We start from the raw sequence: 57,500 nt of genomic DNA, 5'->3' as shown, positions 1-57,500 counted from the left end.
TCTATCTCTCTCCTCTCTCTCTCGTTCTATCTCTCTTCTCTCTCGTTCTCTCTCTCTTCTCTCTCCTTTCTCTCTCTCTCTTTTTCTCTCTCGCCCTCTCCCTCCCTCCCCCCCTCTCTCTCTTTCTTTCTCGCTCTCTCTTTCTCTCTCTCTCATCTCTATCTTTCTCTCTCTCTCTCTCTCTCTCTCTCTCCCTCACTCTCTCTGTCTGTGTTTAATTTTTTTACCAGAAACTCGAACCCTCCCAAAATAAACAAATTAATTAATTAAATAAATAAATAAATAAATAAAGTCCCAGGTTTGAAAGTTTTTGCCAAGATGAGGGCGGTCCTTTTATTCGATCGATATTTGAAGAACAAGATTTGTGGCCAAAATTTTAATGACGTATCTTTAGGTAGGGGCAGCGTGGCTCAGTGGTGTACAGTCTTTGCTTCGTCCTACCTGAAAGGTACCGAGTTCGATCACCTGCTGCTGCGATGTGTGGCCTTGAGCAAGTCCCCTCGCCCTAGCTCAATTTGCGACGCTGCACTGCGGCTGACGCCTGGGTTATTCCAGTCTTCCCTTGGGATAGACCCTAAGACAAATTTCCCCTATAGGGAATGAGATTAGCAGAAGAGTAGCGTCCCTTGATGGACGTCACTTTACAGAGAGAACGTCAAAATGGTTTTGCGCATGCGTCTCTCTTGTCCTCGCTTTCGGTGAAGTGTCTCATGCCCCACAACCAACATGACGTTCTCTCTCTAATAACTTTTCCGCTCGTGACTTCCAATCAAGGGACGCTACTCTTCAGCTAATCTCATTCCCTGGGATGAATAAAGGGATATTTTTTAAAATAATTATTTTATTTATTTTTCCAGACTATGTCTGTCCATATTTCTGATGCTTACGTACAATGTAGCGTCTTGCTTGTTTAAACACTTTCCTTACCGAACATTTTCAGGATGTTTCCAAAATGTCATAGCTATAGGGAATGAGATTAGCGGAAGAGTAGCGTCCCTTGATTGGACGTCACCTTACAGAGAGAACGTCAACATGGTTTTGCGCATGCGTCTCTCTCGTCCTCGCTTTCGGTGAAGTGTCTCATGCCGCTTTCACCGGATGCGAGGACGAGAGACGCATGCGCACAACCAACATGACGTTCTCTCTCTAATAACTTTCCGCCGGTGACGTCCAATCAAGAGACGCTACTCTTCCGCTAATTGTTTTCTTGACTCTTTCACCCAGAATCAAAAATAACATAGACGTCTACTAGACAAAATTTCGTGCTGAAAAACAACTTTACAAAACAGCATCAAGTTATTACGACTATAACTATAACAAAGATTTTTCTCCAAATTTATTTTGTGATTTATTACATAATAAATCTGAAAAAGAACAATGTTCATTGAATCGTAACGAATGTGATGACATTCCGGTAGTTGGTCAGGGGAGTTAACCCTCTCCTCACCAGCCGGTTTTCAGAATTTTATCCAATATTTTACATTCACTCTAAACAAAAATAGATTAAGTAATTCAAACAGCAAAAGCAACAAATAAGTTCTATAATATATAATAATATTGTCCAGCAAAATGAGCTCTAAATTACAGAGCTATAGGGAATGAGATTAGCGGAAGAGTAGCGTCCCTTGATTGGAAGTCACGAGCGGAAAAGATATTAGAGAGAGAACGTCATGTTGGTTGTGCGGCATGAGACACTTCACCGAAAGCGAGGATGAGAGAGAAGCATTCGCAAAACCATTTTGACGTTCTCTCTGTAAGGTGACGCCAAATCAAGGGACTCTACTCTTCGGCTAATCTCATTCCCTATCTCTTGAGCTGCAACACAATATTTTCTTTTAATGTTGTGATGTTAATGTTAATTGTTGTTGCATGGTAACGAATGTGATGATTTTCCTATGCTTGGTATGGAGAGGGTTAATGAGTCTTTCGGCTTGTCTTCTACGCGGTTTCACGATCTCCTTAATCATAATCGGTTTACAAGTCGTAGATAATTGGTTGGAGTTAGAAAGGTGTTGACGCTTTCTGACTGTCATGCGAAGAGTGAAATAATGAATGTCACGGTTAATTATAAATCTCAAGACGAGATCGACTGAGTTTTTGGGCTGGTTTTTTGTGTGTTGTTTTTGTATTTTTCTTTCTTGCTTTGTTACCATTCATTTCATACATACTTGTTCAGGTCTAAATTCTATTTCTTGATATTTTTCTTTCTTTTAACTCTTACTCTTACCCCCTCTCTCTCTTTTCTATCGCCTTCTCTCTCTATGTGTGTGTGTGTGTGTGTGTGTGTGTGAGTTTGTGTGAATGTGTGTGTGAGAGAGAGTGTGTGTGTGTGTGTGAGAGAAAGAGAGAGAGAGAGAGAGTGTGTGTGTGTGTGTGAGAGAGAGTGTGTGTGTGTGTGTGAGAGAGAGAGAGAGTGTGTGTGTGTGTGTGAGAGAGAGTGTGTGTGTGTGAGAGAGAGAGAGAGAGAGAGAGAGAGAGAGAGAGTGTGTGTGTGTGTGTGTGCGTGCGTGTGTCAGTATGAGCTTGATAGCAAAGTCTTGCCAGAACCACATCGATAAAGTTTGTAAAAAAAAAAGGCCAATAGAAAACTTGGATTGTTAAGAAGTTAGTTGTCCAAAGTTGTCCAAGAAAAAAGTAACGATAAGTATTGAGATGTAAGCTTCAATTTATTAGACGAAGACATAATATACTGTGGACGTTTCGGGTTTCCCCTTTATCAACAAAACAGGATGAATGAAACACTACAAGACGAATGAGATAAATTATCTAATAAATTGAAGCTTACAATTCAATACGTATCGTTGTTTTCATTCGAGCTTCAATCAGCTTCATTTTCAAGGTTGTCCCAGGAGCATCATTGCAACTTGCCATAAAGTCTTTGTACGGCCAATTTTAGATTTTAGCGCATGCGTTTTGGACTCCAAGAGTGAATAGCAGATGGAACAGCCCTAGAAAGTAGGCTTCAATAGTCGTGGCGTCACTTCCCTTCTAATGGCGCATGGTAACTTAGTAACTGGTTCTAAACTATCGCAACAATGGCGGACGCTGTTATGAAATATTTCTCGGACGAGCATAAAAGTGTGCCAAGATGAGAAAAACATTATTAATATGATCATGTTTTGACTTTTATACATTCTGATCACATGACGTGTGAAAAATTCTAGCCAGCATGAAGAATAAAAAGTACCTATTTTCTTTATTTAGAACCAAGCTGCTCGTTACTTCGGCGAAGTCCCGGGTTTGAGAGTTTTTGCCATGATGAGGGTCATTTAAATCGATCGATATTTGAAGGACGAGTTTTTATGGCCAAATTTTTAAATATGGTTTTTTTTCAGAGGCCTCGCCACAGTCACAGTCGATTATCAAGTGTGTGTGTGTGTGCGTGTTTCTTTGTGGTCTAGTGCCGTTTACACAAGGCTTGTTGATTGTGTTCTCTGGGTTCCGGATTTGCGTCCTGCTTTGGCCGACGCAACGCAACCCAATGCAAAAATTGCATCCCTGGAAAAGCCTCTTGACTTGTATTTTCTCAATGTATACGGGTGTAAATTGAGATTCTAAGCGGAAAACAGCAATATGTAGAAAAACAAAACAAACAAAAAACATTTTAAAAATATTAAAAACAAACAAATAAAAAATAAAAACGAAACAAACTAACAAAAAATACCTATAAAAAAAAAAACAAACAAAAATCAAAAAATGATATTAGATACAGTATCAGTAATAAAACAAAACAAACTAACAAAAATGAGACGCTTTCCATGTGTCTTGTCTCGTTCTACCTAATTTTATTGTTGTTGGCTTGGACCCTAGCCTTGTAAATGAAGAGCTTGGAGCGCATTTTAGTGGATTGCGCCGGTAAAAAGAAAGAAAATTGGATAGTAAAACATTCTAGATAAAGGTTTTTACGGCGCTTGCAACACGTTAAGGTCATATCAGCGCCAGCAAAAAGGAAGAAAATGGGATAGTAAAAAGTTCTAGAATTACAATCAAAGCACCCAAGAAAAAGTAAGACAAAGGGGAACTGGGAACAAATAGGGATAAGATGTAGATTCCAAGAGCATACCACCAATGTAGGGCTACTTAGTCTGAGATCACCTATAAGTCTTATCCGGACACAAGCACAAAAGCATTCAAAATAACAAATAAAATAATACATAACAGAGAGATGATTTACAATGAAAAATATATCATCTCCCTAAACTCTAACAATACATTTGACTGTTGCCCTCCCAGCTAAGGTATCCGGCCAGGGCCTGGACAAAACCAAGTAATCTCATTCCAAGACAAAGACAGAAAGCAAATTGGTAAACAGATATAGGGGGATAGAAGACACAGCAAGTACCCCCCCCCTGCCCACTATGGGAGGTCAGGAACCCCACCCAAGGGGATAGAAGACACAGTAAGTACCTCCTGCCCACTATGGGAGGTCGGGAACCCCACCCCAGGGGATAGAAGACACAGAAAGTACCCCCCTGCCCACTATGGGAGGTCAGGAACCCCACCCAGGGGGATAGAAGACACAGTAAGTACCTCCTGCCCACTATGGGAGGTCGGGAACCCCACCCCAGGGGATAGAAGACACAGTAAGTACCCCCCTGCCCACTATGGGAGGTCAGGAACCCCACCCAGGGGGATAGAAGACACAGTAAGTACCTCCTGCCCACTATGGGAGGTCGGGAACCCCACCCCAGGGGATAGAAGACACAGAAAGTACCCCCCCCTGCCCACTATGGGAGGTCAGGAACCCCACCCAGGGGGATAGAAGACACAGTAAGTACCTCCTGCCCACTATGGGAGGTCGGGAACCCCACCCCAGGGGATAGAAGACACAGTAAGTACCCCCTGCCCACTATGGGAGGTCAGGAACCCCACCCAGGGGGATAGAAGACACAGTAAGTACCTCCTGCCCACTATGGGAGGTCGGGAACCCCACCCCAGGGGATAGAAGACACAGTAAGTACCCCCCTGCCCACTATGGGAGGTCAGGAACCCCACCCAGGGGGATAGAAGACACAGTAAGTACCTCCTGCCCACTAAGGGAGGTCGGGAACCCCACCCCAGGGGATAGAAGACACAGTAAGTACCCCCCTGCCCACTATGGGAGGTCAGGAACCCCACCCCAGGGGATAGAAAACACAGCAAGTACCTCCCCCCCCCCTTGCCCACTATGGGAGGTCAGGAGTAACCCCACCCAGGGGGACAGAAGACACAGTAAGTACCCCCCTTGCCCACTATGGGAGGTCAGGAACCCCACCCAAGGGGATAGAAGACAGTAGGTACCCCCCTGTCCACTATGGGAGGTCAGGAGTAACCTCATCCATGCACTCACTCTGAGATCAATGTAAAGTCCCATCCTGACACAAGCACCCACGCAAGAATAAACTAGAAGATTCACAAAGATTTTTTTTTTAATATATCTAGAAAGAAAAATCAACTTTTATTGTGAAAAAAGCCTCTTGTTATTTTTTTGGTATCATCAGTCTGCTCATCACCAGGTCCAGAGAATATTAATTTGTGACGTTGTAGTAGAAAGTAGGAATCGTTTCATTCATCAAATGTCACAGACACAAAGGAAACATCGCTTTATTATACAATGATTTCAATATATATAATCAACATCATAATAATAATAATAATAATAATAATAATAATAATAATAATAATAATAATAATAATAATAATAATAATAATAATCATCATAATAATAATAATAATAATAATAATAATAAAAAGAAGAAGAAGAAGAAGAAGAAGAAGAAGAAGAAGAAGAAGAAGAAGAAGAAGAAGAAGAAGAAGAAGAAGAAGAATGATGATAACAATGATATTGATGATGATGATTATTATAGTATAATTATAAATATATATTTATAACGATGATACGGAAATAAAAAAAAAAAAAAAAAAAAATTAAATATGGTATTTTGTATAAAAAATATAAAGAAAAACAAAACAGGAATAGATATCAACAGGATATATAAATATAAAACAGAATTCATCACATCACAATAATATTTTCATGGAAAACATATGGAACCATTTTTTAAATATTATATAACCATCCCCATTGTTGCATAAGCTTGTTGTAATCATGGTGTTGTGTTGTGTTGGCTTTTCCTTTAGGGGTTGAATTGTGTAGTTCTTTTTTTCGATAGTTTTTAAACAAACACGTCATTCCAACATTTTTTTGGTGGTTATTTATTTATCTCCAGACATGATTTTGACACAGCTCAACGAAATCAAACATTAAAAAAAAAAAAAATCCCGAACAAACAAAATAAAAACAACCCACTAAATAAAAAAATAACAAACCGCATCCCTTCTTTTCCCCTACAAAAAATAAAACCCAACAAAAAAAAAATGTAAAAAAAAACAAAACAAAAAACAACAAACTACCAACAAGAAAAACGAACGAACAGTGAGCCTTGAGTAAACAACGTACATAGGACTAACACTTTACCGATGAACAACGTCAGTCTTACTCCTTGAAATAGAAGAAAAAATATAATATGTATTAATGAAAGAAAAGTGCTTGTTAGTAGTTGTGTGTACAAAACAATTATTTTTATACAAGGTATTTTTGTATGTTTGCGTGGTTGTAGTAGAAACAGTAGCGAGTACAACTACATAACGGTGTACGTCATCGACAGACGGGTTATGGCAGAAATAAAATAGGGGTTAAGACCTTTGAACACAAAATGATTGGAATAACATTACCCCTATGAACATCGGCTCAAACTTCAAATCGTTGAATTCACTACAATCCAGTCAAACTCGAAATTTTAAATTTGAAAGATACAAGGAATAATGTACCTTCACAATTTTGAGGAGGAAACAACAACAAAATAATAGGAACCATAAAATGTCAACATGTATGTACTAAGATAACAGAGAATGTTAAAGTTCTCGAGGTAAAAAAAATGCCTGAAAATTTTTCTCGTATAAAGCATATATGAAAATATTCAGAGCAAAGCTTCCCTTCATCAAATGCTATCACCCATAAATCATAGAAAAGGACACACATCCATCTAGATTCCCCTTATCTGTTGTCTTCAAACAAACAACGCTTTCATCTTTTAAAAAAATTAACTCACCAATACTGAACAAAGTCAACCAGAAAATTTTTTAAATGCCCGTTTTCTGGCTTTAGCAGGAAAAACAGCGCGGCCCTGGCTAATGTAAAGCAAATCATTTTTAAAACTTAACCAAGTAAATAATATCGATTTTAAAATATTACTTTTACACACATACAAAAAAAAAGATATTACACACAAAACCATCCATCTATTCTTACACACATCCAATACGTACAAGAACAACCATAAGTCATGTTACTGACAAAATATCCAATTATAATACAGGGTCTTGACCTCACAGCAACACAAAATGTTTCCAGAACACAATATGGCCACGTCTTAAATAAAGCATTGCTCTCAAACATGGAAACAAATCGTAAATTTCATGATTCAAACAATATAACAAAAAAAAACACAAACATGTAAAAACAGACTCATGATATTGTTGAATGAAAACTCTCGTTTTGTCTAACACTTTCCGTATTTTAAACACACAATTTCAGACCAGTATTACAAAGGCTTTCAAATCAAGCAATAGCATCAGCCTTAAATCAGAGATATTTTGTTTGTTGCTTTAGGTCTCTTCCAACACAATTGAGGTTATATGAGAGACCGCTGAAACAAAAAAACAAGCAATCTAACAAAAATAGTACAAATGTAAATCAAAATCATAACCTAAAGATATCATAAGCTAAATTATAAATAACCAAGAACAAACAGGCAGAAGATTTACAGAAAAAAAAATATCCCCTGTCAAAAATACAATCACAAACCAAAGAAGCAGGATAGGCTAGTAAAGAGAAGAAGAAACGACATCACTATCGGATTGTACACCCATGCGAACATCATAGGTATATGATTCAAGGGTGATGCTCCCATCCAACCACCCGCAAATCAGAGATAAAGGAGCACACATCCATCTAGCTTCTCTGTAACTGTTGTCTTTAAACAACCGATACTTTCATCTTTTATATCAGAATCAACTAACGGATACGCAACAAGGTCAGCTGTCGTATTGTCGTACAAGCTGTTACATATATTCATTTTTGTTTATCACATTTTTAGAGCGATATTGAACGAACGATCGTTGAAGACATGTAACAGGTTGATTGAAATTAGCCCAAATTGTTCATTCCTACACCTGGATATTGACAGACAACGTCAAGGATTGGACTGGACAAGACACGGACAAGCTTCTGGAAAAGTCCAACAACGACTGAAAGTGAAAGGAGCAGCGTAAAGTTGTGAAGTCTGCAGCCTACAAGTCTCCCCGATGAGCATCCAGTGATGGGAATGGGTGAGTGAGTGAGTGAAAGTGACACCTGTATTGTTTTCTTCTCATACCGTTCTATGATTTTTCTACAGAGACATGTGATTAATGACAGTGTCAACTTTAGTCATTGGATGAATTTGAATACATTATCAAAATTTTAAAACAAACAAACAATCAAATAAAAAAGATCACAAACAGAAAATACATCCCATGATGCATCAATGCCATGACGGGAAAGTTTTCAATCAAATTTGTTTTCATGTTCTCGTAATGATAATTTTATATCAATGTAACATTTTACTTCAGCTCAACAATCATATTTCAGAAATAGAGGAAAATCTAAATAAATTAGAATAAGTAGTGAAGCAAAACAAACCAATAAAAATAAAAACAACAGAAGAGGGGGAATAACATAGAGAGAGAGAGAGAGAGAGAGAGAGAGAGAGAGAGAGAGAGAGAGAGAGAGAGAGAGAGAGAGAGAGAGAGAGAGAGAGAGAGAGAGAATAGAGTTCATGAACAAATCATTACATTTTTATAGCACTTGTAACGTTTAAAACAGAATTTTCTTCATCCATACAGAACTAGTGACAAGTCTCACTGAAAAACCATCAATTCCTGACCTTTGACCTACTTATATATATATATATATTTATATATATATAAGGCTGTCCCAAACGGTCGTTTTCGTAAGATTAACCTAAAAAATAACCATATACCGAGTTATTGGAAAAACTCCATCTACAGAGTTATTGGAAAAACTAAGAAATATTCCTTTTCACCAGTTTCTCTGGGGTTAAGTATTGAAAAATAAACCAAAAAACTGATGTTATGCCATCAAAATAGGATTCCAAAGTCATGACATCACTTCCTCTTAGCAACACTCACAGCAACCAAAAGTGGTTCTCACTTGGAAATTGGTAAAACCGACAGGCCTCCCTCTGCGAGTGATGTCGACAATTTTAACAACGCTTACAGCAACAAAAAGTGGTTCTCACTTGGAAATTGGTAAAACCGACAGGCCTCCCTCTGCGAGTGATGTCGACAATTTTAACAACGCTTACAGCAACAAAAAGTGGTTTCATTTGGAAATCAGTAAAACCGACTGGCCTCCCATTCAGAGTGATGTGTGTGGGACTAAAAGGGCAGTTGCTAGTAAGCTGTTACACCTATAAATCATGTTATTGTAGATTTTAAGTGTGTCCGAGAGTTGACACTTTCCTTGTCCTCACTTTTTCCACAAGTTAAATTTACAAAGTTGACCTTTTGACATATAGTCTCATACAGTGGAAATTGCTTGCAATCCTTCTTTACTCGAGTGATTCTTTTCATATAATATGACGGATAAAACGTTATCGTTTCACATAAATTGTTATCAACAATTCACCCACTTCTACTTTCCTCTTTCCCTTTATAAAAAAATATTTTTCTCGATTAACAATTATAAGTTTACCTTACTGGTACCCGAATCAAATCACGTTGGAAAAGGTCGATTTTGGTTCAACTATTCATAATGACTTGTCAACTAGTAGTACACATAGAAAGCCCTAAATGTTTTTGTTTATTAAAAATTAACGGTAGCCCTGTCCAGGGTAGGGGTTGCCACCTTGAGGAGGGTACCCAGGATACGGATACCCTGCAGGCGGTTGTTGTTGTTGTGGGTATGGCTGTCCAGGGTAGGGTGCCTGGCCTGGGTAAGGACCTGCTGGTTGTTGTGGTGGTTGTTGTCCTCCGGGGTAGCCCATGTACGGGTTGTATGGGTTGTAACCCTGGGGCATCTGTGGCATGGGGTACCCGCCTGCAGGGTATGATGGGTACGGTTGTTGTTGTGGTGGATGTTGCTGAGGCCACTGGCCGTGTGCTTGGCCTGGGTATCCAGCCGGCGGTTGTTGACCTGGGAAAATGAAAGGAGAAATTGTGATGGCTGCTGATGATGACAATAATAATAGTAATAATCATAATAATGATGGTAATGATAATGATAAAAACCATAATAATAATAATATAAACTAATAATAATAATAATAATAATAATAGCCATACTAATAATAATAATAATAATAATAATAATAATAATATTAATAATAAAAACAATAATAAATTGATGATATTTTTCTTTAGGAGAAAATTCTGCAAAGCAAACCAACATTTTCTAATTTCTATATTTTTTTTCCCATTTTCACTCACAGCAATTTCAACGCACAAATTTAAATAAATAAAATCAAAATTGAAATAAAAAGTTCATTGGATTCCCTTCGATTTCTCAAGTTTGTCTCATATCGCGCTGTTTGTTTGTTTTTAAGGGTTTTACAGCGCTTGCAACACATTTAGGTCATATCACCACCAGATGTAGATTCCAAGAGCACACTATCAAAGCACTTAGTTTGAGATCACCTAAAAGTCTCATCCCGACACAAGCACAAGTTCCCGCTAAGAGGAATAGACTCAAATGTTTACAAATCATATATAACGTGTAAACAAAACACAATACAGTGCATAACAGAGAGATCATTTACAAGAAAAAGCATGTCATCTCTCATAACTATACATTTGACTGTTTCCCTCTCAGATAGGGTATCTGGTATCAGGGCCAGGACAAAACCAAGTAATCTCATTCCAAGACAAAGACAGAAAGCATGTTGGAAGACAGATATAAGGGGAATAGAAGACACAGTAAGTGCCTCCCTGCCCACTATGGATCGCGTTGTTTGGCCTTGAGCAAATCACCCTACTGCTGATGTTGAAGACAAACTTTCTCTCTATGGAACGATGAATAAAATAAATTTTATCTTTTTTATTTAAAAACTATTTTTTATTCATTTATCAACATCTGTTGCAATGATAGTAGGATATGCGGCTATGTGGTCTAGTGGTATGACACTCGCTTTCGGATCAGAAGGTCCTGGGTTTGAGCATCGCTCGACGCATAGTTGAGTCCTTGGAAAAGACTCTTTATTCACACTCTCTCACCGTACTCAGGTGTAAAATGATTACCTTGCCGTCAACAGCGTTGGCTCTGTTGGAAAAAAAATTGTAATATCGCCTAACGGGCGTGATGCCTCATTCTACAAGTTATGTGTTGTTGTTGGTCAGGGACCCTTTGTAAAGCGCTTTGAGCACAATTAGTGGATATTGCGCTGTATAAAAGCTCATTAAAAAAAAAAGAGGCTCTAAACAGACTCACCTGGGTGCATTTGGTGTTGTGCAGCCTGCATGGGGTTGGGTGAGTAGGGCAGGGGGGCACTCGGGTTGGGCTGACCTGGTGGACGAATGAATCAAATGGGAGGTTTGTGTGTGAGAGGGAGAAGGAATGGGAGGTTTGTGTGTGAGAGGGAGATGGAATGGGAGGTTTGTGTGTGAGAGGGAGATGGAATGGGAGGTTTGTGTGTGAGAGGGAGAGGGAATGGGAGAGGTTTGTGTGAGTGAGGAGAGGAGAAGGAATGGGAGAGGTTTGTGTGTGAGAGGGAGAAGGAATGGGAGGTTTGTGTGAGTGAGGAGAGGAGAAGGAATGGGAGTGAGAAATTTTGTGTTCAGGGATGTGGCAAAAAAAAAGGGGGTTAAAAAATCTGTAAAAATAATATAATTAACAAAACAAAGTCCCTCAGAGCCATTGGGTCCATAGAGCCGGAGTTTATTCCAGTTTCGATAGCGTGAAACGGACAATAGCAATTGACACTTAGATAACCACGCCTCTCGGACAATCGTCATAATGTAAACAATGGCAGCGATTGGTAAACATGGCAAGCTACACGTGTTTTACTATCAATAGTATGCGTCTAAGTAAAATACCCACTGCTCTACCGCTTGACCAATAAAACCAACACAGAAAATTACATGTAAACTTAAACATTTATGATATTATGATCGAGAAAATCGTGTGATAATTAGTCACCCATTTGGAGGTATAAAAACAATAACAATGATCAGAGAGGGGTCGATTTCATTCACGTTATTGTTTATAAACAACCGACTATGTTTGTCCGAGCACATGTGAAGGTGTGTAACAAATTCCATGTTTTGATTGGTCAAAAATCTACTGGTTAATTGCTTGCAATCCTTTGGATAGGATGTTAGTTTTATCGCAAAGTACTTCCACCAGACCCAGGTACCCAATCACCGGTGGGTGGACGGGGGGGGGGGGGGGGGGGGGTCAGAAAAAAATCTCCACTACACCCGGGATCGATCTCAGTTCCGTTTCGTGTGAAGCATGTGCTCTACCAACTGAGCTATCGGGACCCCCTAATGGCACACATAGGGTCCAGAAAATTGGGTTTTGTTCCCAAATGGCGAGCAGCAGCTGAAATGAATTGCATGCATCGTGACATAGGGTCCAGAAAATTGCGTAATATTAATATAGAAGAAAAATCTTCGCAGGAGATTTCCTAAATGAAGGTAGAAATAGTATTCTATCATAATATAACGAGCATTCTTGCCTTTAAGGACCACGCTATTGTTTTCATTTTTGTTTTCCTGAAGATAGGACTTGAGTACAAAAAAATTTCCTTTTGGATGAATAAAGTACATTATCATTATCAATATAGGAATTATAAGGCAAAATTTAAAGGGCATCTAGGGAGAGAATTTTAAATGAACCCCGAGTCAGATTGCCGTTGTTAGTTCTTGGTGAGAAAGGTGAATAATGTCCATATTTTGTAAAAATTACAACAAAGACTATTATTGTTAATTATTAGATGAATAAATTATTAATACTAGTGTTAATTTGTTCAAAAAGGTAATGTCCTTTGATCCAAGGTATTAGTTGTGGAAAGAACAAAACACACCAAAACCTAGGTGAAAAGGAGAAATATTATCTAAAAATAAAGATATTCAGCTAAAATACATTTTTTATTAAAAATAGGAGCTAATACTAATACAACTACAATACAACAAGAGTGGGTTTGGAACATTGAATACACGGAATGTGATGGGGTTGGAAATAAAGTAAATACAATAGGGATCAAAAAACAGAATAGGGTTATTTTAAAATTGAGAAATAATTTTATACCAGCACAAATTTCAGTATCAGAAATACAACACCCCCCCCAAAAAAAACAAAAAAAAAAGTTATTATTTGTATTATTATCTGTGTTATTTATTGAAGAAAAAATTCCAATCGAAAAAATCTCATAGGTTTCTTATTTTCCAAAGCATCGTATTATTATAATCCCATTTTATTCAGAATTAACTGAGTCAACTTTTTCACTCAACGACTTTTGATGACGAATGTCATCATCTAAAACGTGTTTGAAACATTTTCTCCATGAAGACTGACAAATGTACAGGTCACAAGTATATTTTATCATTCATTTACTTTAATTATTATAACTGCCTGCACATATGATCTCTTCGATCCAGACGACTCACTTCAGTGATCTGTCCGGCGGTAAACTGATGGCAAATCCGAAGGTTGAAGGTCAAATGCTTGGACTCGTGATGACGCCCCAGCAGTTGTCCTAAATAACCATTGGGACTCAACGGTCATTCATTAATTAGATTAATTTAAAAGAATTTTGAAAGTTACTTGTAAATGAATCTGTGGAAAAGTTTTACATATTTTTTTAGACTTGCCCGTAATTCTGTGCTCAATGATGTAAATTTAAAAGTGGCTAGTCGGAACAATGCTGATCCCCAACCCAATTTATATTTTTTTATAATAGATTATATTATTATTTGGTTGTCAAAAAAAAAAAGAAAAAAGGGAGATGTGAATTGTTTAAAAAAAAAGACTTTTGAATTTTAAAAAAACATTGGAATTTCGATTGGTCTGAAATGAATGTTAATAAAAATCTATTTTAGAATTTTACAAAAGCCACAAAACAACAAGAGGCTGGGACTGGCATGCAGTTAATTTATAAGTACAAGAGTACAATTTGCTTTGAAGCAGACGATGATTGATAATTAAAAAACAAAACAAAGTTAGTTTTCATCTGTTCTAACAATTTGTTTAGCCAAAAACGAAGAACAACCCAAAATACAAAGACTGGTAAATGGTGAATGTAAAAGATAGTATGAATCAGTACCAAGAAAGAAAAAAAACCCAAACAAATCCCCCTCCCCCCTCTCATCCCACTAAAAAACCCCCCAAAAAACAAAAGTGAACAAATATAAAGCAATGAATACCACCGTATATTATGAGACTATATTTGGGAGAATGGAACCAGGCCTTAGTATTATGGTTGTCATGGGTACCAGGAAAACAAAAAATACCAGCCCTGAAAACCCGAATCCAAATTTTTTCCAACCCTTACATTAAAAATAATATGAAAATTCCTACCTTTTTTTTTTTTTTTACATTTTAAATTTTAAGATGCGATATAGCCCGGAACGTTGACGCTGTGAAATTTTGTAAATCCGGAACTCCGAGCTGGGCCCGGAGGTCTGGCACCCGCGATAAGGGTAGAATTTCTAATCCATTAAATAACTCTCCATTAACTTGTAAAACATGCTTTTGAGTTAAAAACGTTTGATTTTCTTTAAAAAGCAACAATTTGAAGGCCTAAATAAATTTTAACCCTTTCCTCCCCCTTCCATCTCAATCCCTCTATTTCCCGTTGTTATTTATTTCTCCGACCTTCAAGCAGCAACGATTTCATTGTTGTTCAATTTTCATTTTCACCAAGTTTTCACGACTTAGAAATGATCATTAAGTTCTGAAACTGATGCCAAAATTTCGTAATTTTACGACTTTTACGCAATAAAAGGAAGGTCTGAGAAGAGAGCTTAAGTTACTTTGAATATGTTTTACCATAAGACTATGATGGGACAGAGAGGTAAAGTTACTTTGAATATGTTTTACCATAAGACTATGATGGGACAGAGAGGTAAAGTTACTTTGAATATGTTTTACCATAAGACTATGATGGGACAGAGAGGTAAAGGTTGCTTTGAATATTTTTTACCATAAGCCTGTGGTGGGACATTGCCGGATGCCGCTGTCGGGGCTGGAGCTGTCGAACCTGCCCCAGGAGTTGAAGTCATCACTGGTGGGGGTGGTCTCGGTGGGGCTGTTCTTGGGGCTGGTGTCGGAGTGGCTGTCGACCCGGCTGATGTGACTGTCGTCTCTGTGTGCATTGTATGGAAGGGGGGGTGATGGGAAGGTATGAGGATGGAAATTCTATCTCTCTCTCTCTCTCTCTCTCTCAGTGCTTCCTCCAAGAAATTGTCAAAAAGGAGGTTTTTTTTAGAAGCCCGCCGAAGGGGGGTCCGAGGGCATGCTCGCCCGGAAAATTTTTTTAATTGCCATGCAATTAGAGCCAATTGGAGCCACTTTGGCATCAAAATTATGATTTTTGTTAAGCACTCCAATAAAAATTTTTTTCTTGAAATTTTCAGTGGATATTTCTCTTGGTTTTTGACAAGTGCGGATTTTTCACGGATCATTAAAAATGAGGAAATCCACATAAAAACGGAAAAGAGGAAGCACTGTCTCTCTCTCACACATACACAATGCCTCCCAATTATATAATATTTCCTCCTCTATCTGCCTATCTATCTAACTTTCTATATACCTACCTACCAACCTATCTGAGGCTGAGACGAAAGGTTAATTTTGTAATGTTCGATACCGATATCAAATTATTTTTAAAAACTGTGGGAATTAATCAGTTTCCCCGATCCGATTTGAATATTACCAAATAATCCCAAAATCAAAAGAACAGCAGAAAATACCTTCTAAACGTTTTTTGTTAAAAGTACAAACAAAGATGGTCAAACGATAAAACGGTGAAACACTTTCAGGCTCAAAATAAACATAAAATCCCCTATCATATAAACAGAATTATGTATCAATAAATTCCCATGAAGAGTGAATTCTAGCTGGCTTTTTTTGTTTTTGTTTTTCTTTTTCTTTTTTCAATTTTAGAAAAATGAAATCTTGAAATTGCTCACATTATGAAATGACTTTATGACACAGCCTTAATTATCTACTGAACTGTCTGTCTATCAGTCTATTTCAATTATCTCTATCAACTGTCTATCTGTCTTTCCATCTATTTCATCCATGTTATCAACAAACTATGTTTACACTTCCTCCTGTAAATATACATCTTCTGTTCAATACTCATTCAAAATCCTTATCAACTAAAGAATATGAGAAGCTGAAAGCTGTAAAGATATACCGATTATGGATGTGTCTATTATGGATGTGTCGATTATGGATGTGTCGATTATGAATGTGTCGATTATGAATGTGTCGATTATGGATGTGTCGATTATGAATGTGTCGATTATGGATGTGTCGATTATGGATGTGTCTATTATGGATGTGTCGATTATGGATGTGTCGATTATGGATGTGTCGATTATGGATGTGTCGATGGATGTGTCGATTATGAATGTGTCAATTATGAATGTGTCGATTATGGATGTGTGTGTGTGTAAAAAAACACAAAGACAAAACAAACACTAGATAGAATACAAGAGAAAATGGTGGTAATATGAAGAAAAGAGTTAGATAATTAATTGTTAATTATTGGATTCATCCCACATCACAGCTGTGGTTAGTTAGAGACACGCTATATATGGATGTGTCTATTATGGATGTGTCTATTATGGATGTGTCGATTATGAATGTGTCAATTATGAATGTGTCGATTATGGATGTGTGTGTGTGTAAAAAAACACAAAGACAAAACAAACACTAGATAGAATACAAGAGAAAATGGTGGTAATATGAAGAAAAGAGTTAGATAATTAATTGTTAATGATTGGATTCATCCCACATCACAGCTGTGGTTAGTTAGAGACACGCTATATATGGATGTGTATGTGAATATCAAATTAAGAATTTAAGGAGCAGGCACTGGTGTAAGATAAAGATCTGACCAAGTTTGTATGAAAGGTGTCAGACAAAGCAAGAAAGAAAAATACAAGAAAAAAAATCAATCCCAAAAAATTCACGCTACCTAGACTGGGGATCGAACCTCAGACCTGATTACCAGTCAGACGTGCTACAATTACAAATCTGACTGGTAATTAGAAGGTCTGAGGTTCGATCCCCAGTTGAGGTAGACTGATTTTTTGGGATGGTTTTTTTTTCTCTATTTTTCTTTCTTGCTTTGGCTGGCAGCTTTTATACACACTTGTTAAGATATTTCTATGAATGTGTATTTGACATAAAAATCATCTTATCTGTAAATCTGCATATATACGTACGTACGCTGACATTGATAAACCTCCCTGACCTAATTTGTCACTGTCAAAAGTATGTTTTATCTTATCTTAAGCTAAAGAAAACCATTGATAATGATATCCAAGAAAGGGGACAAAGTTCACCATCGACGAATTCAGAGTTTGGGAAATCAGTACTGGTGGTGAATAATATGTTTAAATGGATGAACATTTTTGAACGATGGCATTTAAGCATGGGTGTCAGCAGGAGGAAGTGCTGAAACCTGAAACTAAAATCTCGACACTTTGCCAAACCTGAAAATGTTCCTACTGAAAATGCGCCCTAAACTTTACTCTTATTTCATCATCGTTTTTATACCATTATTAATTTGTAAAAATTTTTTACTCAAAACACTGAAACCGGAGGTATTTGACTTCGAGATATCGCGAAACCGGAATTCCGGCATGAACCGGAAAACTGGCACCCATGGATTTAAGCCCCATTTTAACCGCCCAAACCCCCCCCCCCCCCCTCCCACTTTTAGAGCGATTGAGATGATAAATTATCATTGATACTCAAGCTCTGCCACACTATGGAAAACCCAGATTTAAAAATTTGGCCAGAAAACTCATCCTTCAAATATCGATCGATTTAAATGACCCTCATTTTGGCAAAAAACTCTCAAACCTGGGACTTCGTCACGTCCCAGAGCTAACTTCTGGACAGCGAGGAAACTACATCTATTTGGTCCACAACACAACAAGTCTCTCTCACTGCCAGCACATTTGATTGGGAGAAATGTAATCTTTTTTTTAAGAGGAGGAAATTCTTCTCCTGACACCAAAATCGCGAATTTCCAAGGATCCGAGGAAAACCACCAGCACTGGAAATAAATGTCACAATAATTGATTTATCTAATGTATCCTCCTAACCAAAGGGTACATAGCAATTAGTCCATTAAGGCTATCGGGGAAAGACCTCATCTCTAAAACAAAACAAAACAAAACAAAAAAAACACCTAAAAGTGATTTATTTACAGCTTTCAGGGAGGAAGGAAATTGAATCTAGTTTTAAAAAGAAAAGAAAAGAAAACCCAGAATAAACCAGGCAAAGACCGGAGCAGGGACCATTCCGCTGCACTAGGCACAAGAAATGAAATGAGTAGGAAAGTGCCACAGCGATGGGGGGGCTCGAACCCACAACCTTACTGGTACGACAACTCCGCCTGGTCAGGGAGAGCGTGGCTTTACTGTGTGAACTATCCACCACTTCCAGTAAGGTCACAGGTTCAAACCCCCCTTGCACCGCAGTGAAATATTTTATTCTCTACTGTCTTCTGGCACTTTCTTACTCACTTCATTTCTTGTAATTATCAATATAAGTGCCTGCTCCACTCACTTTTTTGAATTAATCTACACTAAGCAGAAACCTAGAGGAACTAGACTTCATGAGCCATTAAGAAAAAAAAAAAAAATAATCACATCTTGTCTTCATTCAAATTCCCCTCATTTTTTCCCCCTCTTTCTTCAATGCCGCATTTTTCCATTTAATAGATAGATGGCTTTACACTCCATATTGAACTTAAACGTAAGATTCACGTTTTGACCTTAAATTTTGAAAATCGTTATACGAGACTCATAGGTTTGAACACCAATAAAACAATTATGTATGGTAAAAATGATAGAAAAGGACAACAGCTCCATTCGGGCAAAACAACAAACACTGCGATTCTGTAGAATAAAACTGCTGGGGGAGACACAACACATTGACTAGCAAATAAATTAAACGATGCCGTTAAAACAATAGAAATTTCTAGAAGAAATAAAAATTACACCTAATAATTTTGGAGTGAATGATCAAATGAGAATAATAAATTAGGACGTCTATACAATATAATATGCAGGAATTGGTAAAATTGTTTCGTTATAAAAAAAACCTTCGTTTTGGACTGACTACTTTTCAAGACTCACTACGACCATAGATTGGCATTCACAATAGAAAAAAAAATAAATATAAAGTTTACCTTGTGTAGCAGTGGTGGCTTGCTGAGGCGGCCCCCCTTGGTAGCGTGGGGCGGCCGGGGGTGCCTGGGCCGGGGTGTTGGCAATGGCTTTCTGGAGGTCGGCCATCAGCTCGTCTTTCTCCGTTTTGCGAGCGAAGCAGAAGTCATTGATCTTAGTCTGGAGCCTGACAAGTAGTGGGGTCAGGTCGTTGTAGAACTGTGGGATTTGGTTTTGTTTTTTTTCAAAATAAATTGAATTAGTGATTGTTTGTCAAGAATACTAACGAAGAATTGGTTAATTTTTCTACAATCTTTATAGAAATGAGTTAAATGCATTGCGGGAATGCTGCTAACCCTAGCCCAGGACAATGTGTTCAATAGAGAGACAAAATGAGTCCGATTTTGAAAAAAATGTGTACAAAAATCCTTCAAAACCTATAATTAGAACTAAATTTGATGATGGGCAATTGGGCCATACTAGCAATATTATTATTGATGATTTAAATTATTGAATAAACATACACTTGATATAAACAATACAAATAGTATCCACTTCCAGAATCCACGTACAAATCTGACACGACCCACCCAGATAATACTATATTGAACTCCCTATATGAACGTCCATGGCAACAAATAGATTAAAGTGTTTAAGTACACTAAAAGAGTGTACATGATTGTTAAAAATGCTTAAATAATAAAAAGTTAATAATACGTACATTCCTGAGCAAAACGTGTACGATGATCCGAACACATTTTGGTTCCTAGTACACATTCTGCTCATTTCGCACATTTTTTATGTAAGGTTGGCACCACTGTGATGGCGAAAGAGTGAAAATGGAGAGGCTTCGTATGGGAACAAAACAGACAATGGACGTTTCGGGTACAAACCCTTCGTCAGCACAACGATACACAAATTAACGTGGAAAACAAATAAAATATAATGCAAAAAAACTTGTGTCGTCTGTACTCAATGGTGGTTGGAGTATGAATCATTCAATTTGTGTATCGTTGTGCTGACGAAGGGTTTGTACCCGAAACATCCATTGTATGTTTTGTTCCCATACGAAGCCTTTCCATTTTCACTCTTTCGTTTGTATTTTACGATCACCGGCTTCAGGCAGCCCTTACCGTTTTTCTACACCACTGTAGTGGCCAACTTTTCAAAGAGTTAAAACGGGACACTCTATAACACACACACTATTTGGACTATTATACAATGTCATCTAGATTTAGGGGGGGGGGGGCGAAGTGGCTGAGTGGTTAAGGCATTGCACTGTGATCCGGATGACCCAGGTTCAAGCCCAGATTCAGGCACTTTCTGTTTTTTTTTTCCTTAGGCAAGATTATTAACCCCCAATTTGCTCACTGTGACAACATGGGTGATTCCTGTTGACATCAGACATCTTGTTTGATGAGTTATCTATATTCCTTCGTGGAATGCCAAGGCGAAGATATCTTATGATGTCGTGGCGCAAAAGGCGTAATTTTTTTAAAATTTAGATTTAGAGCCTTTTCTGTTCCTTGTTTTGATTTGCCAGACGTTACCCGGGGTCATGCAAGGGTCATTTCCATACATACCAACAGTCAAATTGAAGAAAAAAAAAAAAAAATGATTCTCCAGATTGCCAAATCGGGATAGTCCCGATTACATCAGACCGACCAGTCCAGTTTGTTGCAATGTAAATGTAACTAAAAACTTAAATTGAGCTTTTATAAAGCTCGGAAAAAAAAATAATCTCGACTTCACTTGGGATTAAACTCAGTCCCTTTGCATTGTGAAGCGAGTGATCGAACAACTGATCTAACAACTTGTGCGGCTATGTGGTCTAGTAGTGTGACACTCGCTTTCGGATCGGAAGGTCCTGGGTTCGAGCCTTGCTGGGCGCATAGTTGAGTCTTTGGAAAAGACTCTTTACTCACATTCCCTCACCGTAACTCAGTTGAAAAATGAGTACCTGACCGTTAACAGCGTTGTCTCTGTCCGAAAAAAATTGTAATATCGCCTAACAGACGTCATGTCTTGTCCTACGTGTTAAGTGTTGCTGTTGGCCAGGGACCCCTTGTAAAGCGCTTTGAGCACGTTTAGTGGATGAAGACAATGACGACATAATCCTACCTTGGTGCCCTCTTCCAGATTTCCCTTCAGTTCCATAAAGCTGTCGTAGCCGGCTGCCAGGTCCTTGAGTAACGTCTCTCTCTGTGCTGCTGTCTGATTGGACGACTTGGCGTTGGTGAATTCCGTGTTGGCCGTCTGGAGATTGGATTCATGTCACATGACTGGCATTGCATTCGGAATACTTATTTTGACAAAAAAAACAAAAACAAAAACAACAAACAAAAAAACCCCCAAAAACCAAACTGTTTGTTTGATTTTTGATTTTAATAAAAATAATAATAATAATAATAATAATAATGATAATAATAAAAATAATAATAATAATAATAATAATAATAATAATAATAATAATAATAATAATAATAATAATAATAATAATAATAATAACAACAATAATAATACTTTATTGCATCCCAAAAAGGAATTTTTTTGTACAGAAGTGTTATAATTTATACAATAAGATAAAAAAAAAAGATAATGGAAATATGATGTACATATAAACAAGGAGCGGTTCCACAACCAGCTCCACGCTTTATATGCATAACTCCAACACTGTAAAATAGTTTAAACTATATTTAAGGATTTATTACAGCGTTTCCAACACATTTAGGTCATATCACAATCAGTAAACAGGAAGAAAATTGGATAGTATAAACATTCTAGATGTACAATGAAAAGGACTTGAGGAGGAAAAAGTAAGACAAAGGGGAATTGGTTCAAATAGGAAACAGATGTAGATTTCAAGTGTACTTAGTTTGAGATCAACTAAAAGTCTCACCCAGACACCAGCACAAGATCACACTGAGAGGAACACACTCAAATGTTTACAAATCATATGTTAAAAAAGCCAGGCAAGTCGTGGGTTCGAATCTCCATCACCAAAAAGTTTTTATTCTGTTTTGTCCTCTGGCACTTTCCTACTCATTTCATTTCAGGACAATCAAAATCATATTATTATTGTGTGTATATATATATATATATTCATACAAAACTCATGTAACACACAGTCCTGAGGATGGCTGAAAAGACCTGAAATATCGATGTAGACTGAATCCAACATTGTGGTAAATATTAAAATAATAATTCGCTCCATTGCTACATGTCGAGCACTTTCGTACCATATTTGTATCCGCACGATCAATATATATATATATATATATATATATATATATATATATATATATAATGTAAATTTTCACTCACATTTTTTGCCGAGACGACTCGTTTCTGTGTTTTTCCTTTAATTCACACTTCTTCAGTCGGCATAATCCATTCTGTCATGTCATGACAGAATGGATTATGCCGACTGAAGAAGTGTGAATTAAAGGAAAAACACAGAAACGAGTCGTCTCGGCAAAAAATGTGAGTGAAAATTTACATTATATATTAGCTCTAACCACCATTATCGAGCACTTTTGTACCTACAAGTACCCACCAACACTCATAAATATATATATATATATATATATATATATATATATATAGAATGCAAATTGTCACTCACATTTTTTGTGGCCGAGACGATTCGTTTCTGTGTCTTACACGTCTTCAGTCCGCGTAATCCTTAGTAATGTCCGTAGAAAAGTTCTTACTCCAAACTAATTGCTTGATCTTGGTTTCGTTGTGTATTGGTGATTAGTGTTGAAAAAATGTGAGTGACAATTTGCATTCTATATTAGCTCTAACCATCATTAACGGGCACTTTCCTACCTACGAGTACCCACCAACACTCATAAATATATATATATATATATATATAACTGTGACTTACTTGAATAGATGACAAGACAGTTTCTTGCCGACGGATACTGTCAGACACCTGGTCTCTAAGAGGGGAATAGATCTTATCAAGCTCCGTGGCTGACAACGCCTCCTCGTTAATGGCACCGTCCTCTGCCAGGGATGACAGGAATTTGGCACCTGGTCGTCCATGAAATCAAAATGATTATTGGGGGGGGTAAAATCCAGTTTAAACAAAATTCAAATTCAACAAACTTAATTTATAATTTGGGTTTATAAAAGCTGGAGCTGGAAGTGTAACATAAAGACCTGGACAAGTCTGCATAAAAGGTGCCGGACAAGGCAACAAAGAAAGAAAAATACAAGAAGAAAAAAAATCCCTCGACTTAATTTTTGGGATAGTTTTTTTTTCTTCGTATTTTTCTTTCTTTAAAAAACATAAATAAATGAATAAAATTCCCTTTATTTATCCCATAGGGGAAATTTGTCTCTAGGGTCTATTCCAAGGGAAGACTGGAATAACCCAGTTATCAGCCGCAGTGCAGCACCACAAATTGAGTTAAGGCGAGGTGACTTGCTCAAGGCCACACAGCGCAGCAGTGGGTGATCGAACTCGGTACCTTTCGGGTACGAAGCAAAGACCGTACCGCTGACCCACGCCACCCCTATGATATTACAAAATATATATGTTGAATGTAATGTATTTCTATTGCAGTTTAAGCAAATTGATTACAAATCAGTCATCAATTTAAACTCTTTTTAAAAATATAAAGTAGACGAGTGCCTTCTCTTTAATTCTTTTCAACGCACCCTGTATTGGTAGAAATCAACTCTTTCCTTAACGATCCTTGTCAGCATTTCCCCAAAATGGCAGGCTTACCCAGCAGAAAAAAATTGATTTTTTAAACTCAAACAATCTCTCTACAATAAAACTTTATCATCATCATTGCCTTTTTCACCCTGGGTCAGGGTATAGGCCACAGACAAACAGTTTCCATCCTTCTCTATCCTGAGCCAACTTTTTTATCTCATTCCAGGTCTTACCACTTCTCTGTATATCAGCTTCTTTAATTCTTCTCCATGTTCCTCGTGGCCTTCCCCTTGATCTTCTGCCCTGAGGGTTCCAGTCCAATACTTTCTTTGTTATAGTTGAGTCATTCTTTCTAAGCGTGTGTCCAATCCACCTCCACCGTCTTCTTCCTATATCCTCTCCCACTGGTTTCTGCTGTGTTCTTTTCCATACTTCTTCATTTTTTATTCTATCCATCCATTTTATTCTGAGTAGCTTACGCATGCACCTGTTTACGAAAATCTGTACCCTCCTTATACATGCCTGTGATGCGTTCCAAGTTTCACATCCATACAGTAGGACAGACTTCACGTTTGAGTTGAAAAGTCTTAGCTTTAGTTGAAGGGAGATATCTTTAGTTCTCCAAACTCTGTTCAAAGATGTGAATGCAGCCTGTGCCTTTCCTATTCGTGCTTTCACCTCTGCTTCCGTGCCTCCATCCTTGTCAATTATACTTCCGAGATAGCAGAAAGTGTCTATATCTTCGAGTTCCTGATCTTTTACTTTGATCTGCTCCCTTTGACGCGTACCTATCCTCAAGACCTTTGACTTTGCAGGGTGAATTCTTAGACCAATTGATTCCGAGAGGCTGTTTATAATTGTGGTTTTTGCTTGCATCTGGTCCTGGGTGTGGGACAGAAGAGCCAGATCATCTGCAAAATCCAGATCATCCAACTGTGTCCAGGGGGTCCACTGTATCCCATTTCTTCTCCTTTGGAGGTTTCCTTCATTAGCCAATCAATGGCAAGGATGAACAGGAATGGTGAGAGCAAGCATCCCTGCTTGACACCAGTCTTAATTTCAAAGCTGTCAGTAAGCTGATCTTCATGTACAACCCTGCAACTTGATCCTTCATACATTTCCTTAATGAGGTTTACTATCTTTTCAGGGAGTCCATAATGTGCCAGAATTTTCCACAATGTTGCTCTGTCAATACTGTCGAAAGCCTTCTCGTAATCCAGAAAGTTGACAATAAGAGGAGAGTTCCATTCTATAGACTGTTCTACTATGATTCGCAGAGAGGCAATCTGGTCGGTGGTTGAACGGTTTTTCCGAAAACCTGCCTGTTCGTCCCGCAGTTTAGCATCTGTTGCATTCTTAATTCTCTCTAAAATAATACGGTTGAAAACCTTTCCTGGGATAGAAAGAAGAGTGATGCCTCGATAATTATTACAATTACTGAGGTCCCCTTTCTTTGGAAGCTTGATAAGATGTCCTTCCTTCCAATCCTTTGGGAATATCCCGTCATTCCAGATTCTCTCAAATAGTGGGTGCAGGGCCTCAGCATTTCTTTTCGCATCAACTTTTAGAGCCTCCGGTGGAATCTGGTCTGGTCCAGCAGCTTTCCCCCTTTTCATCTTGTTAATGGCACCCACAATCTCTGCTATCGATGGTGGATCACAGCTAATTGGTAGCTCATTCCTTGCAGGCAAAATTTCTGGCTGGTTGTCTGGTGGTGGTCTGTTCAGAAGGCAGTTGAAATGTTCCCTCCATCGTTCAGATTGAGCCTCTTTTCCAAAAATAGTTTTCCCATCTTTGTCTTTGACTGGTACCTCTGGTTTCCCATATTTTCCAGCAAGTGTCTTGGTAGTTTGATAAAGGATCCTCATGTGTCCTCCAGTCGCTGCTGCTTCTGCTTTCTCTGCAAGTCTGTTCATGAATGCTTCCTTGTCTTTCTTCACAGATCTTTTGACTTCCTTAGCTATGGCTCGATACTGCTCTTGTGCATCCAGTCTTGAAGCCCTTGTTCGGCTTGCATTCACTTGTTCCTTCCTTGTTCTCCTCTTTTCAATAAGGTCCAAGGTGGTTGGACTTATCCATTCTTTATGTTCCGATTTCTTTACCCCCAATACCTCGTGGCAAGTTGTTATGTAGACTTCCTTGACCTTTGCCCAATGTGACTCTACATCTATGTCCTCCTCGAGCTCAGTAAGAGGTTGGAATCTATTACTCAATTGTAGTTTGAATTCCTCATTCTTTTCCCCATCAAGTGCATTCACCTCGAATTTTCTTCTTGTATGTGATCTGGCCCCGTGTTTTCTGAGTCGGAGCTTAAGCTTTGCCAATAGCAGGTGGTGGTCTGATCCAACATCTGCCCCTCTCCGTACTGTCACATCTTCCAATGAACGTCTGAATCTACGAGAGATACAAAAATGATCAATCTGATTCTCTGTCACACCATCTGGTGAGACCCAAGTTGCTTTATGGATCCTCTTATGGGGGAACACTGATCCTCCAATCACCAAACTGTTGAATGCACAGAAATTTGCAAATCTCTCTCCATTATCATTCATTTCTCCCATGCCATGACGTCCCATGATACCTTCATAGCCTACGTTATCCTGTCCCACTTTTGCATTAGCATCTCCCATCAATATGTTGATGTCTTTCCTTGGCAACTTGTCAATGACTTGTTGTAGCAGACCATAAAATGTATCTTTGTCCTCATCTATTGCATCATTTGTTGGGGCATAGATCTGTACAATGTTCATGTTGATCTTCTTACTCCGTGTTGTAAAGGACGCCATGATGATCCTTTCTCCGCATTGTTCCCATCCTCTCAGTGACTTCTGGGCAAACTTGCTTAGAATTATTCCTACTCCCTGTGTATGAATCCCGTCCCCTCTCCCTGAATATAAAATCTTCTCCCCAGACTTGAGGTGTTTCTGTCCGGATTGTATCCAGTGGGTTTCGCTTACTCCAAGTATATGCAGCCTGTATCTTCTCATCTCAGTCACAACTTGAGAGCTTTTTCCTGCTTCATACATGGTGCGAACGTTCCACGACGCGATTCGAAGCTGCTTGTTTGGCGAAGACGTCATCGGGTCAGCAGAGTCCTTTCGGCTTTGTCTGTTGTCCTTCATAAATTCTGTAATTCCAGAAACTCTTCGGTCGCCCAAGCTAAAAAAAGGATTTAGTTTGTCTGTCTGTGTTTCTGTAACGGTTTGAGTTTAACGGAAAGGGGTGTTAACCCTTTGCCAACCCCCAACCTGGAGGACCAGGTGACTCAAAGATGGGGGAATCACACACCATTAGTCGCCTTTTACGACACGCTGGCTTGGCGTTGGGCTATTCTTGACCCTCTCAGTTGAGGGACCCCGGACACCACACGGGGTAAAACTTTATGGTCTTATAAATTAAACAAAGATCATTCTTCAAAGTTTGTAATGTACAAAATAAATATGAATAAGAAAAATGTATATTGTTCTGTAACAAATGTGACGATTTTGATGCAGGTGGTAAGAAGAGGGTTAAAAACAAAACGCAAGAGAAGAGATAGCGATAAAAAACTGATAGAAACTGTGGACTAAAAAGTAATGAACAAAAAAAATGAATGGAACGGTTCCGACTCAATACCCTTCTCAGCCAATAACACCCATTCACTGCTGGGTGGAGAGAGAAAGAGAGAGGGGGAGGGGGTCAATCTTGGTCCCTTTGCGCGTGAAGCGAATGCTCTATCAACCGACCTCCGACCTCCAACCCCCCCCCCCCCCAAACCAGATACTAATAGATATCAAATTCACAACTCTCACACCCATGACAAAAAGAGGAAGAAAAATATATTGTGAGAAAACGTACTCATATCAAACTGTGCCTCCTTCAGTTCAGACTCCATAACGTCTCTCTCTGCCTTCATTGTGTTGACCTGAATATTGAAAATAATAAAAATATAATATTACATGGCCACACATTATTTATCTGGACTCCATCAAATATATGGATGAAATCGTGACAGGTTGCAGAATCAAGAGTGAGCAGGATTTAATGCAACAGTAGTGTGCCACCACTCTCTTAGAGTCAAAAGAGGGCAGGGCTTTGCACTATGGGTTTGTGATATCATCTGTGATCATTAAATAGGAGGGGAGGGAGCTGGGCATAGTCTTGACAACAGGTGGACAATGACAGTTGTAAAGAGAAACTGGGCGATTTCCTTTGACAACTGTGCATTGTGACCAGCGAGTTTGGTGAGAGCTTATTGTCTCTCATCACGGCTAATCTCTTTGACTCTTACAAATGTTGAGAACAAAGGAGTGAAAGTTAATCCAATCTGAATAAGATGTCGGCTTACATCATAGCTGCTTTTGGTTGACAAATCTATACAGGGCTGCCATATGGTTTTTGTTTCAATCAAATTGTTCTTAGGTGGACAAAGAACAACATTTACAACAACTGGTTCGAGTTTACCGTATATGTTTAAAATGTTGCAATAAGGGACAGGAAACTCAATTTGGGTTAATTGCAACTTTGGTTAATCGCAAACATTTTCACTGATCCAAAGTGTTGCGATTATCCAGAGTGAACTGTATGTATATTGGCACCAGGCAAAAAATAAATTTCATCAACACTTACCTGCGGGTGGTTGGATGGGAGCATCACCCTTGAATCATATACCTATGATGTTCGCATGGGTGTACGATCCGATAGTGATGTCGTTTCTTCTTCTCTTTACTAGCCTATCCTGCTTCTTTGGTTTGTGATTGTATTTTTGACAGGGGATATTTTTTTTCTGTAAATCTTCTGCCTGTTTGTTCTTGGTTATTTATAATTTAGCTTATGATATCTTTAGGTTATGATTTTGATTTACATTTGTACTATTTTTGTTAGATTGCTTGTTTTTTTGTTTCAGCGGTCTCTCATATAACCTCAATTGTGTTGGAAGAGACCTAAAGCAACAGACAAACAAACACTTACCTGTTCAATCAAATCTCGTAGATTCTGTACAACAGGGCTGTTTTGGAGAGAGGCCGCAGCATTGGCTGATGGGAGAGCTGCTTCCAACTCACTCTGTTGTGACGTTGATGAAAGAAATGAGGGTTGAAGAATAAAATTGTATCTTTTAATAAAATTGAGAAAAAGTGTGGCATGGGCACTTGTATCAATGATGATGAGAAGAATAGGGTATGGAGAAGTGCCAGATGTAAACAGATAATAAAAAGTCACGGGGTCAGTGACAAACTCAGGTTCCAATAGGGTTCAACAGTCGTGACATCACTTCCCTCGTAGTGATGCACAGTACCTTAGTAACTGGTTCTAAACTATCGGAACAATGGCGGACGCCCTTCTCCGACGAGCATAAAAGTGTATCCAGAGGAGTAAAACATTATAAATCTGATCATGTTTTGACTTTTATACATTCTGATCAAATGACATGTGAAAAAGTTCTAGCCAGCATGAAGAATAAAAAATACCAATTTTCTTTGTTTACAACCAAGCTGCTGGTTGCTGGACGGACGTGACATCAGACTTTTGAATCCTATTGACGTGACACCCTCTGCCTGGCCAGAAGAGAGAGGACAGCGAGCGGTCACACAAGCGATTAAGCTATCCAGCCACACAAGAAAACGGCTTTCAAACTTTTCATTCTCTGCTTTCATCTGGCTCCATGCCTATTTTTCTCATCAAATATTTTAATAAAGTACCTAATGAGCAAAACGAATAAATTGCAATTAAAAATATTCATCCAACGTGCGGGTTATCGATACCAACATGAAAAGGTCACTTGGTGTCGATTTGTTTGTTTTTAAGATTAAGGGTTTTACAGCACTTGCAACACATTTAGGTCATATCAACACCAGTAAAGAAGGAGAATATGGGATAGTAAAAAGCTCTAGAATTACAATAAAGAACCCAAGAAAACAGGGAATTGGTGTCGATTTCAAGAGCATACCATTGATGTACTTAGTTTGAGATAACCTAAAAGTCTCATCCAGACACGAGCACAGATCCCTACTAAGAGGAACACACCTGGCCAGGTGGGCTGGTAATTTCGGAAAAATGTTGGAAATTCAGCCTTGATTTTTGAGGTTGGAAATTTGAACACAGGGACCAAGAGGTCAGAATTCGGTTGGAAACTGTCTGTGGTGGTCGGGGAAAAATATTATCAATGAAAATTTCACATGGTTTTTATCACACCTGTTTTCTTTTACCAACCCTTCCATATTGTATAAAGTGGTTTACATCATCTGGGAAAGTAAAGGAAAGCTAACTGGAGAAAAAACAACACAAAAACTCTCAACAATTTTTATATTCGTAATAAACAAAAGAGTTCAAAATACAATTTTTAAAAAAAACAAAAATCAATTGTCCCACCTTTGGTCTAGACAGAAGAGAAATGGCATTTTTGTGTGCGTCGTATTTCTGTCTGACGATGGAGTCGGCGTGGATGGCCGTGTCCAGTATGGACTTGTACTTGTTGGCCTCCTCTCTCATGGGTTTGGTCAGGGAGCCCGAGGCCGTGCGACTCCAGCGCTCCTTGAATTGGTCACGGAGCTGCTGGTCTGATTTCTCCTCGTCGTCCAGGCTCTTCATACTCTGAAAACAACAAAAGATAGAGAAAGAGATTTTCACTTTACTAATGACTACAAAAATAAATTACACCATCCAGAATGGGTGTGGATATGTGGTCTAATGGTATGACTCGTCTTCGGACTAGAAGGTCAAGGGTTCGAGATCAGCTCTAAGTGGTCCATAGTCTAGTCCTTGGAAAAGACCCTTTACTCATATTCTCTCACTTTACTTAGGTGAAAAATGAGTACCTGGCCATAACAGTGGTGTCTCTGTTGGAAAAAAATTGTAATATTGCCAAACAGGCGTCACGTCTCATCCTAAATGTTAAGTGTTGCTGTTTGCTAAGGATTTCTTGTAAAGCGCTTTGAGCATGTTTAGTGGATATTGCACATTCAAAATTGGTATTCTTATATTTTTTTGTCATTATTAATATTTTCCTAATGTTGTACTCGTCACAAACATGATTTGAAAATATCCTTTTGATTAGGGTTTCATCAATGGTACTGATACAGTAAAAAACAAGAGATGAAGTGAGTAGGAAAGTGCCAGAAGACAATAGAGAATAAAAATTTCGCGGCGGTGATGGGGGGTTTGAACCCGTGACCTTACTGGTAAGACAACTCCGCCTGGCCGGGGAGAGCGTGACTCTACCATATGAGCTATCCATGATCCCCTCCCCCATCACCGCTGCAAAATTTTTATTCTCTAATGTCTTCTGGTACTTTCCTACTCACTTCATCTCTTGTTACTATCAACATAAGTGCCTGCTCCACTCACTTCTCCGATATGGTAAATCATTTTGTGAAATACGGTCAGTTATTCATAAGAGTTATTTCCCTTGGCTTGGTAGGTCAGAGTTAAAAGGGAAACAAATCTCTTGAGAAGCAATGGGTGCGGCTATATGGTCTAGTGGTATGACACTCGCTTTCGGATCGGAAGGTTCTGGGTTCGAGCCTCGCTCGGCGCATAGTTGAGTTCTTGGATAAAGCTCTTTACTAACATTCTCTCACTGTACTCAGGTGTAAAATGAGTACCTGGCCGTTAACAGCTTTGTCTTTGTCCGAAAAATTGTAATATCGCCTAACAGGCGTCATGTCCTGTCCTACATGTTAAATGTTGCTGTTGACAGGGGACCCCTTGTGAAGCGCTTTGAGCACATTTAGTGGATATTGCGCTATATAAAGCTCAATCTAATTTGATTTAAATATGTAATCGTACCTCGTTGAGAATCTCCCTGTTCCTATTCAGTAGATCGGGTAGTTCACTCATCAGCTGATCAATCCGACCGAGACCTCCCAGCTCTTGGATTTGCTGGGCCTTCTCCAGTAGAGACTGTGGCACTCCTTCACCGGTGAGGTCCTCAATGGCAGCCGGAAGGTTCAGAGATGCCAGGACACTGTTGGTATAGAAAAGAGAGAGCGAGAGGTTTGAAATTAATCTTATTTCATGACAACAATCCTTCGTTAATATGTAAATTGTCAAAACCACTTTCGTTAATATGTAAATTGTCAAAACCACTTTCGTTAATATGTAAATTGTCAAAACCACTTTCGTTAATAAGCAAATTGTCGAAAACACTTTCGTTATTATGTAAATTGTCAAAACCACTTTCGTTAATATGTAAATTGTCAAAACCACTTGAGACAAAAAATAGGAATTTCTTAACAATGGACAATTATGTATCAGAATGACGACCAACTTTGCCACCAATCACATAATGACAGTATTCGGACACGGTTGACAAAACTACATATCACAAGTATTAGGCAATGGAATGGGGAAAGGAGTGCATTTAATTATCTTACTTAATCCCCTTTTGGCAATCATTTTTAAAAAATTCATCTTATTAACCCCCCCCCCCCCCCTTCCCTCCATTTTTTTCTCCTTACCATCATCATAATCATTATTTTTGAAAATCGGAATTTTAGAGACAAAGTCGGAATTATGGAAAAGGAAGAGTGAAAATAGGAATGATTCTGAATTGGAAGGGTTGGCAGGTATGCAATCTCCTGTGCTGTGTCTTTCTATTCCCCCCCCCCCCCCTCCCCAACTCACCTGTTAATAAGCTGAGTAGCCTCCCTCAATCTTCCCACCTCCATGTTAACAACCTGAGATTTGCGACTCTCGAACGCCGTCAGGGCTTCTTGCACGGGCAACGGCACCAATTTTTCAAACAGGTCCGTGAATTTGGCCCCCATCGGGTGCGTGATGGCCGTTGGCTTGGCCACCGCGGCCTTGCCGATGAGTGGCAACGTGTTGAGTTCCGGGATCTTGTCGTGGTAGATGAAGTCGTTGTCTTTCTTGGCCGACTCCAATGCCCTTTGAACTTTGCCCTGCTCATTGCGGAAACTGAACGTGACCCCGCCTCTTGTCTGAGAGGCATTAAGCAACTCTTGAGCATGCTGAGGAAAAAAAAAGAGAGATAATGTAGGATATTTCATGAATCTTCTTTTTCTTTCACCGTATCCCACATTTTGCAGGGTTGCCATAATGAATGCCACATCTCCATGCATCTCGGGTCATAGCATCATCTTCCTCTAGGCCCAGTTCATTCATATCATCCTTTACCTTATCCAACCATCTAGTCTTTGGGCGTCCTTTTTTCCTCTTTCTCGCTTATTGTTAGTCGTGAACAGGAAAAATTAAATCTGATGAAATAGTTTATAAATATTTCATCACAAAAATAAAAGATTGATAAGGCATTCCAACTTATATGCCAAATCATACATGGATTAAAAGAGAAAATAGGCTAAATATTCATTCTATTCAAAGATATCCTTCTCAGTGGATGATTTGGCAACAATGTGTGAATAAAAACTGCATTTATTTGTTACAGTGAATGACATAATCAGTCGGATGGAACAAAAGGTTTGAACTGAGATATTGACAAGTTTAGTTAGAATGTCATTTTTTAAATCAAAAATGAGTTCTTGTCATAAATGATTAAATCAACCCTTTTTGTACATCCACGGGAAATATCAAAGCTTAATTTAACTTCTAAATATTTCTTACAGATAGTCAAGTTGAAAAAGTATGAAATTTGAGAAAAGTTGCTGGAGACCTTTCCCATACATCTGACCATAACTTCATGAAAAATCACCCGATTTACGTCAAATACAGATTAAAATGGGGAGGATATTCTTTCAGAAAAATTGCAAATCCAAAATGTTCACCTTCCGACTGATTATGTCATGTACTGACACATATAAGATATGATGGATTTGACTAGATAAACTTCATCAATTCAACAAAGGAAATTCAATTGTTCCATCAAATCACAAGAACTTTGTGGTGACGAATTGTCGCCATGACTACAGCACACAGACACCTTATAAATTTAATAATAATAATAATAATAATAATAATCTTTATTGTCCAAATTAAAGGCAATTCATGTGAGGTAAACAATGCTCAGTTTGGTTCATGGTATGAACATCAACACGTTTACATTACAGACACAGCCATACACGAACATACACGCTTGAACATTGTTTCTACACATGTATACAAAAGAAATGGGTGTACATACATACATGCAGACAGACATACAAACCAGCATACCATCGCATATACATGCCTACATACATACATACATAATCCATGTACTTTTTTCCAAAATAATCCTCTACCTAAACAACTGTGCGATATTATTAGTGGTTTTGGTTTCATTTGTCTCTGAAAAAGTGTGAATGATCTCGATCCCTTTGAGAATGAGGCGAGTGCCCCCCCCCCCCTCTATATGGATAGCTGGTGAAATAGTTACAACAATACTGAGAAGTGCACATTGTTTGGCAAAAAATCTATTAATTTATCATACGAGCAAGCGTTCTAATGATTTTTAAAATAGAATCTTTCACTGGGGAGTGAGACGATTATAAATTAAAATTTCATATTCAAAAATGAACAAACAAACAAACAAACCTTCAGTCGAGCTATTTCCTCCCCGTAACTCTTGGTCTGTTGAGCCACGCAACTCTGGTAGAACTCGGCCATGCCGTGGAAGGCCGCCTGCTTCATCACCACGGTGGGAATCCAGTCCTTGGGCCAGATGTCTCGGATAGAACCCAGCTGCATCAACTTCATGGCGTCCGAGTACAACTCGGATGTCTGGAAGGCCAACTTGGCCACCATGGCCTCTTTCATCTTGTCTGTGGAGAGCAGAAAAAGTAAATGTCAAAATTCTGTTCTTACTGGGAACGATCTGCATTCCAGGTTCTCATCCAACCAAACCGTTGATCACATGATTAGTTGCTGTCCAATGATTAGACATCTCTTAATAAATGTAAACACCATGTTTTGTTTATGATACTTGTATACATACTCGTGAGTCAAGCTAGACAAACGGGCCTATTGGATAATTGTGAAAATAGTGAACACTTTTTATTATGTAGGATATTTTGAGCAAAATATAGACCTTCACAACGTTAATTTTTGTTTGTTTTTTTGTTGTTTGTTGCTTTAGGTCTCTTCCAACACAATTGAGGTTATATGAGAGACCGCTGAAACAAAAAAACAAGCAATCTAACAAAAAATAGTACAAATATAAATCAAAATCATAACCTAAAGATATAAGCTAAATTGTAAATAACCAAGAACAAACAGGCAGAAGATTTACAGAAAAAAAAATATCCCCTGTCAAAAATACAATCACAAACCAAAGAAGCAGGATAGGCTAGTAAAGAGAAGAAGAAACGACATCACTATCGGATCGTACACCCATGCGAACATCATAGGTATATGATTCAAGGGTGATGCTCCCATCCAACCACCCGCTCACACACGGTTAATTCATGGCACTTGCAACATTTAAAATTCAAGTCGGGATCAAATCTAAACATATAGATATTGTAAAGATTTGATTCTTATGTTAAAAAAAAAGAGGGTTGAATTTGGGAAACAAAGCAAAAATCCTAAAAAAAATAGAAAACATATTCCCCAAAGCAAGTGACATATGTCAAGGTCACACCTCTGCACAAATGTCAAAACCTTCTTTGTAAATCCTGATAAACTATTTAAAAAACCAAGAAAAAAAAACAAAAGAGAGAGAGAAAGAAAGAGAGAGAGAGAGAGAGAGAGAGTGAGAGAGAGAGAGAGAGAGAGAGAGTGAGAGAGAGAGAGTGAGAGGGAGAGAGAGAGGGAGAGAGAGAGAGAGAGAGAGAGAGAGAGAGAGAGAGAGAGAGAGAGAGAGAGAGAGAGAGAGAGAGAGAGAGAGAAAGAGAGAGAGAAATTTCAATGAAGTGAACAGCATGACAGAAATATATCATGATCATCATCAATACCTTGAGTTGAAAATCTGAGAAAGTGTGTATAGTATAGAAACAGTGCCAAAACAAGAAAGAAAAATACAAAAAAATTTTTTTTAAAATCCATCCCCAAAAATTCTGCATGCCTTGACTGGGGATCGAACCCCATACCTCCTGATTACCACTGGTAATAAAGAGATCTGAGGTTCGATCCTGAGAGTCAAGGAAGGCTGATTTTTGGGAAACTTTCTTGCTTCGTCTGGCACTGTTTCACACACACTTTCTCAGACCTTTTATCGGACACAGACTTGCCAAATTAAAAACTTCAAATTTAGTCATTTTAATGTAAATTTTTAGTAATTTGACAAGGAAATTCGTAATTTCTGAAATTGTGTATGAACAACCACAATATTATTATTATTATTATCATCATTATTATAGTAGTAGTAATAGTAGTAGTAGTAGTAGTAGTAGTAGTAGTAGTAGTAGTAGTAGTAGTAGTAGTAGTAGTAGTAGTAGTAGTAGTAGTAGTTCTTCTTCTTCTTCTCCTTATCATTATTTTTTAAATTTTTTTATTGTCATTTAAGTATTACTAAGAATTAAAAATTCGTAATTTTCCATAAAATTTCATATCTGGCCATGAAATGTGTCTAAAATTCGTAAAATTACGAAAAATTCGTAAGATTCGGCATGTATGCTGACCCCAGCCCCTGCTCCCTCCCTAATTGGATACCTTGAGTTGCTTTTCTATAAATAGACTCCTGTGCCTGGGCCAGCATGATGGCGCTGAGGGCACTGAGGGTGTCAGGGTTGAGGTCGGGGGTCGGATCCTGCTGGACTTGGGACAGGACATTGTCCTTCAGGTGACCGAAGATACCGCTGGAAAGCTGCAAGGGACGAATGAAAAGATTTAAAAATTCATGAAATTAATTTTTAAAATACTCTATTCATAGCAACCCACTTTTCAAGGGGGGTCCAAATAGCTCAGTCGGTAGAGCACTCGCTTCACACACAAAGAGACCAAGATCGATCCCTGGTGCAGTCGAGATTTTATCTGACCCCTCCCCCCCTGTCCACCCAGCAGTGAATGGGTAGCTGGGTGTGTTAGATATGGTGGAAAGTACTTTGCGATAGACTAGTGTCCTATCCAAAGGATATCAAGCAATTGCTATTGTCCATTTCACGCTATAGAAACTGGGATAAACTCCAACTCCATGGGCCTCAAGGGACTATTAAACTCTCTCCTTACCAGCTAGTTTCATTACCCCAAAACTTCATACTCACCCAACACAAAAATAGATTAGTTTCAAACAGATTAGCAACGAGTATATTCTATATTTTGCTCAGAGAATTGAGCTCTGCACGACAATGTCACGTTTTTGTGGCTATAACTAACTATAACAAAATGAAATCAGATTAAGAAAAGTGCTTGTTGCATTGCAACGAATGTGACGATTTTCCTATGGGTGGTAAGGAGAAGGTTGTTTATGTTTTTATGTTTTTAAGGGTTTTACGGCGCTTGCAACACATTAAGGTCATATCAGCGCCAGTAAAAAGGAAGAAATAGGATAGTAAAAAGTTATAGAATTCAATTAAAGCACCCAAGAAAAGGTAAGACAAAGGGGAATTTGTTCAAATAGGAAACAGATGTAGATTCCAAGAGCACACCATCAAAGTACTTAGTTTGAGATCACCTAAAAGTCTCATCCAGACACAAGCACAGGTCCCAACTAAGAGGAAAACACTCAAATGTTTACAAATCATATAATATAATAGGTAAACTAAACATAATACAATGCATAACAGAGAGATGATTTAAAAGGAAAAAAATATCATCTCCCAAAACTATAACAATACATTCGACTGTTTCCCTCCCAGCCAAGGAACTCCGGCAAGGGTCAGGACAAAACTAAGTAATCTCATTCCAAGACAATGACAGGAAACAATTGGAAAACGGGTATGGGGGGATAGAAGACACAGCATGTACCTCCCTGTCCACTATGGGAGGCCAGGATCCCCACCCAGTAAGGAGAAGGTTAAGCAGGGCTGCCAACTTGAAAATTCAAAAATTCGTAGTTTCCAATGAAAAAAAAATATGGAAAACTTCACTTTAAATAGCTTTAAAAATAAATATTTTGCTCTCAGCATGATCCAAAAATGCTCCATAGTCCTAAAAATAGGATCTGAGGAGCTAAACTTTCCTTTTCAACAAGATTTATTGAGTCAAAGAGACCTATACAGCTCTGTAGCTGGAGACAAAAAATTTGTATTTCTAAGGATATTTCGTCGTACTGGACAGGTCTGATTTAAGCCCACTTTTCAAAGAGCTAAAACGGCGCAGTAGGTAGTCGAACTTGATACCTTTCAAAGCAAAGCCATACCGGTACCGCTAAGCCAAACTGCCTGCCCCTCAGTAAATATATATATAAATATACATATATATATATATATATATATATATATATATATATATATATATATATATATATATATATATATATATAGAGAGAGAGAGAGAGAGAGAGAGAGAGAGAGAGAGAGAGAGGATACAGTATTACCCCCCCCCCCCCTTCTCTCTCTCTCTTCCAGCAAGTCTGTATCAATCAAATACATTTAAATCCTTTTTTAGTCCAAACTTGACTTGTCACAATGTAAACATGGGCCGAGTGTGTGTGTGTGTGGGGGGGGGGGGGGGGGGGGAAGAGAGAGGAGAGAGAGAGAGAGAAGAGAGAGAGAGAGAGAGAGAGAGAGAGAGAGAGAGAGAGAGAGAGAGAGAGAGAGAGAGAGAGAGAGAGAGAGAGAGAGAGAGAGAGAGAGAGAGATACAGAGACACCATGCTCTACTGCTAGCTGGTCGAGCGAGGTCATAACACAACAGCAGGCCTAAGTCAATATTGACACAGGCTAGCATAACCACTCATGATCAATGGGCATATATGAATAACTGGCACACATTGTGAAAACAGCTAACGGCCATCAATGGATAAGAAAGTAGTAAGCAGCGGTGGTGATAGTTTTCAGATATTGAGTGCAGTCTTTTCTACTCCAGCTCAGATTACTCGACACAAATGTGGTGCTAGTACACTAGCTAAGGGACATAACACACACACACACATACATACAATATGTATGCAGACCCTCCCTCCTATAGATTCAAACCAAAACAAAACAAAAATAGAGAAAAACAAAAGAGAAAGCGGTAAAGAGTCTTTGATTTACACACTTTTTAAAAGACCAAATAGATTATTTTTGAAAGACTAGATCCGCCAAACACCACAAACAAACAAACAAACAAAACTGTCCATGATTTTTCTAAAAAACCACAGCATTAAAACCAAACAATAAAAAAAGAATGCGTTGTCACTTCAAAATGCCTTAGGACAGAGCCAATTTGATCAGAAAAAGCATTTCTGAATAAAATTACATTATTTATACAAATATTCCTTTCAATATTATTGCAATTCTTTGGTCTTACGGTCAGAATCAGAATGCAAAGGGAAAATGACTTGTCACAATTTGACTAAAAACTAGAATGGAGAGGTAAACAGTATTGTCCTTCAAAGCCAAGTAGCTATTGGGGGCTGGAGTTGATCCCGGTTTCTATAGCATTAAATAGACAATAGCAATAGACTTTGGATAGATGTAGTCTATTGCTAAGTAAGTAATTTCAATAATAATTCCAAGTAAAATGAATACCTGGTCGTTAACAGCGTTATCTCTGTCCGGGGAAAAATTGTAGTATCGCCTGACAGGCGGCATGTCTCATTCTGCATGTTACGTGTTGCTGTTGGTCAGGGACCCCTCGTAAAGCGCTTTGAGCACGTTTAGTGGATATTGCTCTATATAAAAGCTCAATTAATAATAATTAATCAATAACTATAAATACAAAAAATCTACACAAGTCTGTACAAAACATTACCTGAAAGAGTTTGACCGTTTGTTTGAGGCCGTCGTTGTTGTCGTGGTTTTGGACTGATGCTATCTGGGATTGAAGGGAGGCAACGTTGAACAGCATGCACACTTTCTCATAGGACAAGGCAGAGATAGCTGTCAGATGAGATGAAGATTGACATCGATGGAATGAATAAAATAATGACTGGGAACTTTGATTTTCAATACCGATAATTGAATCAATTCAAATAATTAATTAATTAATATACCCTTTGGGCATAAATGTGACCCACCGTATCGAATCGGTATTATGTCGGGATCCATTCGGTAAGGGAAATTGAATTCATAGCCACAAATATCCAACTTGGGTTTAATTTCTCTACGTTATGCTGGAGTATAAAGACTATTTCTTGCATTGCAAAATCTTCTAAGCTCCAATTTCTCATCAATCTATCTTTAAATTCACTTTTTGGGGTCTGAATCATCCCGACATAATACCGTTTTGAGACGGAGGGTCACAAATTTTGAATTTAGCATAATTTTTTATTTGACAACTAAAGCCCATCAATTTTCATCAATTCTATCTCAAAATTAAGTGTTGTGAGTATCATGAGATCTCAATTGTCACAACATTGAAAGTCTAAATGAAATAAAACTGACTGTGGTAGAATTGAATAATTGTTTGTTCAGACACTTACATAATGTAAAGAATAAAGTGTATAGTAAATACGGAATAAAAGTTATTATGGGTTCATCTTGTGGCTAAACTTCCTCACTTTTCAATGTTCAAACACCATCTGAAACCCTAATGCATTGAATGAATCTAAAGTACGTATCTCCCTACCCAGGTTGACAATAATAATAATTGAAACTGAAGACAGATTAATCCATAGCGTCCAACTTTTCAAAGAGCTAAAACAGGATGCCCTAGCGTACAAAACCGTAGTGGCCCAAAACAGTGGTGTGTTTGGATTATTGTACAATACATGCTCTGGTCCTTGTTTTAATTTGCTGGTCAAAAATCAAAATCCTGTGACATGTGGTGGTCATTTCCATACACATTAACAGTCCAATGTTTTATTCTTTAAATTATTCTCAGATTACCAAATCGAGACAGAGATATTTGTTCATCATATTCTCACTCATACACTCAAAGACACTGATACCTGACCTCCCATAGTGGGCAGGGGGGTGCATACTGTGTCTTCTATCCCCTTATATCTGTTTTCCAACATGCTTTCTGTCTTTGTCTTGGAATGAGATTACTTGGTTTTGTCCTGATCCTGGCCAGATGCCCTGGCTGAGAGGGAAGCAGTCGAATGTATAGTTAGTTTTGGGAGATATTTTTTTCATTGTAAATCATCTCTCTGTTATGCACTGTATTATGCTTTCTTTATATTATATATGATTTGTAAAACATTTGAGTGTGTTCCTCTTAGCGGGGACCGGTGCTTGTGTCTGGATGAGACTTTTAGTGATCTCAAACTAAGTACTTTGATAGAGTGCTTTTGGAATCTACACCTGTTTCTAATTTGAATTCCCCTTTGTCTTCCCTTTTCTTGGATGCTTTATTGTAATTCTAGAACTATTTACTATCCCATTTTCTTCCTTTTTACTGGCGCTGATATAACCTTAATGTGTTGCAAGCGCCGTAAAACCCTTAAAAAAAAAAAAAAAAAGAAGACAGATATTTGACGGAAAAGTCTTGCTGCTCCTTTTTTCTATTGTCGGGGTCATGGATAGTTCATACAGCGGAGTCACGACCTCCACGGCCAGGCGGAGATGTTGTACCAGTAAGGTCACGGGTTCTAGCCCCCAACGCTGCCACAAAGTTTTTATTCTCTGTTGTCTTCTGGTACTTTCCTACTCACTTAATTTCTTTTCATTGTTTACATTGCAATTGCAACACTGCAGTAAAACTGATTGCTGGGATATCTGTCAAGTTTTTTTTGTTTTTGTTTTTTTCAAGAGAGACTTTTATGATAAATATTCGACTAAGATTAACAAAGGGAAACAAGTATTTTTGTTTTTTTTTCCTTCTATTTTATCTGTAAAATAATAATAAAAATAATTAATCACCCAAAGTTCTTTTTCCAGACAAGAAGGACCCCTCGTCAAAGGCATCTCTCCATTTAAATTGAACACGGTTCTGAAATAGGAAGAAACAAATTAAAATAAAAACCCATTGATTGAGACGATAGCATTGACTGATCACATTTATTTTGTATTGTCTATTTTAAATTTATTACTGAATAAAACCTGACACTGATTGATTAAATAATAATAATAATAAAAAAGATCCATTCGGAGTTTATCATGAGTTGATCACAATAGTCTTATTCTATTTAAAGCACTCGGCTGTTATAGATTAACAGATTGAATCAGCCTTCATGTTATTGTGAATTGAAAAAACAAACAACAACAACATACAAAAAAAACCCAACAAAGACAAAAAAATACATACACACACACACACAAAATACCCAAACAGAACAAAAAACCAAAATGCAGTCTTAGTCCTAGTTTACCTGATTTTCAGTGATGGGGAGTTTATCAGAAATGGCCTGCAACTGGTCGTAATATCTGAAATATAAAATATGAGACCAGATATATTCCGAATAATAATTTTAAAAAGTAGTTCTTCTGAGCCGTTAGGCCGGGGAGCCAGAATTTATCCTGATTTCACTATAACTGTAACATGAAACGGACAATACCAATTGCAAAGCATATAGCAAAGTACTTCCCACCAGGTCCAATAGTAATAGACCTAGCTACCCATCACTGCTGAGTGGAAGGGGGGGGGGGGGGTAAAAAAATAAATCAATCTTGACTACCATTGAGATTGATCTCAGTCCCTTTGACTGTGAAGCGAATGCTCTACCAACTGAGCTATCAGGGCAGACAAAGCTGAAAAAAGCCGACTGTTGACTCTGGTCCTGGGATTGTTTCATTTCCCACCGAAACTCTTCTCTCTTGATTAAAAAATAAAACCCATTTTGTCTTAATAATTCACAACGTCAGTGAATGTCAGTTTAGTCTGTTCTAATTCTGGTGCTTGAATATGAAATCTTACGTGTTGAAGATACCATCGATCATCTATTGTGATAAGTCAGTCTGACGAATACTGTATTTTTAAATTACACATTCATGGTTTGATTTTTTATTATATTATTATAATTATTAGTTGATATAGTGCCAGTATCCACAAATAGTGCTCAGAGGTGCTTTACAATAGTTTTTTTGGTATCACACAAGTTTCTCACACACACACACACACAAACATTTTGTTCGAAGTCCACATAGAATCACGAAAAGCAGAATGAAAATGATTTGTATTTGTTTATTTTATTTACACATGGCACCCCATACAGTGCGATATTGTTGCATGTGCAGAATTGTGACTGGTAGGATATGGCTGTCACTCTCTCATCCCCTGCTGCTGCAAAACACGTAGTTCTCCAATTTTTACTATATATAAATCATCAGTCCTTCTCAACAGTTGTAAGCTCAGTATGGCAGACAAATGACAAACACCTTCCAATGTGGCAAGATGGTTCAGCCCGCCCAAACATTACAAATGACATTCTATGTGGGCAACTTTAACCACTTTAGTTTAGCATCTTTTATACTTAAATATACTATTTCTCCTGCAGTCCTATATAATTTATGGATAATTTATTAACATAACTTTTCAGAAAGGAAGTGTTAATTGCCAAGGAGTGAGTCCTTGGTAGTTGACGGTTCATCAACTGCCATGGAGTCAAATTGGAACTCTTCAGCTGCATGTGGTGATTTCAGTCGAGCCTCGATTTGCGCGCATACGAATCTCGAATCACATCACTTTCTACTTTCTTCCATGCCATTCACTCATTCCTTGTCAATCGTTGTGGAAAGGATCGAGTCAAAACTTGTTGGCATTTGTTTTTAATTATTATGTCTTTTCACGAATTCCAAGACAAGTTAAAATAATATTAAAATCAAAACAAAAATTGCTGTTGATTTCGGATTCAGCAAAAAAAAAAACAACCCAGAAGAATGAAGTGGCAAATCCCTGTCAAGTCCTAGATTAAAAAATAAAAATTTAAAAAAGTAAGATTTCCTTTTTCTAAAGGAAATATACTGCACATCGTCTTAATAAGGAACAATTAACGTAAAACATTTGTGCAACAAGATCAATCCGTGGCAGTTAATTCTAAATAGTTGACGATTTACCAACTGGCAAGGTCCGTGACAAAAAGAGGAAATATGAGAGAGAGAGAGAGAGAGAGAGAGAGAGAGAGAGAGAGGGAGAGAGAGAAAGAGAGAGAGAGAAAGAAAGAGAGAGAGAAAGAAAGAGAGAGAGAGAGAGAGAGAGAGAGAGAGAGAGAGAGAGAGAGAGGAGGAAATGACAGAGAAATACACACACAAAGGAAAAAATGGCACAGGGAGGGAAAAGAGAAAATGACAGACAGAAAGAGAGATAGTGTGTGAGAGAGAAAAAAAGAGAAAATGACACAGAGAGAGAGAGAGAGAGAGAGAGAGAGAGAGAGAGAGAGAGAGAGAGAGAGAGAGAGAGAGAGAGAGGAGGAAATGACAGAGAAATACACACACAAAGGAAAAAATGGCACAGGGAGGGAAAAGAGAAAATGACAGACAGAAAGAGAGATAGTGTGTGAGAGAGAAAAAAAGAGAAAATGACAGAGAGAGAGAGAGAGAGAGAGAGAGAGAGAGAGAGAGAGAGAGAGAGAGTAAAAGAGAGTATTAATTAATATTAATAACATCACTATATGTGGCAATACATCACTTCGTGACACTTAAGGTACTCCGTGGCAGTTAAAAGTACACATGCGTAGTTGATGAACTGACACGGTCCTTGGCAATTGACGATTTGACAATTGTCAAGGTCCTTGGCAATTGACGCTACCTTTCAGAAATCATGAGACTCAACAATTAAACTTTTTTAAAGATATTATTAGCATAAAATATGTATTGTTCGTGTGTGTGTATCTGTTTAAGAGAGAGAGAGAGAGTGTGTGTGTGTGTGTGTGAGAGAGAGAGAGAGAGAGAAAGAGAGAGAGAGAAAGAGAGAGTGAGAGAGAGAGAGAGAAAGAGAGAGTGAGAGAGAGAGAGAGAGAGAGAGAGAGTGAGAGAGAGAGAGAGAGAGAGTAGAGAAAACGTCCTATTCTATTTAATTTCACACAATTACTTATAAACTTAAACTAACGCTGGAGGTTTGAGTTTGTTGTTTATGATGATGATAATAATAATATGTTGCTTTGTTATTTTGAGCCTTGTCTGGTCCTGGTACTGGTACTGGCTGAGTGCTGATGTTCCCTTGGGACGGAAGTAAGCAAAAACATTCGTTTACAGCAGCAGCGTTTTTATTTTACTTTGAAAATAAAAGCAACTGTTTCTCATGGCTCAAATTTGAAAAGACCTTAAGTCGTCGTTTGTCGTGTGCCCCACAGGAGCACAGAACCTTATTCCAATGTAAAAGTGACTTGAGCAAGTCAACTGAAAATTGAAAAGAAAACCAAAACTCACCGGTACAGGACGTCCAAAGCAGAGTCATGTTTGTCCACAGACTTTGTAATCATGGAATTCCTGAGGTTATCAAACTCAGGCAATGCATGGTTAATAACATCTGGGTCTGCTTGGGTAAATGTATTTTTTATAAATCCTTTTAAAGGAGCAATAAGATCAACTTTGTATGTTTTCTTTAGTGGAACAGCCAGGAACGACGCCATCTTGAAATAAGGTGTTTGATCACGTGGTATGTGTGCTATTTAAAGACTACTACATCATGACGTGACTATGACTCAAGAAAAAATGAAACAAACTTTCGCAACTTCAAAAAATTAACCTCGACAATAAAAACCCACAAAATGTGCAGAGAAGTAAGGTACCCAAAATAACACACTTATTCTAGGCCATCTGTATGAATAAGAAATATAAGAATGACATGAAAAGAAACAGAAAGTTGTCATAAGCCCCGCCCCCAAATTTCGAATCCACTGTTTCCAAGAAATTGTAAAATCTGAGGAATTTCGGGATAAAAAGGTTTGAAAAGTTATAACTCGCAGGCCATAGCAATACGACATCGCAAATTCTCTGCATGCAATATCAAATTTCCATGAGCAAGACTGATAACTGGATGCAAATTATAGGCTTATTGATTAACCAGCTAAACTAACGAACTCTTGAAAAACATGTATTTAAAAATTTGGCCATAAAACTGGTTCTTCCAATATCGTCGTATTAATTAAATTACCCTCATTATGGCAAAATCTCTCAGATCTGGTGCTATAAAGAAGACCTTGCGAATTCCCAGGTTTGAGAGTTTTTTTTTGTCATTATGAGAGTCATTTAATTTGATCGGTATTTGGAGAACGAGTTTTCTGGCCAACTCTTTAAATACGTGTCTTTCCAGATTACGGCAGTTAACCGATTAACCATAGTTGATTATGAACAATGTTTGAGTAAGTTTACCTAGTATTTAAATCATATCAAAATTGTAACATGGATGTCCGACATGTTTTAAATAATACAAAATAGTAACACCTAGTGAATGGAGAATCCGCTTTTATTACATCTAAATACATGAATACATGAAAAAATGAATGAATAATAAATTAAATAAATGAATCCGTAAGTGAATAAACAAATGAATAAATAAATGAATAAATAGATATATATATAAATAAATAAATAAATAAATAAATAAATAAATAAATAAATAAATAAATAAATAAATAAATAAATAAATAAATAAATAAATAAATAAAATGAATTTTATGGATAAAGGGAAACAATCCTTTAAATATATAACTTAAGTAAATTAATTTTCAGTTGTTTCCCTTAGACTGTTTTTAATTACTCGCTGGTACCGTCAAACGGAATTATGTCGGGGGTAAAGGAGATTTACAAAACAAACAAGCAAACAAAACAATACAAAAAAAAAAAAACTATTAAAAAACATCTAAAAACAACAAGAAAACAAAAAGAAAAACCAACAAAATGAAATAATTTAAAAAAAGGTACAAACCAAAAAAAAAAAAAAATAAAAAAAAAAAAACACAAACAACCCAAAAAACAAAAAACAAATACAAACAACCAACAAAAAAAAAACAACAAAAAACAAAGAAGAAAGAAAGAAATAGGACCAAAAAATAAAGGGACTACAAAGTTGAAATGACGAGAAGTGTGAACATTTATCTTTATTTATTTTTGTTGTTGTTGCTAGGATCTGGTTTATCAACTAGTATTTATTCCCTTCCTCAGTAAAACATTGAAAATCTTGACCCAGGTCCAGCGAGCCCTTTATGGTCAGTTTAAGCTGTCAATGCCTCTTTAAAAAAAAAACAAAAAAAAAAAAAAACAACAAAAAAAACCCTATAAACTCACTTTAAAACATCTAAACCATTTCCATTTTAATACCGTTTGAAAGCGATGGGTACATAATAGTACAATTATAAATGCGCTTTAGATTGTAAGACCGGAAGAAACTTAAATCACAAAGACAATGAAGAAATAGAGTCTGGCGAAGAGGACCTATAAGGACCTGTGCTGGAAACAATCCATAAGTATCCATAAGTAAGTATCCATAAGTAACACATACACATCTAGTATTTTCATTGATATTGGAGGTCCCGAGAGCTCAGTATGTAGAGCACTCGCTTCACACTGAAATGAACCTTGTTCGATCCTGGATAAAGTCGAGATTTTTTTTTCTTCTAGGGTCTCCACCTAGTCCTGTCAGCAGGATATTCTTGGTGTCATCTCGAGGAACAGACAGACCTCTGTGTTTTAGGTCCCTCTCTACAGTACGTCTCCAAGTCTCCTTGGGGCGGCCTCGCTTCCTCTTTACTTGGGTTGTCCATCGCAGAGCCTTTCTCATCAGTGTTTCATCAGGTCTGCGACAGACATGCCCCAACCATAGGGACTGAGATTAGCGGAAGAGTAGCGTCCCTTGATTGGACGTCACCCATAGTCTGTGACGGCACCGGCGGAAAAGTTATTAGAGAGAGAACTTCATGTTGGTTGTGCGCATGCGTCTCTGGACCTCGCGCCAGCCAACAAGTCAAAACCACATAGGGAAACTTCTCCGCGCATTGCCATCCTTTGGATAGGACGCTAGGCAATCGCAAAGCATTTTCCGCCAGATCACTATAGTTGAACAGGGGGGGGGGGGGGGGGGGTCAGATAAAATCTCGACTGCACCCTGGATCGATCCCGGTCCCTTTTGCCTGCGAAGCGAGTGCTCTACCAAATGAGCTATCGGAGACCCTCGTCATAAATACACCTCTATTACTAATTGATGCTAAATGTCAAGCGTCATTTCCGTCGTAGCAACAATAACAGTTGCTGCCCATAACAATTTACATATGAGCGGAATAGAATAACCTGCACAAATCGAAATATTTCAACCCCTCCTTTTCACGTCGCTTGGTTTATTTGATCTGATTAAATGGAGTAAAGGGAAATCATTCTGTAAAAATGTGAATTTGGTAATTTTTAATGAGTTGCTTCCCTTTGACGGAATTCTTTTTAAAAAAAAGAATAATAGTAAATGTTACTGGTGTTATGCGAAGCAAAGTGTATTTATTTTCAGGTCTGATAACCTAACGCAATACTCTTCAACAGTCGTAACGTCACGTCCTTCCTAATGACGCATGGTAACTTAGTAACACTGGCTCTAAACTATCGGAACAATGGCGGACGCCCGTATGAAATATTTCTCCGACGGGCATAAAGGGTATCCAGAGGAAAAAACCCAATAAATCTGATCATGTTTTGACTTTGACACATTCTGATCACAAGACATATGAAAGTTCTAGCCAGCATGAAGAATATAAAGTAATGATTTTCTTTGTTTAGAACCAAGATGGCCGACGTTGCCGGGCGGCGTCACATCAGACTACTGAATCCTATTATGGACTTGATGTAAAATTATTGATCAATAAATGATTGAATAAATTTCTTGTAATGGAAATTTTAAAGAATGACATAAAACATTGTCCAATACAACAATGTTGAACCAGGCCCATAAGTGGGTTCGGATGTCAGACCTGCATAAACTTACTCGTCGGCTCAGATTCATAAAATCCTGTGGTAGAATTATATTTATCAATGATTGGTTCTAAAATGTAACCATGTGACATTAAGAATTATCTTTGACGTCAGTTTATCATTTCACGACGAAATCTATTTTTAGTGAAAACCAGATACGAGCCGGAGAAAACAGAAATCTTGAACTGCTAGTTTTGATTTTTTTTTTTTATTTATTTATTTATTATTTTTTTTATTTAACTGTTTGGTTTTTTTTTTATGGCTGCCTCTATTCTCATCCCCCCCCCCCCCCCCCCCGGCCGATTGGATTAACGAAAGAAAACGTCGCCGGCTTTTTGCGATTTGGATTTGATTGATTTTTTTTTTTTAATTGTGCAACTTGTGACAAGAAACTTAACAAATTACTGCATTACAACCTTTGGATTAAACATACAACAATTGTGGACTACTATTATGAAGACTAGACTAGGGGGGTGAGAATAGTCACTTCGTTTTTTTAAAGGATTATGAAATAGACGGTATAGGTGTCGGGAGCCTCTGTGGTGTAATGGTAGCACGTCTGACCCGTAACCAGGAGGTCTTAGGTTCGATCCCCAGTTGAGGTAGGTAGACTGATTTTTTTTTTTTTATTTTTTATTTTTTTTTTTTTGGTATTTTTTTTTTTTTCTTGCTTTGTCTGACACATTTCATACACACTTGTTCAGATCTTTATCTTACACCAGTGCATGCTCCGTCATTTTTTAAAATTTATTATTAGATAGACTAGACACCTTGTAATATTATTTTCTCTTACGTTACAGTCTGAGTAAATTGGGTTTTCCCCAAAATCAAAAGTGTATCATAATACTCAGTATTCAATCTTAACTGTAAGCATCGGGACCGCATTATTGACATAACACCATTTTGATATGATCAGCTACAAATGACTTAATTTAATTGAGCATTTATATAGCGCAATATCCACTTAACGTGCTCAATGCGCTTTACAAGGGGTCCCTGGTCAACAGCAACATTTAACATGTAGGACGAGACATGACGCCTGTTAGGCGATATTACAATTTTTCGGACAAAGAAAACGCTTTTAATGGCCAGGTACTCATTTTACACCTGAGTACGGTGAGAGAATGTGAGTAAAGAGTCTTTTCCAAGGACTCAACTATGAGCCGAGCGAGGCTCGAACCCAGGACCTTCCGATCCGAAAGCGAGTGTCATACCACTAGACCACATAGCCGCACTTCATGTCGAAAGAGGCTAATTGTTCTTATCTTTCTGTTTCTTTTAATAATTAATTAGTGTCTTTGTACGACAAACAGTTAAATAGCTGGGGTGGGGGTTAGATCTCACGGCCGATACTTTACAATAAACAAATTACATGTCTTGCCCAAAGGGTAGCAATAAATTTTAGTGACTATAGTTAATTATACGCAATTGACGCGACATTTATACAACGAGATTATGAACCTCACTAGTATAATATAAAATTGACGACACGTTCATCAATGTCGAGTTGATTCTCGGTTTCTTCCTTGATTCGTACCACAGACTACTATGATTCGTACCACAGACTACTATGATTCGTACCACAGACTACTATGATTCGTACCACAGACTACTATGATTCGTACCACAGACTACTATGATTCGTACCACAGACTACTATGATTCGTACCACAGACTACTATGATTCGTACCACCTACTACTATGATTCGTACCACAGACTACGATGATTCGTACCACAGACTACTATGACTCGTACCACAGACTACTATGATTCGTACCACAGACTACTATGATTCGTACCACAGACTACTATGATTCGTACCACAGACTACTATGATTCGTACCACCTACTACTATGACTCGTACCACAGACTACTATGATTCGTACCACAGACTACTATGATTCGTACCACAGACTACTATGACTCGTACCACAGACTACTATGATTCGTACCACAGATTACTATGATTCGTAACACAGACTACTATGATTCGTACCACAGACTACTATGATTCGTACCACAGACTACTATGATTCGTACCACTTACTACTATGATTCGTACCACAGACTACTATGATTCGTACCACAGACTACTATGACTCGTACCACAGACTACTATGACTCGTACCACAGACTACTATGATTCGTACCACATACTACTATGATTCGTACCACAGACTACTATGACTCGTACCACAGACTACTATGATTCGTACCACAGACTACCATGACTCGTACCACCTACTACTATGATTCGTACCACAGACTACCATGACTCGTACCACAGACTACTATGATTCGTACCACAGACTACTATGACCCGTACCACAGACTACTATGATTCGTACCACATACTACTATTAGTATGATTCGTACCACAGACTACTATTAGTATGATTCGTACCACAGACTACTATGATTCTTACCACATACTACTATTACTATGATTCGTACCACAGACTACTATTAGTATGATTCGTACCACAGACTACTATGATTCTTACCACATACTACTATTACTATGCTTCGTACCACAGACTACTATTAGTATAATTCGTACCACAGACTACTATGATTCGTACCACAGACTACTATTAGTATAATTCGTACCACAGACTACTATGATTCTTACCACATACTACTATTACTATGATTCGTACCACAGACTACTATTAGTATAATTCGTACCACAGACTACTATGATTCGTACCACAGACTACTATTAGTATAATTCGTACCACAGACTACTATGATTCGTACCACAGACTACTATTAGTATAATTCGTACCACAGACTACTATGATTCTTACCACATACTACTATTAGTATAATTCGTACCACAGACTACTATGATTCTTACCACATACTACTATTAGTATAATTCGTACCACAGACTACTATGATTCTTACCACATACTACTATTAGTATAATTCGTACCACAGACTACTATGATTCTTACCACATACTACTATTACTATGATTCGTACCACAGACTACTATTAGTATAATTCGTACCACAGACTACTATGATTCGTACCACAGACTACTATTAGTATAATTCGTACCACAGACTACTATGATTCGTACCACAGACTACTATTAGTATAATTCGTACCACAGACTACTATGATTCGTACCACAGACTACTATTACTATGACTCGTACCACAGACTACTATGATTCGTACCACATACTACTATTAGTATGATTCGTACCACATACTACTATTACTATGATTCGTACCACAGACTACTATTAGTATAATTCGTACCACAGACTACTATTACTATGACTCGTACCACAGACTACTATTACTATGACTCGTACCACAGACTACTATTACTATGAATCGTACCACAGACTACTATTAGTATAATTCGTACCACAGACTACTATTACTATGACTCGTACCACAGACTACTATTACTATGACTCGTACCACAGACTACTATTACTATGATTCGTACCACAGACTACTATTAGTATAATTCGTACCACAGACTACTATGACTCGTACCAGCGATGTTCCCAGGGGGATGTCGGCAGTTGGCCATGAATTATCGATGCCCGTATTCAACAGGTCAAAAGGTCACACCGTCTCCAACTCTGGAACTTAAAAAAGAATAGAAAAAAGTAGTCCTTCAGAGTGATAGGCCAATAGAGCTGGAATTTATCCCGGTTTCTATAGCGTGAAACGGACAATAGCATTTGTTCGCTACCTTTTGGATAGGACGCGTCTATCGCAAAGTACTTTCCACCATATCTAACGGACCCAGCTACCCTATTGTTGCCAGGTGGACAGAGGGGCGGGGGCGGGGGGGGGGGGGGTCAGAAAAATAATCTCGACTGCACCCGGGGTCGATTTCGATCCCTTTGCGTGTGAAGCGAGTGCTCTACCAACTGAGCTATCGGGAACTCCGGAAAAAAAAAATGAAATAAACGCTTTAAATTTGTTGCCGAACATCTCATTATTGATCAATTAGAATGACCGCCATATTGGCAATAACTCTCAAACCTGGGACTGGATACGCTTTTATGCTCGTCGGAGAAGTATTTCATAACGGCATTCGCCATTGTGCCAATAGTTTAGAACCATTTACTAAGTCACTATGCGTCATTACGAGGGATGTGACGTCACGACTGTTGAAGCCTATTTAGCAATGGCTATGAAAAAAGTTTTTTTTTTTTCTTTTTTTGAGGAAAATTTTTGTCTAAAATCAAAGCCCTATATCCACTGAGTAAAAATGTTTTTGAATTTTGAAAATCCATTCATAAATAAACAAGTTATGCAGTTTCAACGGTGTCATTTATTTGGATGGCCCGCAAAGAGGAAAAAAAAACGCGAAAATATGGGACGCTTTTTCGGCATTTTTTTTTTCGACCTTTGGTTGTATCTTGCGTAATAAATAGATTAAAAGATTGAAACTTGAAGAGCAAATTAGGATGGTGTTTTGTAAAATACGGGAAAAGTACTCGTCATATTCATATGAAATTTTACAACCAAAAAGAAGTAATGTTCATGTATTACCTTGTCAGCGACAAAACCTCCACGCCCGGTAGTTTTAGAAATATTTTACTCCAAAGAGTAAAAATCTATTTTTAACGGTCTTCTGGTAATTGCACGAGTTTTGTCGTTTGACATAATGTAAAATGACCTTTTTTCTAACTGTGTGCCAACTGTCAGTCATATTCAGCAATAAACAGCGTCGTAATTAATTTTTTTAAAATAGCATATACGAAACGGCTTCGTCCCATATTTTGACGCCAATTCGGGCACTTCGTAAGCGAAAAAGAGGCCCAAAGATTTGTGCGGGTTAGTCATTGCTATATTGTGTCACCCTTGCTCTCAATATTCTTGATTACGCAATGATGCAGGTAAACTAAGGTTTCACTGGACGCCTCTCTCTCTCTCTCTCTCTCTCTCTCTCTCTCTCTCTCTCTCTCTCTCTCTCTCTCATTCAAATTCCGTTATTTTTATTCCTTCCGACCTTCACCCCTTCCCTCTCGACTTCCGTTGGCCAGATCCATTCTATATTTTAGCAACACTCAGTAGGTATTCTTGATTACGCAATGATGCAGCTAAACTCAGGTTTAACTGGCCGCCTCTCTATGAGCTCTCGGCTCGCATGGAATCTCTCACTCGGGACTTAGCCCGGCGTCCAGCCTCATTAAGGATGGCGTCATAATTCCTCTGACAGCTTGTCAGGTGGACCATTTTCCTAAATAAACGCAAGGAGGATTTTAGGTGAAATCATCGCTAAGCCGCTTTGTCCATCCCCCGGAGGATTAACCCCAGGACGTAACAGGGATTGGGGAGTTGGATGTAACAACATTTAATAGATTGTATGCGCTTGCCTAAAAAGCTCACAACATTGCTATCCGGAAGTATAAAGGAGCAACACACAAAATTATGTGTAACCATGAACGTTTATAGTCTGGTTAATACGGTTTAGTGAGAATTACTCATAAACGCGGATGGCAAAAACCAATAACAAAGACCCGAGTGACGTCAGTAAAGACATAAACTGCCTACTATTATAAAAAGATCGTAGAATTTACGAACTTTTGGTTCCAGTTTCAGAACTGCATGAGAATCTGTTAGTCTGTGCGGCTATGTGGCCTAGTGGTATGACCCTCGCTTTTGGATCGGAAGGTCCTGGGTTCGAAAAGGCTTTTTAATCACATTATCTCACCGTACCCAGGTGTAAATAATAATAATGATATTGGTAATAACGGTTCAATAACAATAATTGTTGTGATGATGATGATGATGATGATGATGATGATGATGATGATGTTGTTGTTGTTGTTGTTGTTGTTGTTTATGCCGTTTTATCGATGACTACGATGTTACTAGTGTGCATCTGTGTGAGTGTGCCTGTGTCAATATTGTATTGTTATAAATGTGTAACAAATGACAAATTGCCACTTTTTTGGGACAATAAAGATTTATTATTATTATTATTATTATTATTATTATTATTATTATTATTATTATTATTATTATTATTATTATTATTTTTATTATTATCATCATCATCATCATCATCATCATCATCATCATCATCATCATCATCATCATCATTATTATTATTATTATTATTATTATTATTATTATTATTATTATTATTATTATTATTATTATTATTATTATTATTATTATTATAAAAATAAGGACGGAAAAGCAGCAACAACGAACTCATTTGAAAGTACACTACGGACATATTGTGGACTGAAGAGATGGAAACTTATCGAAACGATCGTCTCGACAGAATAATGTGAGTGTTCTTACTTATTTTATATGCTCGAACCAACATTATTGAGCACTCTCTTACCTACAAAAACCAATCAACACTCATATATATATATATATATATATATATATATATATATATATATATATATATATATATATATATATGTGTGTGTGTGTGTGTGTGTGTGTTTGACGCAATGAGTCTCATACTTGAAAAACATATTATTCTCTTTAGGAATGAGTATGTTCCAGTTTCGAACCCTAATCCCCTCAGCGATAAAGGTCAACGACAAAAACGCTTCTTGACCGGAACCAGGTCAAAAGTGGACAAACAGAAAAATCAGTCAAGAGGCCGATATTTACCGGTTGAATAGTCGTACTCTAGGAATACACGTCATTAAAAATTTGGCCAGAAAACTCGTCCTTCAAATATCGATGGATTTAAATGACCCTCATCTCAAACTTGGAACTTCGCGAAGTCTTGATTAAATTCCCAGGTTTGAGAAATTTTTTTCCCAAGATGAGGGTCAGTTAAATCGGTTGATATTTGAAGGGACGACTTTTCTGGCCAAAATGTTTAAAAAATTGAGTGTGTTTCCCGAGTAACAGCACGGTATTTAACCGCATAAGAGCCGTCGTTACGATCGACCAATCGCCGCTCGAGAGCCAGTCGGATTGTCGTTGTGAAGGACTCGTTCATCATTTATGAATGATTTGGTTGGTCCAGCAATCCGCTTGGTGTCGCTTCTTGACTGAACGAGATTTCCGGCGGGAATAAAGATTAGCCTCCCCTTACCTGATCGATCGAGCAGACACAATCATAAATGAATGACCAATGGGACTCGTTTGATTCCTTGTTTGTGTGACGTCGTTAATAGGATTCAATAGTCGTAACGTCACTTCCTTCCTAATGACGTATGGTAACTTAGTAACACTGGCTCTAAACTATCGGAACAATGGCGGACGCCGTATGAAATATTTCTCCGGCGAGCTTAAAAGCGTATCCAGAAGGAAAAAACCCCATAAATTTGATCATGTTTTGACTTTTACACATTCTGATCACAAGGCATAGGAAAAGGGAATGAAAAGTTCTCGCCAGCATGAAGAATAAAAAGTAAAGATTTTCTTTGTTTAGAACCAAGATGGCCGCCGTTGCCGGGCGCGTGACAACAGACTACTGAATCCAATTTACGATGGTAGAACAGTTGGTGGGGAATGGAGGGGGGGGGGGGGGGAGAGTTTTAATGTTATGTATTAGGATAGTAGATAGAATAAACTTGACGTCACTCGGGTCTTTGTTATTGTTTTTTTTTTGCCATCCGCGTTTATGAGTAATTCTAACTATACTGTATTAACCAGACTATAAACGTTCAATGTTACACATAGTTTTGTGTCTTGGTGTGTTGTATTTCCGGATGGCAATGCTGTAAATTTCTTTGCCAAGCGCACAGCACCTACAACGTATACCAACAAACAACACTATGTGTAACCTTAAACCTTTATAGATAGTATGCGCTTGGCTAAGAAGCTCATAACATTGCCATCCGAAGTATAACGGACCAACACACAAAACGGTGTGTATCCATGAACGTTTATAGTCGGGTTAATACAGTTCAGTGAGCATTGCTCATAAACGCGGATGGTGGCAAAAAACAATAACAAAGACCTGAGTGACGTCACTTCGAACTATCTATAGATAGTATGCAGATGACGTCACTCAGACCTTTGTTATTGTTTTTGCCATCCGCGTTTGTGAGTTGTTCTCACTAAACTGTATTAACCAGACTATAAAAGTTCATGGTTACACAGAGTTTGTGTGTTGGTCCGTTATACTTCCGGATGGCAATGTTGTGAACTCCTTGGCCAAGCGCATTCTATCTATAGTTTGCTTGAGAGAATTCAGTGAGAACTACTCATAAAATTTGTTTAAAAACAATAACAAAGGCCTGAGTGACGTCATCTTCGAACTATCTATTGTCTGATTGATAGAATTCAGTGAGAACTACTCATAAAAATTGTCTAAAAACAATAACAAAGGCCTGAGTGACGTCATCTTCGAACTATCTATTGTCTGATTGATAGAATTCAGTGAGAACTACTCATAAAATTTGTCTAAAAACAATAACAAAGGCCTGAGTGACGTCATCTTCGAACTATCTATTGTCTGATTGATAAAATTCAGTGAGAACTACTCATAAAAATTGTCTAAAAACAATAACAAAGAGCTGAATGACCTCAATTTCGTTCTTTCTGTATAGCGCACTATCCTCCAAACGTACCCAAAGCGCTTTGCCAGACGTCCTTCGCCAACAGCATTATCTAACATGTATAAAGAGACATGACGCCTGTTAGGCAATTTTACAGTTATGTTTTCCCCGACAGAGGCAAC

At 38.0% G+C, this 57,500-nt stretch overlaps 1 protein-coding gene across 2 annotated transcripts; it reads right to left on the bottom strand.

Annotated features, from left to right (window-relative positions):
• Positions 1-9,767: 9,767 nt before the first annotated feature.
• LOC144958149 (programmed cell death 6-interacting protein-like) lies at positions 9,768-45,557 on the bottom strand. Of its 2 annotated transcripts, XM_078889904.1 has the most exons (17): positions 45,327-45,557; positions 42,332-42,386; positions 41,883-41,952; positions 39,832-39,959; positions 36,647-36,800; positions 34,592-34,818; positions 32,726-33,072; positions 31,889-32,066; positions 30,473-30,694; positions 29,075-29,167; positions 27,962-28,028; positions 23,345-23,493; positions 21,574-21,708; positions 19,476-19,671; positions 15,243-15,404; positions 11,528-11,602; positions 9,768-10,237 (listed from the first exon to the last, which is right to left on the bottom strand). In XM_078889904.1, exons 1-17 carry the CDS (start codon positions 45,527-45,529, stop codon positions 9,915-9,917), a joined length of 2,784 nt encoding a protein of 927 aa, XP_078746030.1. In that variant the 5' UTR covers positions 45,530-45,557; the 3' UTR covers positions 9,768-9,914. The 2 variants fall into 2 exon arrangements, with proteins under 2 accessions (XP_078746030.1, XP_078746031.1); XM_078889905.1 differs by lacking the exon at positions 15,243-15,404 and having other exon boundaries at positions 45,327-45,553.
• Between the last annotated feature and the right edge of the window lie 11,943 nt (positions 45,558-57,500).

This window comes from Berghia stephanieae, chromosome 12 (assembly GCF_034508935.2).
Source record: "Berghia stephanieae isolate SIO BIC M18660-M18661 chromosome 12, UCSD_Bste_1.3, whole genome shotgun sequence".
NCBI lineage: Eukaryota > Metazoa > Mollusca > Gastropoda > Nudibranchia > Aeolidiidae > Berghia > Berghia stephanieae.
The sequence above is the reverse complement of the archived record's forward strand: the minus strand, read 5'-3'. Positions and strand labels throughout refer to the sequence as shown.

Excerpts from the sequence above, each read along its gene's own strand:
- LOC144958149 (XM_078889904.1), bottom strand. The coding sequence starts at position 45,529 with ATGGCGTCGTTCCTGGCTGTTCCACTAAAGAAAACATACAAAGTTGAT. Across the intron at positions 41,953-42,331 it reads TCCCCATCACTGAAAATCAG|AACCGTGTTCAATTTAAATG; the intron begins GTAAACTAGGAC and ends TTCCTATTTCAG. Across the intron at positions 10,238-11,527 it reads ACAACACCAAATGCACCCAG|GTCAACAACCGCCGGCTGGA; the intron begins GTGAGTCTGTTT and ends TCATTTTCCCAG.